The sequence below is a fragment of the Hyperolius riggenbachi genome, chromosome 7, assembly GCF_040937935.1.
Source record: "Hyperolius riggenbachi isolate aHypRig1 chromosome 7, aHypRig1.pri, whole genome shotgun sequence".
NCBI lineage: Eukaryota > Metazoa > Chordata > Amphibia > Anura > Hyperoliidae > Hyperolius > Hyperolius riggenbachi.
Genome location: NC_090652.1, coordinates 14988150 through 15060238, shown reverse-complemented (window position 1 = coordinate 15060238; position 72089 = coordinate 14988150). Strand labels below are relative to the sequence as shown.

At 46.5% G+C, this 72089-nt stretch overlaps 2 protein-coding genes across 2 annotated transcripts in view; both read right to left on the bottom strand.

Moving 5' to 3' along the window:
- LOC137525343 (uncharacterized) overlaps positions 1-18568 on the bottom strand; it is a 440546-nt gene extending 421978 nt beyond the window's left edge. The window contains exon 1 of the mRNA XM_068246397.1: positions 18234-18568. The gene's annotated coding sequence lies outside the window, so the exon portion shown is untranslated. The remainder of the gene's footprint in view (positions 1-18233) is intronic.
- A 12763-nt stretch (positions 18569-31331) lies between these two features.
- Positions 31332-66960, bottom strand: LOC137524109 (oocyte zinc finger protein XlCOF22-like). Its single transcript, XM_068243618.1, has 3 exons — positions 66893-66960; positions 51369-51779; positions 31332-33583 (listed from the first exon to the last, which is right to left on the bottom strand). The coding sequence occupies exons 2-3, from the start codon at positions 51721-51723 to the stop codon at positions 32379-32381; spliced, it is 1560 nt and encodes a 519-aa protein (XP_068099719.1). The 5' UTR covers positions 51724-51779; positions 66893-66960; the 3' UTR covers positions 31332-32378.
- Between the last annotated feature and the right edge of the window lie 5129 nt (positions 66961-72089).

Sequence of the window (72089 nt, the reverse complement as noted above, 5' to 3'; positions counted from 1 at the left end):
ACTCGACCTCCAAAAGGTTCGCCACCACTGTCCTAATCTAAATGTCCCACCATTACTTAGTTCATGTAAACTTGTCTCCACCCACGACCACACCCACATTCTGGTTCATGACCACACCCATGTAGCTCCATTTTTTGGTGCGCTACGCGCGCCACACAACACCAACCCAAATTTACGGCGCGCCGCCCCGCTTTTTACTCCCCACTTTTTGCCCCCCCCCCCCCTGGAAAATTTTCTGCGGACTCCCATGACTGGGTGTGATTAAAACGTCGCACCGGGTGTGCCCGTTTCAGGCGCACCCGCTGCAACATTTTGATCGCACCCGGTGTGAAGTTCTGCACACATTTCTAAACTTTGCACCCGATCAGTAAAAGGTTTGGGCGTGCTGAGTTAGCTGCGTTATCACCCTTTTGTGAATCGAGCCCTATGCATGTTAGATCCACTAAATCTGCTAGATATGTTTATTAGTGGGCGTCCTGTTTATTTATTCCCCACATAGGACATATGGATTGATTATTGATTGGAGTATTGATAAGACATCCTATTTATTTATTCACAATGTATGGTGTATGAATTGTGTATTGATTAGCATTATGTATATATACAGTATATAGAATACTGATGTGCCATTATGAATTGAATTGTTTGGTTGTTGGGCACAAGTCACTTCATCACTGGGGGGTTTTTGTCCCTGTATTTCCCGCCCCCAACATTTATTTACAAATTTCTTGGACCAAATCACTGCAATTTTTTTTTTGTCTTAAAAAAAAAAGTGCTTTTTATGTAGAGTTGGGCCGAACGGTTCACCTGCGAACGGTTCCATGCGAACTTCCGTGGTTCGCGTTCGTGTCCCGCAGGCGAACGTTTGCGGAAGTTCGGTTCGCCCCATAATGCACCATGGAGGGTCAACTTTGACCCTCTACATCACAGTCAGCAGGCCCAGTGTAGCCAATTAGGCTACACTAGCCCCTGGAGCCCCACCCCCCTTATATAAGGCAGGCAGCGGCGGCCATTACGGTCACTCGTGTGCCTGCATTAGTGAGAGTAGGGCAAGCTGCTGCAGACTGTCTCTCATAGGGAAAGATTAGTTAGGCTTAGCTTGTTCCTGGCTGCATACCTGTTCTGTTCAGTGAGCCCACCATACCTGTTCTGTTCAGTGAGCCCACTGCATACCTGTTCAGTGAACCTGCCACTGCATACCTGTACTGTGAACCCACCACTGCATACCTGTTCTGTGAACCCGCCACTGCATACCTGTTCAGTGAACCCGCCACTGCATACCTGTTCAGTGAACCCGCCACTGCATACCTGTTCAGTGAACCCGCCACTGCATACCTGTACTGTGAACCCACCACTGCATACCTGTTCTGTGAACCCGCCACTGCATACCTGTTCAGTGAACCCGCCACTGCATACCTGTTCAGTGAACCCGCCACTGCATACCTGTTCAGTGAACCCGCCACTGCATACCTGTTCAGTGAACCCACCACTGCATACCTGTTCAGTGAACCCACCACTGCATACCTGTTGTGTTCAGTGAACCCGCCACTGCATACCTGTTGTGTTCAGTGAACCCGCCACTGCATACCTGTTCTGTTCAGTAGACCCGCCACTGTATACCTGTTCAGTGAACCCGCCACTGCCTACCTGTTGTGTTCAGTGAACCTGCCACTGCATACCTGTTGTGTGAACCCGCCACTGCATACCTGTTCTGTTCAGTGGACCCGCCACTGTATACCTGTTCTGTTCAGTGAACCCGCCACTGTATATCTGTTCAGTGAACCCGCCACTGCATACCTGTTGTGTTCAGTGAACCCGCCACTGTATACCTGTACTGTTCAGTAAATCCGCCACTGTATACCTGTTCAGTGAACCCGCCACTGCGTACCTGTTGTGTTCAGTGAACCCGCCACTGTATACCTGTTCAGTGAACCCGCCACTGCATACCTGTTGTGTTCAGTGAACCCGCCACTGTATACCTGTTCTGTTCAGTGAACCCGCCACTACATACCTGTTCTGTTCAGTGAACCCGCCACTGTATACCTGTACTGTTCAGTGGACCCGCCACTGTATACCTGTTCTGTTCAGTGAACCCACCACTGCATACCTGTTGTGTTCAGTGAACCCGCCACTGTATACCTGTTCTGTTCAGTGAACCCGCCACTGTATACCTGTTCAGTGAATCCGCCACTGCATACCTGTTGTGTTCAGTGAACCCGCCACTGTATACCTGTTCTGTTCAGTGAACCCGCCACTGCATACCTGTTCTGTTCAGTGAACCCGCCACTGTATACCTGTTCTGTTCAGTGAACCCGCCACTATATACCTGTTCAGTGAACCCGCCACTGCATACCTGTTGTGTTCAGTGAACCCGCCACTGTATACCTGTTCTGTTCAGTGAACCTGCCACTGTATACCTGTTCTGTTCAGTGAACCCGCCACTGCATACCTGTTGTGTTCAGTGAACCCGCCACTGTATACCTGTACTGTTCAGTGAACCCGCCACTGCATACCTGTTCTGTTCAGTGAACCCACCGCATCAGTGTGCATACCTGTGCAGTTAAGTGAACCCACCTACCTACGTGAGTGCACGCAGTGTGATATACCACTCCGTGCATACCCGATATGGACAAAACAGGTAGAGGAAGAGGTAGTGCCAGAGCCAGAGGAAGGGCACCCGGCAGGTCTGCGCGAGGTCATGTAAATGTAATTTCGTGTGGACCTGGCCCACAGTACAGTGCTCGGAAGAAGGCACGTCCCATCACCTCCCAAGATTGTCAGGACGTGGTTGAGTATTTAGCGACACAGAACACCTCATCTTGCTCAGCCACCAGCGCTACTACTAGCACCACTTCCGCTGCATTTGACACTTCGCAAGAATTATTTAGTGTTGAAATCACTGATGCACAGCCATTGTTGTTACAGCCAGATGAATTTTCACCAGCTCATATGTCTGAGTTACGCGGCAACACTATGGATGTAACGTGTAAGGAGGATGAAGGACCTACTGATGGTGCATGTTTGGATTTTTCTGAGGCAAGCGAAGCTGGGCAGGATGATTACGATGATGACGATGATAGGGATCCTCTGTATGTTGCCAATAGAGGAGATGAAGAGGGGGACAGTTCAGAGGGGGAGTCAGAGAGTAGTAGGAGGAGAGAAGTTGCTGAAAGAAGCTGGGGCAGCTCTTCGTCAGAAACAGCTGATGGTAGTATCCGGCACCATGTATCGCCACCTATGTACAGCCAGCCAACTTGCCCTTCAGCATCAGCTGCTGAGGTCCCCATAGTGCCCACATCCCAGGATGGCTCAGCGGTGTGGAAATTTTTTAATGTGTGTGCCTCAGATCGGAGCAAAGCCATCTGTTCGCTCTGCCAACAAAAATTGAGCTGTGGAAAGGCCAACACTCACGTAGGGACAAGTGCCTTACGAAGGCACCTGAAGAAAAGGCACAAACAGCAATGGGATGGCCACCTGAGCAAAAGCAGCAGCAGCAGCAGCACACAAAAGAAAAGTCACCCTCCTTCTCCTCTTCCTCCTTCAGGTGCATCATCTGCTTCTGCAGCTTTCTCCCTTGCACCTTCACAGGCACCCTCCTCCCCTCCGCCTCTGCCCTTGAGCAGTTCCTGCTCCTCTGCCCACAGCAGCAGTCAGGTGTCCGTGAAGGAAATGTTTGAGCGGAAGAAGCCAATTTTGGCCAGTCACCCCCTTGCCCGGCGTCTGACAGCTGGCGTGGCGGAACTGTTAGTTCACCAGCTGTTACCATACCGGCTGGTGGACTCTGAGGCCTTCCGTAAATTTGTGGCCATCGGAACACCGGAGTGGAAGATGGCCATACCCCAACTGCACCGTGAAGTTGAGAGGCAAGTGGTGTCATCTCTTGCGAAGAGCGTTGGGTCAAGGGTCCACCTGACCACGGATGCCTGATCTGCCAAGCACGGGCAGGGCCGCTACATTACGTACACAGCCCATTGGGTCAACCTGGTGGTGAACGATGGCAAGCAGGGCGCAGCGGACCAAATTGTGACACCTCCACGGCTTGCAGGCAGACCTCCTGCCACCTCCTCTCCTCCTGCTACATGCTCTTCGCTGTCCTCCTCCTCCTTGGCTGAGTGGCAGTTCTCCTCTCCAGCTACACAGCCCCAGCTCCGCAGGGCCTATGCTGCATGCCAGGTACGACGGTGTCACGCCATCTTAGACATGTCTTGTCTCAAAGCGGAGAGTCACACTGGAGCAGCTCTCCTGGCTGCTCTTAAGAAACAGGTGGATGAGTGGCTGACCCCGCACCACCTGGAGATAGGCAACGTGGTGTGCGACAACGTCAGCAATCTGCTTGCCGCTTTGCATATGGGGAAGCTGACACACATACCCTGCATGGCACATGTCATGAATCTAGTTGTTCAAAGATTTGTGGCAAAGTACCCTGGCTTAGCGGATGTCCTGAAGCAGGCCAGGAAGTTCTGTGGGCATTTGAGGCGGTCTTACACAGCCATGGCACGCTTTGCGGAAATTCAGCGGAAAAACAACATGCTGGTGAGACACCTGATTTGCGATAGCCCGACTCGCTGGAATTCGACCCTGCTCATGTTCTCCCGCCTGCTAGAACAGAAGAAAGCCGTCACCCAGTACCTCTACAACTACAGTAGAATGAAACAGTCTGGGAAGATGGGGATGTTCTGGCCCGACAACTGGACACTGATGAAAAATGCATGCAGGCTCATGCGGCCGTTTAAGGAGGTGACTAACCTGGTGAGCCGCAGTGAGGGCACCATCAGCGACTTAATTCCCTATGCTTACTTCTTGGAGCGTGCTGTGCGTAGAGTGGCGGATGAAGCTGCGAATGAGCGTGACCAGGAACCGTTACGGCAGGAACAGGCATGGGACCAATTTTCATCAGACCCAGCTGTTTCCTCAACACCTGCGGCAGCACAGAGGGGGGAGGAGGAGGAAGAAGAGAAGTCGTGTGCAGAAGACGAGTCAGACTCAGAGGATGATGAGCAAGGTGTTTCTTTGGGGGAGGAGGAGGAGGGGACGGCGGCAGGAGAACAACCGCAGCAGGCGTTGCAGGGGGCTTGTGCTGCTCAACCTTCCCGTGGTATTGTTCGCGGCTGGGGGGAGGAGGTTGACTTACGTGACGTCACTGAGGAAGAGCAAGAGGAGATGGAGGGTACTGGATCCGACTTTGTGCAGATGTCGTCTTTTATGCTGTCCTGCCTGTTGAGGGACCCCCGTATAAAAAACCTCAAGGGGAATGAGCTGTACTGGGTGGCCACACTACTAGACCCTCGGTACAGGCACAAAGTGGCGGACCTGTTACCAACTCACCTGAAGGTGGAAAGGATGCAGCACATGCAGAACCAGCTGTCAACTATGCTTTACAATGCCTTTAAGGGTGATGTGACAGCACAACGCCAGCAAGGTACCACTGCCACTAATCCTCCTCCCGTGTCCACGCAGTCAAAGACAGGACGCTCCAGTGATCTCATGGTGATGTCGGATATGCGGACGTTCTTTAGTCCAACGCCTCGCCGTAGCCCTTCCGGATCCACCCTCCACCAACGCCTGGAACGGCAGGTAGCCGACTACCTGGCCTTAAGTGTGGATGTAGACACTGCTGTGAACAGCGATGAGGAACCCTTGAACTACTGGGTGCGCAGGCTTGACCTGTGGCCAGAGCTGTCCCAATTTGCCATCCAACTTCTCTCCTGCCCTGCCACAAGCGTCCTGTCAGAAAGGACCTTCAGCGCAGCTGGAGGCATTGTCACTGAGAAGAGAAGTCGCCTAAGTCACAAAAGTGTTAAGTACCTCACCTTTATCAAAATGAATGAGGCATGGATCCCGGAGGGCTGCTGCCCGCCCCAAGACTAAGTCAGCCCCCGCACACACAGCATCTCTGCCTGCACGCCGTGTGACTGGCTGCCTGGCCTGCCCCAAGAAGACTAAGTCGCTCCCAGTCCCTCCACACAGCATGTCTGCCTGCAGGCCGCTTGACTACCTTCTCCGCCACCACCAACAGGGTCCGGGACTCCAGGCGGATTGCTGAATTTTTTAGGCCCGAGGCTAGCAGCGGCCGCTGTAATAATTTTTCTGGTGCGTGTACATGACTGCCTAATTTTTCTGGCTGCACTGCGGGCAGCTGCAACAACAAAAGAAAAGGCATGTACATGCGCCCATTCCCCTTCGTGATCATTACCTTGCCGTGGTGAAGGGGCTTGCGTATCACAATGAAGCAATGACCGGCGCCTCGATGAGTGTCTCGGGGGGCACACAAAAGATAATAAGGTCGTTGCTTCATTGTGGTCAGACCAAATTTGATCAGCTGGACAGTCACTGTTCTGTCATTCAGCTACATCAGCCAGGCGACCATATGGGCTGTAAAGCCACCAAAACCTGCACTCTCGCCATGGTGCGCACCAGTCCAGCACGGCCGTCACTACACAAACAGCTGTTTGCGGTGCGTTACACGGTGAGTTTGGTGTGTCAGTGTGAAGCAGTACCTTAAATTACACTACCTGATTGATGTATACACATGCAAGATGTTTTAAAGCACTTTAGGCCTGTCATTTAGCATTCAATGTGATTTCTGCCCTTTGCGTCTTTGCGTCAAATCCAGATTTTTCCCCGGGACGTTTGGCGTGTATCCCACTCCGCCATGCCCCCCTCCAGGTGTTAGACCCCTTGAAACATCTTTTCCATCACTTTTGTGGCCAGCAGAATTTTTTTTTCCCAAAGTTCGCCTCCCCATTGAAGTCTATTGCGGTTCGCGAACTTTTCCGCGAACCGAACGTTCCTAGGAAGTTCGCGAACCCGGTTCTGGAACCTAAAATCGGAGGTTCGGCCCAACTCTAGTGAAGAGAGACTCCACATCCAAACCAACCAAAAGCCAATTGTCCTCCACATGTATGTAGCCAATCTCCGCCACCGATTATGTGCCTCTTTGTGATCACACATACTGTCTACCAGTATTGAATATTGTTAGTAGTACTGCATACCCTCAATATGGAAAAAATTCTGAGCCATAGGGGGCGCCCAGTGCACCCCACATACTGCATACCGCAGGATGTACAAGATGTGACTCATGATCCTGCCTCATTAGCAGAGAATAAAGCAGCAAGTTTATTAAAGTAAACCTGAAAGGAAAAGTGCCCCAATAAATACTTACCTCAGTATCCCCATACCTCTCACCCCCCCACCAATCCAGTGCTGGGACCCTCAAACCTCCTCACCAGAAACTCTTGATGAGAACCAATCTGAGCAGACAGGAGAAACTGGCACTAAAAATCTCACAGCAAACAAAGCTACAGTTATTAGAGAAGCAGACGAGGGAGGAGGAGTGATGCTGCGAAACTGAACAGCTCACACCAAAGAAGCCAGACAGATTTTATAAAAAAATAGCAAGAGAGAGGGCGCATGTGCAAGCCACCCAAGATGGCAACATAGGAGACAAGTTCCGCTCACCGCCGCTCTTTACAGCCGCCTCCTCCGCTCTAGAAGCACCAGAGACCGGGGGTTTTGCTGGAAACGGCTTCCGCACACTCCCCTGAGTGAAATGGCGACCAAAGGGGGCTCTAAATCTTCTACCTCAGCGGGCGCTATGGACAATTTCCTCCGTCCCTCCCCCAGCCAAGATGGCGCCGATCACACGGAGCAGCCAGACGCTCCGTCCTCCGACCAGGCAAGTGAAAGAGACAACACACAGCCACTCACCGCTGCATTATTAGAACTAACTTTGGACAAACACTACCACAGCTTACAAGACTCTCTGCTAAAAGTTATTATGGCTGCTGTGGGGGAAATACGTGCTGACATGGCAGGGCTGGGGGAGCGCACACAGGCCTTAGAAGAAAAGGTGGATGCACTAGCTATAAAGCAGGCTGATTTAGCAGAAGATCAACAACTTATGCAATCTGATTTGAAATCAGTACGTCTAGCCCAAAAAGATATGGAAAACAAGGGAAAAGAGACAAAATGTGCGCATTAAAGGGGTCTGTATGTCTCTGAAGAATGAACATATTGTCTCCTATCTGAAAGAACTGTTCCACACTATCGTTCCAGATTTGCCAGAAGAGATGTGGAGAATAGATAGAGCTCACAGATCCTTAGGGGAAAGGAAACCAGGCTCAAAGACACCTAAGGACATCATTGCTAAACTACACTATTATGAGGCAAAAGATGCTCTATTTAAAGCTCTGCGAAACTCCTCAAACATCCCATTTAAAGGAGACGAGATTGCTATTTACAATGACTTATCTTTGATACTTTAGCAAAACGCAGTAATTGTAATCAAACAAGGTCTTATCCTAACATTCAGGGATGCTCGGGTAGTACTTTTTAAAACCCGAATGGAATAGATTCGGATATCTGGATCCGACCTTGCGGATATCCGCGTGAACTCAGATATCCAACCAAATTACCAGCGGATACCCGACCTATTCGGGTATCCGGATAGAAAAACCGGAAGTGCCCTTTAAATAGCTTTACAAAGGGGTTTTAGGGTAAATAATGCATGTAGCATCATGTTTTTTTAAAGGGAAACACTAATTTATTCTTTGGTTGACATAAAATGAAAAAAAAAAAAAAAAAGGCCTGTAAATTATTAACATCAGGATAGGTTCCAGACAGCGGTCGACGGTCATGCAGCCCACATTGTGTCCAAAGTCCAAACGCACAACTGGGACATGACAGTTTTCAGCCCAGACAGCTCCAAAAAAAATTACACCTCAATTGTGTTTTGGGTTAAATATAGGTGGTGGTATCAGCAGCAGTTGCCTGTGGCACAGTGGCGGTGGGAGCCAGCTTGCTTCAGCCTCTTGAACTCTTCATGCTCAACAACATGTTTTTTTGGCCAGATGGGTGATGAAGCTGGAGGTGCCATACTTGTAGGGGTCCCAACCTCTGCTCATCTGTAGTTTGCACACATTGCATATGGCAAACATTCTATCCAATGAGGGCAGAGTGAAAAACCGCCAGATTGGGGAGGTGAATATTCCCCTGCGGCCTGAATGGGATGCTGCTGCTTATCTCCCTGTGGCGGTTGAGTGGTGCGGCTGGTGGTAGCGGCAGAAGGCTGTGGTGGGTCCCGCATTCCACGGCCACTGTGTGCAATGCTGATCCTCCGTGCCAAACTCACCGACGCATCCTCCTACTCAGAGTCAGAGTTGACATCCCCATCCTGTGGATGGTAGTCACGGTCCTTCATCTCATCATCAACATCATACCCCCCTCCTCAAGACCCAGAACATCCTCCTCAAACTCCTTGCGGCTAACAGCCCTGAGTTCAATCTTGGCACCTGGAGCAAAAAGCTCGCTGACTGAGGGTAGGCTGCCCGCTGGGGTCGACACTGACACAGCAGACCTGAGGGTGGCCGTAATGTTGCTCCCTGTCCTCTTGCCCTTGCTGCCCCTCCCCCGGCTGCCGGTGCCAGCAGACATAGTACAACTTATACGTGATGATGTCACCAGATGATGTGGGGTACTTTTACTTTAATAAAATTGGGGTTGGACTTTAAATCAAATCAGCACGGAGTGACAGACCGCAGAGTGGAGGACAGACAGTGCACACTATCTGTCTAACTGTCACACTGACAATGCTCAGCACAGCAGCACTGCAGTAATCTGTAGTAAGCTAATACAGTACTACTCTCTCTAACAACTAACTGCAGTACTAACTAACTATACAATACAATAACACAGTAATCCTATTCCCTCCCTAACCTATACTGTCCTGCTGGCCTGCACAGCACACAGATACAGACAGGACCTAACTGAGTGAATATAATCAAACAAGCTAGCTAGCTAAAAAAAACAATAGAACTATAGTGTAGGGAAGGTGTTTAGCACTCAAAGCTTTAGGTTTATCACTGTATACAGCACTTGCTAAGCCAACAGCACTGGAGCAAGTCTGTCAATGACCAGCCAGCCAGCCAGCCACACAAGCAAGCAAGGACGATCTGTCTCATGCCAGCCCTCCTTACTATACAGGGGGGCTAGCCAGGGTTCCCTTCTGTGATTGGGTGCCAGGGCTTAGGCTGGGAGGCCTCTGATTGGCTCAATGAGGTCAGGTGGGGCTGGCCAGGGTTCCCCTCTGTGATTGGTTGCTAGGGCTTCTGCTGGGAGCCCTCTGATTGGCTCAATGACATCTCCTTAGTTACAGTACCCGGATCTACAGTACCCGCGGATATCCGGATTATGCGGCCCAGGTACCCGGAATCCGGATCCGACCGGATAGCGGAAAAATGGTCGGATACCCGGGTTACCTGGGTATCCGGGATTCGGATGAGCATCCCTGCTAACATTAACTGATGTAGATGATGCCTCCACATCCCTCACTCGCCCAGCGATAACCTCCTCACCACCGAAGAAAATCCAGCATGTTTCTGAATGGACTAAACAACCACTGAGGAGCCTCACGTTCTCAGATAGAAAAAGAAGACATGGATGATCACCCTGCTTGAATATACCCTTAGAACGCTATGATTCTCAACCTTATTCTGGGAACTCCCTGCAGTTATAACCTTTTCCTTTTTTTGTTTGTTATTTTTTTTTATATCCAGCCATAAGAATATACCACACCTCTTTTTCCATGACTGAAAGTTGAGTTAACATTTATGTGACTAGCTGGGTTAGTAGAGAAATACCTTCAATCTATTCCTGATATACAGCTCACGTAGCCCCCCCCCCCCCCCCCCAGTCTTTGTTTTTGTCTTAAGGGCGGCGGGATGGAGCCTATCTTGACACCTATTGATGGTTTATGACATGTTTATTATTATGGTTTATTCTAATGCTCTTATTCTTGGGACTAGATCAAATCGGATGGTTGATTGGCCTCAAAGTCGATAGATGTATGGCCACCTTAACCACTTGAGGACCTAGGGCTTTCTACCCCTTAAGGACCGGCCACTTTTTTTCCATTCAGACCACTGCAGCTTTCACGGTTTATTGCTCGCTCATACAACCTACCACCTAAATGAATTTTGGCTCCTTTTCTTGTCACTAATAAAGCTTTCTTTTGGTGTGATTTGATTGCTCCTGCGATTTTTACTTTTTATTATATTCAGCAAAAAAGACATGAATTTTGGCAAAAAAATGATTTTTTTTAACTTTCTGTGCTGACAGTTTTCAAATAAAGTAAAATTTCTGTATACATGCAGCGCGAAAAATGTGGACAAACATGTTTTTGATAAAAAAAAAACCCATTCAGCGTATATTTATTGGTTTGGGTAAAAGTTATAGCGTTTACAAACTATGGTGCAAAAAGTGAATTTTCCCATTTTCAAGCATCTATGACTTTTCTGACCCCCTGTCATGTTTCATGAGGGGCTAGAATTCCAGGATAGTATAAATACCCCCCAAATGACCCCATTTTGGAAAGAAGACATCCCAAAGTATTCACTGAGAGGCATAGTGAGTTCATAGAAGATATTATTTTTTGTCACAAGTAAGCGGAAAATGACACTTTGTGACAAAAAAAAAGAAAAAAAAAAAAAAAGTTTCCATTTCTTCTAACTTGCGACAAAAAAAAATGAAATCTGCCACGGACTCACCATGCCCCACTCTGAATACCTTGAAGGGTCTACTTTCCAAAATGGGGTCATTTGTGGGGTGTGTTTACTGTCCTGACATTTTGGGGGGTGCTAAATTGTAAGCACCCCTGTAAAGCCTAAAGGTGCTCATTGGACTTTGGACCCCTTAGCGCAGTTAGGCTGCAAAAAAGTGCCACACATGTGGTATTGCCGTACTCAGGAGAAGTAGTATAATGTGTTTTGGGGTGTATTTTTACACATACCCATGCTGGGTGGGAGAAATATCTCTGTAAATGACAATTTTTTAATTTTTTTTACACACAATTGTCCATTTACAGAGTTATTTCTCCCACCCAGCATGGGTATGTGTAAAAATACACCCCAAAACACATTATACTACTTCTCCCGAGTACGGCGGTACCACATGTGTGGCACTTTTTTACACCCCAAGTACGCTAAGGGGCCCAAAGTCCAATGAGTACCTTTAGGATTTCACAGGTCATTTTGCGACATTTGATTTCCAGACTCCTCCTCACGGTTTAGGGCCCCTAAAATGCCAGGGCAGTATAGGAACCCCACAAATGACCCCATTTTAGAAAGAAGACACCCCAAGGTATTCCGTTAGGAGTATGGTGAGTTCATAGAAGATTTTATTTTTTGTCACAAGTTAGTGGAAAATGACACTTTGTGAAAAAAAACAATAAAAATCTATTTTCCGCTAACTTTTGACAAAAAATAAAATCTTCTATGAACTCACCATACTCCTGACGGAATACCTTGGGTGTCTTCTTTCTAAAATGGGGTCATTTGTGGGGTTCCTATACTGCCCTGGCATTTTAGGGGCCCTAAGCCGTGAGGAGGAGTCTGGAAATCAAATTCCGCAAAATGACCTGTGAAATCCTAAAGGTGCTCATTGGACTTTAGGCCCTTTAGCGCAGTTAGGGTGCAAAAAAGTGCCACACATGTGGTATCGCCGTACTCGGGAGAAGTAGTACAATGTGTTTTGGGGTGTATTTTTACACATACCCATGCTGGGTGGGAGAAATAACTCTGTAAATGGACAATTGTGTGTAAAAAAAATCAAAAGATTGTCATTTACAGAGGTATTTCTCCCACCCAGCATGGGTATGTGTAAAAATACACCCCAAACACATTGTACTACTTCTCCCGAGTACGGCGATACCACATGTGTGGCACTTTTTTGCACCCTAACTGCTCTAAGGGGCCCAGAGTCCAATGAGTACCTTTAGGCTTTACAGGGGTGCTCACAATTTAGCACCCCGCCCACTTGCCAGGACAGTTAACAAACCCCACAAATGACCCCATTTTGGAAAGAATACACAACAAGGTATTCCATGAGGGTAATGGTGAGGTCATTGAACATTTTATTTTTTGTCACAAGTAAACGGAAAATGACACTTTGTTAAAAAAAAAAAATAAAAAAAAAATTCTGCTAACTTGTGACAAAAACTAAAATCTTTTATGAACTCACCGTGCACCTCACATAATACTTTAGGGTGTCCTCTTTCCAAAATGGGGTCATTTGTGGAGTCTGTCCTGGCATTTTAGGGTCTCTGCAATCATTACATGTATGGCCAGTATTAGGATTTTCTGCTATACTCCTTATATTGGGTATACAAGTAATGCACTCTGGGCTGAAAGGAAAAATGAACGGCAAACATACCTTGCTCCACATCAATGGCAGATCTTCCTCCACATCAATGGCAGTGATAACCTCAGGAGAGAGACACCCCGTGCCACCCTGCACTCAGGGTGAGCCACCAACTTATGTGACTGGGCCTCAGAACTTTAGTATACAGCATTATGCCTGTAGGATACAGCAATATGCCTGCCAATAGAGATGACTCTGTGTGGCATTAAAGCATCATCATAGGCCCAAATCACATATAAACCGGGGGTGTCCACACTCAAGGGAAATTCAAACATGCCGTCTTATATCGCCAACCCAGGACAGATCAGCAATATCAAGCATGGAAACCGATCCTTCTTCCCACTTTTATGCTTACCCGTTTGGTCTTCAAGCTTACCTCTCCTCTCCCTGCGACAATGTGCAAAAGACCACTGAGTGTGTGCCTACTCCTGTGTCTGGAGTTCCCTAGGTTCTAATAGTGTACCTGCTCGTGGTACCTCTCAAAACACGGCCCTACGCATAGGCCAGGCTGGTCAGGACAGCGGGGACAATAAAAACTGGTGTCATTCCTTCTTCCAGTCCTGCTGCAGACACGACAACGTTTTCTTCGGATGCGTTGACCTGGGGCACACGGAATCTGATAGGCGTAATGCCTACCATGCAGTCGGCTAGTTGCATCTGGGGGGGGGGGGGGGGGGGGGCTGGCACCTCCTGGATACAGGATGTCCAGAATGATCTGTTCCTGAAATTGGAGGAAAGATCCAGTTCTCCCAGCCTTACTGTAGAGAACAAAGCTGTTGTAAACTGCCAATTGAATCAGATAAAAAGACACTTTCTTATACCAGCGTCTTGTTTTCCGGGTCATTAAATAGGGCGCTAACCTCTGGTCATTGAAGTCCACCCCTCCCATGTTGACATTATATTCGTGGACGACAAGGGGCTTTTCAATGACCTTAGTTGCCCGTTGAATTTGGACTGTCGTGTCTGTGTGAATGGTGGACAGAAAGTAAACGTCCCTCTTGTCCCTCCATTTCACCGCGAGCAGGTCTTCAGTACGCAAGGCGGCCCTCTGCCCCCGTTCAAGTCTGGTGGTAATGAGCCGTTGGGGGAAGCCCTGGCGACTAGGCCGCGCAGTGCCACAGCATCGGATTCCTTCTAACTTTAAGTGCTGAAAGAGGGCCACACTTGTGTAATAATTGTCCACAAAAAGATGGTACCCCTTCTGGAACAAGGGTGACACCAAGTCCCACACAACCTTTCCACTGCTCCCCAGGTAGTCAGGGCATCCGACCGGCTCCAATTTTGGGCCTTTTCCCTCATAGACCCTAAAACGACATGTATAGCCTGTGGCCCTTTCACAGAGCTTATACAGTTTCACCCCATACCGGGCGCGCTTGCTTGGGATGTACTGTTTGATGCCAAGGCGCCCGGTAAAGCGTAAGAGGGACTCGTCTACGCAGATGTTCTGTTCAGGGATATAAGCATCTGCAAATGTTGATGACAGGTGGTCTATAAGGGGCCGAATTTTGTGGAGCCGGTCATAAGCAGGGTCTCCCTTTTCATGACAGGTTTCGTCGTCGTTAAAGTGCAGGAAGCGCAGGATGGACTCAAATCGTGTCCTGGACATGGCAGCAGGGTACAAGGGAACATGATGTACTGGGTTCGTAGACCAATACGACCGCAATACATTTTGTTTCATTAGTCCCAAGTGAAGGATAAGGGCCAAAAAGATTTTAATGTCGGAAACTTGGACTGGTTTCCACCCGAAAGGCTGGGCATACATGCTCTCCGGGTGCTCGGTGATGAATTGTGTGGCTTTACGGTTGGTCTCAACCACAATTAAGTCCAAGAGAACCTGGGTGATGAACAGCTGCAAAAATTCTAGGGCCGTTCCTAGATGAGCTGTCGCCACCTGGACTCCAGACTGGGCGGTGAAAGGGGGCACTACGGGTGCGGCGGAATCAGGGGATTGCCAATCTGGTTGTGCCAGCACCTCTGGGAGTCTATGGGTACTACGGGCCCGTCTTCTTCTTGGTGGCTGCGACGGGGGTACTACTGCACTTGCCACCGTACCAGTTTCAACTTCCATACTGACGCTCACCACTTCGCCAGGGTCTACGGAAGCACTGGCACTAAGTCCAGGAGATGCTGCGCTGCTGGTGCCTGCCTCACCAAGAAAACTATCAACAGCGCTAGCACCACCCTGCTGCCCTTGAGGCGGATCCTGCGCCACCTGCGGTCTAACGACTTGGGGTCTGGTACGCCTGGCTCTAGCTGGGACCATAGCCTCGTCATCACTATCGGTCAGGGAACCACTGCTTTCTACAGGTTCAAATTCGGACCCGGAAGATTCGACGGATGATTCTTCCCAAAAGAACTCATCCGACTGGTCCATGTACCTGTATACCTCGTCATCGGAAAGCCCCCTTCTTGCCATTTTGGATTGCTAAATTTATGGGGTTTTCCTCCGAGACTACCCAGAAAAAAAGAGCACCTACCTAGCAAAAAGGGAGTATTTGAGAGGTATTGGGGTTGGTGGGAAGTGGGGTCTCAGAGGCAATCAAACAATCACGGGACAATCAAATACAATTACAGCACAATCGACTCCAATCACAGCACAATCAAATCTGATGCACTCGGAAGGTGATGGGGGGAGGGTGGGATTGGGTGTGGCGGGAAGTGGGGTCTCAGGCAATCAAACAATCATGGGGCAATCGAAGCCGACCACGGGACAACGGGACAATCAAATACAATTACAGCACAATCGACTCCAATCACAGCACAAGCAAATCTGATGCACTCGGAAGGTGGTGGTTGGAGGTGGTGGGGGGGAGGGTGGGGTTGGATGTGGTGGGGGGGGGAGGGTGGGGTTGGGTGTGGTGGGAAGTGGGGTCTCAGGCAATCAAACAATCACTGGACAATCGAAGCAGATCACGGGACAATCAAATACAATCGCAGCACAATCAAATACAAGCGCAGCACAATCGAATACAAGCGCAGCACAGTCAAATACAATGCACTTGGACGGTGATTAGGGGGGGGGGGGGGGTCTGAGGGCGATTTGAGGGGGTGGGGGGTTGATCAGGAGCCTGCACGGGGCAGACTGAGTCCTGATCTGATGAGAGGCAGACACAGGGGGTTACTGATCAAAGATCAGTTAGTGATTGCTGGGGAGGACAGATGTAAACAAAGAGCAGGGGATGTAATCAGAAGGGGGGTATGAGGGCAATCGAGGGCCTGGGCAGGTGATTGGTTACCCCCGCGGGGCAGTTAGGGTCTGCTCTGATGGGTGGGGGTGCTGAGGGGTGATGGACAGGTGATAGACAGGTGATCAGAGGGGGATCAGAGGGTAAGGTAGCTGTATACAGATGTATACAGTATACAGGGGGGTAGTCTGGGATGGGGTCTGGGGGTGATCTAAAGGTAGGGGGGGGGGGATCAGGGGTGACTAGGAGGCAGTTAGGGACCTAAACTAAGAAACAGTGTCGCTAGTTAGTGGCAGGTGGGGGGGTGGGGGTTTTATAGGGGTGCAAGGGTGCTGGGCAGGGGTCTGCTGGGGTGATCAGGGGGGGTATGAGGCCTGGGGTGGGTGATCAGGGGGCTGCTGTGGCAAAAAACGCTGTTTGGCAAGTACTTACTAAATGCTTCCTCCTCGCTAGTGGTCTCTGCAACAATGAGACCACGAGGCGAGGAGGAAGCATGTATAAGGCACTTTGTTTACTTAACAAAGTGCCTTATACTTTCTGATTGGTGGATCCCCGAGATCCCTCCGCTCGCCGGCGCTGCTAAGTGGCCGGCGAGCAGAGGCAAAATGCCGGGCTTCCGAATCCCGGCGGAGGATCGCGTCACGGATGACGCGATCGCTCCGCCCATGCCCATACAAGGACCGCCGCATTTTGTCAATACGGCGGTCCTTGCGGCTTCTACTTCCCGGCCGCCATTTGTCTATAAGGCGGTCGGGAAGTAGTTAAAGTGGACCTGAAGATTGAATAAAAGCAAAGAGATTCACTTCTCGGGGACTTCTATTAGCCCCCTGCAGCCGTCCTGTGCCCACACATACCTGGAACGATCCTCTGGTCCCCCGCCAGGTGCAGTTTGGACTCGTTCGAGCTCCTTTCACTAGGAGCGTCCAGCGCAGATGCTGTAGAGATTTTATCGTACTGCACCTGCACAATACGCTGCCACAAGAGCGCAAACAAGGATGCGTGCAGCCAGAGCTGCGCAGGCACAGTGGCCGTTTACTTGTAAGATGGCAGTGAATAAACCGAGCCACAGTGAGGGACCAGAGGATCTTTGAGTACTGGCACGGGACAGGATGTCTGCAGGGGGCTGGGAGAAGTTCCAAGTAAAGTGAATCTTTTTTTCCCCAGTCTTTAGTTCTGCTTTAAAGGAGTTATAAGGCTAAATAAGAAAAATGAGGTTTACTCACCTGGGGCTTTCTCCAGCCCCTTGCTGCCGACTGTCCCACGCCGACCACTCTGCTCCCCGCTGCTGTTCCCGTTTCGCTGCACAGTGCATAGGCCGACGTGGTCCGCAGAACTACTGCGCAGTGCACCAAGTGGCGATGATTGACAGCGGCGGCTCACGCAGGTACAGTAAGGCCGACCCCGCGGTCGGCCTCTGCACCGTGCAATGAGGAGCAGAGCGGTCGGCGTGGGACAGTCGGCTGCAAGGGGCTGGAGAAAGCCCCAGGTGAATAAACCTCATTTTTCTTATTTAGCCTGATAACTCCTTTACGTGTTGAGGGAAGGTGAAACTAATGAGTTAAACTGACCCCAGTTCATGGCTCGTCAGCAGGAGGATATCAGTGCACATCATAACGCACCCTTCCCCCATGATTACATTCTGCCTGTGCCCTCATAAGCATCTCCAGGCAGACCAAAGAGAGGAAGGCTGGCAAGGTGGGGGATGATGAGGAACGAGAGGAGAGACACTCTCTGAGAGGGAAATACAGTTCCCCCCGCTCGCAGCACCTTGGTCAGAGCTGCAGTCAGGGGGTTGGGAGAAGGTACACAGGCAGGAACTACAGACAATGAACGTAAGACTGTGTCAGCCCAAACCTTTCTGTGTCGATTCATTGCTGTGCTTGACTGGCTGCTTCAGCTGCTGCCACTTTTATCTGTGGCACTGCTGGCTACACTTTCCTGCTGGCTGTCTTGTCCCCCAGTCTGTTTCTCGTGTGCTGGAGAGAGGGGGAGAAGGTCTGTCTCCACACTGTTGCGTCTGCTTTGCTCTCTGATGTTCACGGTTTCTCCACTACTCTTATCGCGCCTCTTTTCCTTTCAGCGTCTTCTCTGCCCTCCCTGCTCCTTCCCTCTGCAGTTTGATGGCCTCTCTCACTTCCCTCCATTCCTCTGCTGGCCTCGCTATCCACACTCCCTGTCTCCTGGCCTCTCACCCCCTTCCGCTGTCTTCTCTGCTCTGCTGCTCGCTCTGACTGTCAGTGGAGGTGCTTTATGCTTCCTACGAGGCGCCACCTGATGACGTAAAATGTAAATAACATGCCCGCAGGAACTCCTGAAAAAGGTTTCCCAGTGTCCTCTGCAAGCCTGCTGGCTGTAACCACGTGACTGCCGCGGCAGGCTATGTCACAGCCTCACAGGTGGGATGGGTTAATTAAATGATTTATTTTATCATTTTTATTTACATATTTTTAATCATATATTGTTAACTTTTAGCCAGTGATTTTTTAAAAGGATGCTGTTGGTCTATTTTGCTATTTAGAGTTCAGGTCCTCTATAAAGGGAGCTGAAATACTCCCAATTGCATGGTCAGATCACCAAGCATTTATTACAGAAATCGATTTATTCTCCCACACCCGCAAACCAAATTTTTGGAGATTAAATGAAACCTTATTACAAGATAAAGATTTTTTTATCTAGGCTTGCGGATGAATTGCAATCCTATTTCACAGTTAATACGGATTCGGTACGAGAGGATAGGAGGCGCCCTAGAGGGTACTCATAACATAGCTTTAGAATCAATCAACAATTTTTTACTGTAAACCTGTAACGATTGGTGAAGCACAGAGAGGATCTGATTACCGGTGATCTGCAGTATCACTGGGAATACAGATGTATACCAGATTATAAGTGATCTGCAGTATCACCGATAATCCGATATACCAGCTAACCTCTGTTCACCTGAGTAGAGTGTAGTGTTTGGTGTAACAGTAACACTAGAGGCCTGGGCCTCAGTACAGTGAGGAGTACTGCACGGCTTCCTTCCGAAGACCTGAACTCTCCAAGGCGGGAGGAGTCAGGCTGAGAGTAGAAAGGTTAGTCTGAAAGTGATACTCAGGAGGAAGTGTCACTAACAGGACTGGGAACCGCCTCCAATAGTAAGGTCGGTTCTCGAGGTCGGACAAGCCAGGTCGAAACACACGGACAGATAAAGTACAGATTCAGAAGGCAAAGGCGGAGTCTAGGTACAGGCAGGGTTCGGCAACAGGGTATCAGAAATATCGAGGTACAAGATCAGGAGGCAGAAGCAGAGTCTAAGGACGAGCCGGGGTTCGGCAACAGAGTTTCAGAATGGCAAGGTACAAGATCAGAGTTCAGGAGGATAGTCAGGCAGGCAAGGGGTCATAACAGATAATCACAGTCAAACTAGTACTTTAAGCTATCAACAAAATCTAGCTAAGTGTAGGATTACAGCTCCAGCTGGTCCCGGCACACTTAAGGATCTGACTAAGGGTCTGAGTGCTCCCACGTATGTGTTCGCAACGCCAGACAACCAGCAACTGAGCAGCCAGCAGTATAAGTACACAGGGAACTCTCCAGCACCTCCCTAAGTGCTGGACCAATGAGGAGTAGAGCCAGAGTCAGCTGACCAGCCTGGTCAGCTGACTCACTTCTGGCCGTCATATAATCCCTGCCTGAGTGCACGTGCGCGCGTCACTCTAAATCTAGAGGGACTACGTGTCCCAGCCACACCAGCACCGCCCTGCGGTGTCTCTGCCCTGGGGCGGTTTCTCCTCGCTCCGCCATGTCCTGCACGGGGACAGCCGCCTCAGACTGAGTGGAGGCAGCTGCCTCCCCGTGCTCTGCCCCGCCGTTCGCGGAAAGAGCCGCTGACTTATGGCGGCGGCTCTTCCGCGTTTCTTGACAAAACCATAGACCGGTTGCTAGGTTGTTGTCAATATACACTTTAGTGGTAGAAGTACTGGAATTACTAGGTTATTAGTGTAATAGAAAGGAATGATCCTACCTTAATAAGTAGTCACTCCCACAAGGTTTAGAGGAAAATAATTTATTGGAGTTCACGTGGGAGTGACTACTTATTAAGGTAGGATCATTCCTTTCTATTACATTAATAACCTAGTAATTCCAGTACTTCTACCACTAAAGTGTATATTGACAACAACCTAGCAACCGGTCTATGGTTTACCGTAAAAATTAGTTGATTGATTCTAAAGCTATGTTATGAGTACCCTCTAGGGCGCCTCCTATCCTCTCGTGTTGTATACCTCCCCTGGGACCAGGGGTTACCACCTTGGCAGGTGGCATCTTTTTGAAGGAGCTGCGACCATTAGCCAACAAACTTATGAAGGGGAACTTAGCTCCTTACTCATTCTTGATCTCTTTAATTACTATGATCCCCAAAGAAGGAAAGGATCCACAACTTCCACAGAACTTCCAGCCTATATCTCTACTTAACTCGGATTTAAAAATGATCACAAAAGTAATGGCAAATCGTTTAAACCCAGTCCTTATCTCTATGATTAACAACGATCAAGTGGGATTCATAAACCATCAAGCAGGAGACAACACCAGGAAAGCTATCAACCTGATAGAATTGATGAATAGATCTGGGAAGCCTTCTCAGCTCCTGAGTTTGGATGCAGAGAAGGCTTTCGACAGGCTATCATGGCCATTTTTATTCAGGGTCATGGAACGGCAAGGTTTTTGTGGATCCTTTTTGACCTTAATACGCTACTTATATTCCTCTCCATCTACAATGGTCAAACTTCCCTTTGCTCCTTCCTCTCCCTTCCCCATAACAAATGGCACACGTCAGGGGTGCCCTCTATCCCCATTGTTGTTCGCCATAAGCACTGAACCCCTGGCGTGTGCCATTAGACAAAATCAGGATATTACCGGAATCAAACAGAATACTCAGGAATATAAAATATCACTTTTCGCAGACGATATATTGTTAACATTGACCAATCCTCTCACCTCTCTCCCAGTTCTACATTCAGTATTAAGGGAATTCCAATCCATCTCAGGCTTTAAACTCAACCAAGACAAATCTGAAGCACTTCCTATTAAAATGCCTATGACAATGCTACATAACTTAAAACAATCCTTCCCCTATAAATGGAAGACTCATTCTATTAAATACCTAGGTATTCAATTAACATCCACCTACACTACTCTGTATAAAGCTAATTTTCCCTCATTGATACAATCCATTTTACAAGATCTACATAAGTGGACAGCCTACAAAATCTCATGGATAGGTAGGATCTACGCCTTAAAAATGAATATATTACCACGCTTATTATATTTTTCGAGACTTTACCTGTTCAAGTTCCCTCTCTACAATTTAAGGTCCTACAACGAGCCTTCTTAAAATTTGTATGGAATAACTCCTAACCAAGGATCCATTCCTCCGTTCTATTAGCTTCTAGGGAACATGGTTGCCTCAATTGAAAAACCTACCATCAGGCCGCTCACTTACGCCAGCTCCATGAATGGTCAGATTTGAAAATGTATACTAAATGGGGCCTTATTGAGGGATTCAGCATTTATCCAACCTCATTAGCTTCTCTGATATGGTTTTCATCTACTCTCAAGTTACCCCAAATTAAACTCCTCCCTACGATTAAATTTACCCTCCAAATATGGCATTCAACAGTTTTGAAAGCTAACCCAAGATCTCCAATATCTCCCCTATATTAGGAAACCCTGCTTTTGCTCCGGGTATGACAGAAACCTTTATGGGCAGATGGTTTAATCTTAAATATACTAATCTTCATAATTGGATGAATGTTCTAACTGGAAAACTCCTCACCAAAACTACATTAAAAGAGAAAATAACCTTCACACCACAAGTGTCCATGGAGTATAATCACATTAGCCATTTCCTTATAACTTTTACCAAGGGAGTGGATCCTCTTCCCACATTTACTCCATTAGAAAGATTATGTGATAATAAAGGACATCAAAAAGGGCTTATTTTGGCAATTTATATGCTACTCCTAGACAATTCTAGTACTATCAAACCCAAACATTCATATATGACCAAATGGGAACAGGCTATTGGACAATCCCTAGAATTGGAAGACTGGGTCTCAATATGAGAGAATGCTAAAAAAAAATCAATGTGTACACAAGTAAAAGAAAATATCTATAAACTGATTTTTCGGTGGTATAGAACAACTAAAATGTTATCAAAAATATACCCTGATGTTTCCAACCAATGTTGGAGAGGTTGTAATCAACTAGGCACTCTTGAGCACATTTTCTGGTTTTGTCCAATAATCCAACCACTATGGGCTGAAATTCAATCCTTAATAGCGAAGTTAACAAATTCTAATATTCCTCTAGACCCTCTTTATATGCTTCTAGGCAAACCAATACCAGGATTAAAGAAATATACAATGAGACTGGTTACACATATATTGACTGCTACCAGATTATCTATAGATCCCACTGGCGTAAATCCCTTTCTCCTACTATCTCTGCAGTTATTGCAAAAATTAGCTGGACTAAGGTTATGGAATATCTCACTGCTTTATTAAGGGATACAGAAGATAGATTTAAACAAATATGGGATCCATGGGAAACATACTTCCTTAAATACATCCCTCCCTGATCTGTGTTGGTATTCCTTAACCTCTACTAGAATGACCTATGGGACGCTATATGGGGAAAGATATTTGCTTGGGATTATACAGACTACTGTTGTTGACTTAATTAAAAGTATTTTATACCAACTCATGCTTCTTTTTGCTTTTCCTCCTTTGTGGGGCACAACTCATACCGCAAACGTTATGCTTTCTTCTCCACAATGCTACCATTGAACCACAGACCAAATGAACAAATCTCTCTAGGTTACATTATTATTTTTTTCCTCTCTGTATTTTGCTCTGGCTCTATCCAAATCTCATATATTGGCTTAGATAATTGAAAAAGTTAAATAGTACAAGTTCATTAGACAACTCATTTATCATACCTTCAATTTTATTGTATTCTAAACATGATCTGTATCTTCTTGCTAATATGGATATATATTGACATTTTCAAATGTTGGTATGATACAATATACGTTTAATAAAAAACAGTGTTACAAAAAAAAAAAAAAAAAATAGCAAGAGATCCTATTGATATTTTTCTGACCAAATATAATTCACTTTTATCAGAAGCTCTTAAAAATAATATTTTAAACAAAAATGAACTTAAATGGACACTTAATCCAGGAATAAAAAAAAAAATCAGTTTTACTTTCCTGAGACTTCTACCAGCCCCCTGCAGCCGTCCCGTGCCCTCGCAGTCACTCACGGAGCCTCCGCTCCCCTGCCGATAGGCGATAGCTAGTTTCATTTTCACTGCCAGGCCCGACAGGCCTGGGGACACGTATTTTTCTTCATGTTCCCATCCCCAATAGTGTCCTGAGCCTGTACAGGATGCTATTGCGGACGGGAACATAAAGAAGGATACGCGTGGCCAGGCCTGTGCAGGCGCAGAATGCTCACTGACTCCCTTCAGGGCCTGTCAGCAAAAACAAAACCAGCTGGCGGCGGGGGAGCGGAGGCTCCGTGAGTGACTGCGAGGGCACGGGGCGGCTGCAGGGTGCTGGTAGAAGCCCCAGGAAAGTGAAACTGATTTTTTTTTTCCTGGCTTATGTTAAGACCCCACAAACCCCTTTCTTTTATCATCTGCCAAAAATCCATAAGGGTCCACTAAACATACCAGGACATTCCATTATCTCAGGAGTTCATCCAATAACATGTAATTTATCACATCTCGTAGATCTCCATCTGCAAACACTTGTACAAACATTACCAGCATATTTAACTACTTACTGCATCTTGTGCAGTATATTCACGGCCCCGCAAAACTTCAGTTGAAGTGCTACGGCCCTGAAAATAAGTCTTCAGCGGTGGGCAGCCGCCGCGTGCGCTCCCGTTGTTGCCGGTTAGCAGTGACATGAACGAATGGGAAGGCATTAATTAATCAAAGTCCCCGATTCAATGAACGCCAGCATCTATAAGACACCTGCATTCATTGTATCTTCCTGTTGTTACAGTGCCACGCATTACTTCCGATTCACGTACTTATGTACGTGAATTGGAAATAATAACTAAGGACATCTTGTGGTCAAATAGTAAATTACACCAAAATTTACTTTTTGATAAAAGTCCCAACACTGACTTATAATAACTATTTCCCTCCCACACCCTCCCATAGTACCCAAACAATTTTTTGTGTGTATAGGAAAAAAAATTAAATAAAAAAAAAATGCATAAGTAGTTACCTTAGGGACTGAACTTTTTTTTCTTAATATTTACATCAAGAGGGTATATTACTGTTAATTTTTAGTTTACTGGCTTGTAATTAGTGAGGGCCTGAGTCCACTAACGCAGTTGTGTCCGCTTTTCAGCAACGCATTCATGTTACAGATGCTGAAAAGCGGACACAACTGCGTACAACTGCATTAGTGGGCTTAGGCCCTGATGGACGCAAATCTGAAAAAATGCACCCTTATTTCCAAATAAAATATTGGTGCAATACATTGTACTAGGAACATTTTTAAACGTTGCAATAACTGGGACAAATGGGCAAATAAAATGCGTGGTTTTTACCCACAGTAGAATGTTTTATTTTAACACTATAATGGCCAAAAACTGAGAAATATTTTTTTTTTCATTTTTTCTTATTATTCCAATTAAAATGCATTTATAATAAAATAATTCTTAGCATAATGTACCTAATTGGTGGCGAAAAAAACAAGATATAGATCATTTTGTTGTGATTAGTAGTGATTAAGTTATTGGCGAAAGAATGGGAGGAGCGCTGACAGGTGACAATTGCTCTGGTAAAAACCCCTCAGTGGTCAAGTGGTTAAAATATACTACACATACCATAACTGGAAAAAAATGAATAGTAAGCTAATTATATATGGGCTACTCTAGATGTACGTTCCTTGTATAGTAATATGCCACAAGACAAGGGCCTTTAAGGATAGCCTATTTTTTAAATGATGACCCACTCATTTCAGGAAATCCGAATATGATATTATTGAAGCCATTGATTTTATGCTAAAGACAAACTATTTTACATTTTAGGTGATGTAAGCATTGAGCGTCAGAACACAGAGACTCGGGCTGCAGCTCCAATTTCCGGGTCTTGGTGAGCCGCTGACATCACTGGAGCGCAGGGTGGCGCTCAGATCCTATTAGACAGGCGGAGGATGCGTTTTCAGTACGTGCTCCGCCGATGTAAACAGTAGCCACGTGTCTGCCTGCTTGTCAGCTGACACTCTGAAGGTGATTGGTCAGTCCTTGTATTTAAACTTGGCGAGCCCTCCCATTCTTCACCTGTGATAGCATTAGCTTTGGCTTGCTGGGTGTGCGCTCACTGTCTGATTGATTCCTGTTGCTGATATCTGCATTGTATCCTGACCACGTTTAATCTCTGATTGATTCCTGTTGCCAACCACTGCCTTGTATCCTAACTACGCTCATCTCTAATGGATTATAGTGTTGCCAACCTTGCTCTCGTACCTGGACTACGCCTGTTAGCTGCCTGTATTCACCTCTGCTTTGGACACAGACTTGTATGAACGCAGCCTGGACCAGCTAAGTCTAAAACATCGCTATCTTTGGAAAGTGTTCTGGACTGTTTGCTACTCTAGAACATCTGCCTCTACAGTCATCTGGTTCATTCGTCTGGATTGCCCTCTCCACCAGGCCTCAGGTGACTATCACATATATACACTTTAGAGTTAATAGGTTCTGTTTGGTGGATTACTATCTGTCAGTCTGTATGCTACATCTACCTGCAGGGTGAATTGTAGTATTGTGTTAGGTAGGAGTTTGCGCAGGTGTTACTGGCTGGGCTATAGGTCAGTCATATGGGCATACAGCCTAAGCAAATTGTCATTGACCAGAGGGGATATGTGACACAAACAGCTAAATTTCAAGCCAGCGGTTCCAGTGTCTTTCCCTCAAACTACAAGCTTCCTTCCTGGTGGAAAAAAAGCTGCAACTAACTTGGTGCCTGGTCAGAAAGAGCTATAAGCCCGCTCGCTGATAACTCCAGTATGGGCTCATCAGCTACATCTGCAGGTGAGATCTGTCTACGACTGGCTGGTTTTCTTCCTATTTTCAGTGCTCTCTCCTTTGTTTTCTCCCTACGTCCTGTCCTCTGCAAACATCCTCAACAAGCGCTTGTGTAACAGTGTGTCTATTTGTGTTCCTGTCCTTGAACAGGCAAGGATACACTAAGCAGACGCAGGACGCCTTTTGCCTGCACAGTACCACACAAACACAGCTTTTTATCTGCAGAGCCCAAGCGACTCCGTGCTACAGTTCCGCACAGTGTGCTGGCCTGCATGGATGGGAGCCCTGCTGTGACCTTCCAGGGGGTGCAATCACAAGGCATCCTGCACAGTGTGCCTGCCTGCATGGATGGTAGCCCGGCTGTGACCTTCCAGAGGGAGCAAGCACAAGGCATCCTGCGCAGTGTGCCTGCCTGCATGGATGGTAGCCCGGCTGTGACCTTCCAGAGGATGCAAGCACAGGGCATCCCGCGCAGTGTGCCTGCCTGCATGGATAGGAGCCCTGCTGTGACCTTCCAGAGGGTGCAATCACAAGGCATCCCATAGAGTGTGTCTGCCTGCATGGAGAGGAGCCTGGCTGTGACCTTCCAGAGGGTGCAAGCACAAGACATCCCACGCAGTGTGCCTGCCTGCATGGATGGGAGCCTAGCCGTGACCTTCCAAAGGGTGCAAGCACAAGGCATCCCGCACACTTGTACCCACCTGCATGGATGGGAGATGGCTGTGACCTTCCAGAGGGTGCAAGTACAAGGCATCCTACGCAGTGTGCCTGCCTGCATGGACAGGAGCCCAGCTGTGACCTTCCAGAGGGTGCAAGCACCTTCCAGAGAATGCAAGCACAAGGCATCCCGCACAATGTGCCTGCCTGCATGGATGGGAGCCCAGCTGTGACCTTCCAGAGGGTGCAAGCACAAGGCATCCCGCGCAGTGTGCCTGCCTGCATGGATGGGAGCCCAGCTGTGACCTTCCAGAGGGTGCAAGCATAAGGAATCCCACGCAGTGTGCCTGCCTGCATGGATGGGAGCCCGGCTGTGACCTTCCAGAGGGTCCAAGCACAAGGCATCCCACGCAGTGTGCTTGACTGCATGGATGGAGCCCAGCTGTAACATTCCAGAGGGTGCAAGCACAAGACATCCCGCGCAGTGTGCTATCTGCATGGATGGAAGCCTGGCTGCGACCTTCCAGAGGGTGCAAGCATAAGGAATCTCACGCAGTGTGCCTGCCTGCATGGATGGGAGCCTGGCTGTGACCTTCCGGAGGGTGCAAGCACAAGGCATCCTGCGCAGTGTGCCCGCTCGCATGGATGGGAGCCTCGCTGTGACCTTCCAGAGGGTGCAAGCACAAGGCATCCCGCGCAGTGTGCCCGTTCGCATGGATGGGAGCCCAGCTGTGACCTTCCAGAGGGTGCAAGCACAAGGCATCCCGCGCAGTGTGACCGCCTGCATGGATGGGAGCCCAGCTGTGACCTTCCAGAGGGTGCAAGCACAAGGCATGCAGCGCAGTGTGCCTGCCTGCATGGATGGGAGCCCAGCTGTGACCTTCCAGAGGGTGCAAGCACAAGGCATGCAGCGCAGTGTGCCTGCCTGCATGGATGGGAGCCCAGCTGTGACCTTCCAGAGGATACAAGCACAAGGCATCCCACGCTGTGTGCCTGCCTGCATGGATGGGAGCCCAGCTGTGACCTTCCAGAGGGTGCAAGCACAAGACATCCCGCGCAGTGTGCTATCTGCATGGATGGAAGCCTGGCTGTGACCTTCCAGAGGGTGCAAGCATAAGGAATCTCACGCAGTGTGCCTGCCTGCATGGATGGGAGCCTGGCTGTGACCTTCCGGAGGGTGCAAGCACAAGGCATCCCGCGCAGTGTGCCTGCCTGCATGGATGGGAGCCTGGCTGTGACCTTCCGGAGGGTGCAAGCACAAGGCATCCCGCGCAGTGTGCCCGCTCGCATGGATGGGAGCCTCGCTGTGACCTTCCAGAGGGTGCAAGCACAGGGCATCCCGCGCAGTGTGCCTGCCTGCATGGATGGGAGCCCAGCTGTGACCTTCCAGAGGGTGCAAGCACAAGGCATGCAGCGCAGTGTGCCTGCCTGCATGGATGGGAGCCTGGCTGTGACCTTCCGGAGGGTGCAAGCACAAGGCATCCCGCGCAGTGTGCCCGCTCGCATGGATGGGAGCCTCGCTGTGACCTTCCAGAGGGTGCAAGCACAGGGCATCCCGCGCAGTGTGCCTGCCTGCATGGATGGGAGCCCAGCTGTGACCTTCCAGAGGGTGCAAGCACAAGGCATGCAGCGCAGTGTGCCTGCCTGCATGGATGGGAGCCCAGCTGTGACCTTCCAGAGGATACAAGCACAAGGCATCCCACGCAGTGTGCCCGCCTGCATGGATAGGAGCCCGGCTGTGACCTTCCAGAGGGTACAAGCACAAGGCATTCCGAGCAGTGTGCCTGCCTGCATGGATGGGAGCCCGGCTGTGACCTCCAGAGCAGCCTTTCTCAACCATTTTTGACCCGAGGAAACCGTCAGAAAATTGTCAAGTCTTGGGGAACGTACGTGTGTGTGTGTTATTCCTATATAAAAATTGGATCCATATCTCTGCATAGTATGGCACCTGTGCCCTCTATATTTAGTGTGGCCCACTATGTCCCCCTTAGCAGGTATGGCCCCCTTTGTCCTCCTTATTAGCAATTATGTCTCCCATGTGCCTTCTCCCTGTTTCTGTGGCTACTACTGTATGTCCTGCATTTGTGTGGCTACTAGGTCTTCCCCCACCCCCTGCCCCCGTTTGTGTGGTTTCTTTTTCCTGTTTGTGTTGCTTCTTTGTTCTTTGTCTGTTTGTGTTGCTTCTTTACAATGTTACATATCAGCACAACATTCACAAAGACATAGGAAATTGCATGAAAGGAAAAGCATCCAAAGTCCAACACTTCAGTATAGTGTCTTCAAAAAGTCTATAAAATTGTCAGCGCTATTCAAATAACTCCACCACCACAAGCACCATAAAACTAGATGCACTTACCAGATTGTTACAGACCTTAATTACAGAGTCTGCAACATAGCATGATAGTTCAGCAGCCGGTATCTTCCCAACTGGCCTCCTCTCCCAATACAGGTGTCCACAATGGTTCATAAGCTTTCACATAGGATCAGGCATGCAAAAATAATGATATACTCATCTAAGCGTATCAATCTTAATAGCAAATTCAATTTAAAAATGATCATCACAAAATGACTCACATCAGGGTCCTTGCAACAGGGACCCAAAGCAAATTACAGCGTTGTAAAATACAGGACATCGCCCAGCCAAATGTCCGCCTCACCCGACGGTTTCACAGTTACTGTTTCCTCAGGGGCTCTGATGTGAGTATTGGGAGAGGAGGCCAGTTGGGAAGATACCGGCCGCTGAACTATCATGCAGACCCTGTAATTAAGGTCTGTAACTGTTATGATCATGTCTGCAGCGTTTACTGCTGGCTGCAGTGGTATTGTAACCCAAGCAGTTCTGATGTCATTACATACATTTTCTTGCATAGTTTGGTTTGCACTTAAACTAGTTGCTGATTCCATCTGCAGTCGCTCTGAAGTTAATGACAGTTTAATATGCTTTTGTGTAAACAAACATTGTCTGCTGCAATGGAGGGGCAATCCCTTTCCTGCAGGCTGCATATCATTGTCTGCCTTTTCCTGCTGTCAGCCTGTGATTAATTACCATTCACTTGTGTGGGAATCTGCAGGTCTGCTCCCATTGGATGACCTCAGTATAAAGAACTGCTTCCTGCAATGCTTGATGGGCTACCATAGTCTCAGATTCAGTCTGTTACTCTGCTCGTGCCCCACCTCGTTCCTAGTCCGTGTGGACTGCGCTGACTCCTGCGAAGGGGTCAGCGAGTCCTCCTAGTTCTGCTCTTGTTCTAGAAGTTGTTACTCTGCTTGTCTTGTGTCATATATTGGTTCATCGCCAATATATACGCATACTTGCGCATTTTGTTATTTTCTTTGTATTCGTGTTACGTTGATACATCAGTGTTGCTGATATATACGTACACAAACTGTTTATTTCCTGTGTTCAGTTAGTCAGCCTTCCAGCACGTTTTGGTAGTTTGCGCGTATCGTGAGCACCCGTGCTGAGCTAGTATCCTGTTCCTGTTTGTGGATTGCGTTCATCTCTGCGAAGAGATAGCGAATCCTTCTGAGTCCTGTTCCCTGTATTACTCCAGTCTTATTCAGAGTTCCTGCTTATGTCATATATCGGTTCATTGCCGATATATACATATGTTAGTCAGACGTTACAAATAGTTTCATTGATAGCTGTAATTGTAATACGCTAGGAAATCATACTTATTGTATATTTATCTGTGTTACGTTCATCTATCTTGATCCTGCTATTTCCTGACTATCTTGTCCTGTCTTTGTGAGGCACGCCATCGCTGCAAACGCATTGACTACCTCATTCCAGTCTGTTTTATTGTGGACGCTTGCTGTCACTAAGTAGTGGCTAGTTAAGCAAGCGTTAATTCTGTCTACCTGTCCTGATCTCCTCAGTCCTGGTTTATGCGCTCAGCGCTACTTTGCGCTGAGACGTTATTACGAAAGTGTTGTTTGTGGCTGTTCGGATCTGCACCGGCTCTGTGCACCACAATCTCCTATTGGAGTCAGTCCTCTCCTCCACTAAACTGGGGATATCCTGATCCCTTGTGCTGGTGTGTGTACCTCCTTCACGTCAGCTTATGTGTTGTATGCTGACTGTGGAGATTACACCTCCAAGCTTAACAGTAACAATCTGGTAAGTGCATCTAGTTTTATGGTGCTTGTGGTGGTGGAGTTGTTTGAATAGCGCTGAAGATTTTATAGACTTGTGTTGCTGCTTTGTCTGTTTCTGTGGCTGCTTTGTCCCCCCCTTTCTGTGGCTGCTTTGTCCCCCCTTTTCTGTGGCTGCTTTGGTCATTGGTGTAACTTACCATCTGATGTATTTTCCTCCTCCTTGCAGCAGGGATTCTGTTTGAACTATAGAACAGGCTTCGAGTGATGTGGGTGCTTTACAGATCCATCCGCCGCATCCCTTGCAGCAGTATGAAGGAATCTTTTCGCTGCTGCAGCCATATACAGAAGCGGGACTATATTGTTCCACAGAAATGGGGAAAGTTGGACTTTTGTATCCCACAGAAGTGTCAAATTGACGCGGAACCCGGGTTGAGAATAGCTGTTCCAGAGGGTGCAGCGCTGCATCGCTAGTCGGGAAAAGGATGTGGGGAGCCTGGGGAGGACCCAGAGGGGTACGGATCTGACTTATGCTTTATTTTCAATCACATCTTTAACACTTGCAATGGAATAAATAGAAGATGAACACAACCAATTACTAATTAGGCTTAGTACTATATGTAGCCATGTTTATCCCATCATCCCACCTCAGTTCAGGGACTTGCTTTACAAACCAATAGCATAGTAGTAGCATGAAAGAGCCCCGGAACTCTGTATAATATGCTGCCAGGTGCGTCTAGCAAGAAATAAACCACAACCAAAACATTTCCCACACTCAGTGCAGTAATAGAGCTTCTCACTAGTGATGGTCAGGTAGATGCACATAACTTCGAGTTGATGCACATTTATGCAAATTGTTATGCAAATTTATTCAGCTTGAAAATGAACCAATCGAATTTTACCTCAGCATGATTTGAGTTCATTTTCAAGCTGCATAAAAATGTGCATACATTTGCATCAACGCAAAGTTATTTGCATCTACTTGACCATCACTACTTCTCACCAGTGATGTGAGAGGGATAAGCAGAACTGAACAAGCCTGTTATTGGCCGCTGCACTCCACTCTCCATACTCCCTACTTCCAGCTGTGTTGGGGAGATGGAGAGCAGTATGCTGCGGCCAGTTCAGGTTCACTAAAGGTGAAGTTATGTTTCACTGACTCTTACTTACCACCTGTGTGAGATTTCTGATGCCTGAGAAGATGTGATTTATGTACAAAACATTTCCCACACTCAGCACATAAATACGGCTTCTCTCCAGTGTGAGATCTCTCATGAATGACAAGGTTTGATTTCTGTACAAAACTTTTCCCACACTCAGCACATGAATACGGCTTCTCACCAGTGTGAGTTCTCTCATGACTGACAAGGTTTGATTTCTGTACAAAACTTTTCCCACACTCAGCACATGAATACGGCTTCTCACCAGTGTGAGATCTCTCATGAATGACAAGCTCTGCTTTCTGTACAAAACATATCCCACACTCGGCACATGAATAGGGCTTCTCTCCAGTGTGATCTTTCTCATGCCTTAGTAGACTAGCTTTCTGTACAAAACGTTTCCCACACTCAGCACATGAATACGGCTTCTCACCAGTGTGAGTTCTCTCATGGATGACAAGAAGTGATTTCTGTACAAAACATTTCCTACACTCAGCACATGAATAAGGGTTCTCTCCAGTGTGAGATCTCTCATGCCTTAGTAGATGACATTTCAGTACAAAACATTTCCCACACTCAGAACATGAATATGGCTTCTCACCCGTGTGAGTTCTCCCATGATTGACAAGGTCTGATTTCTGTACAAAACATTTCCCACACTCAGCACATGAATAGGGCTTCTCACCAGTGTGAGTTCTCTCGTGAATGACAAGGCTTGATTTCTGTACAAAACTTTTCCCACACTCAGCACATGAATACGGCTTCTCACCAGTGTGAAATCGCTCATGAATGACAAGATGTGATTTCTGTGCAAAACATTTCCCACACTTATCACATGAATATGGCTTCTCACCAGTGTGAGATCTCTCATGTCTGACAAGATGTGATTTCTGTACAAAACATTTCCCACACTCAGCACATGAATACGGCTTCTCTCCAGCGTGGGTTCTCTTGTGTCTGCCTAGATTTGATTTCCTCACAAAACATTTCCCACACGTGGAACAGGAATGAGACCCTCCAGCAGGGGAAGAGCTGTGCTGGGTATGAGGCCCCTCAGGGTTAGACAGTTGAGGGGGGTCTGGGGGAATATTTGGGGTAACCAGGATATCTGCAGGAGACTCTTGTCCAGTGACATCATCATCCATTGTACAGTCTGTGGATACAGAGAGACGAGTCTCTGAGAGGTTCCTGATCCCGGGACTCCGAGCTGCAAATAGAGAAACATCAACACTACTTGTTAGATAATTCGGAGGGGAGGAACAAATATCATTAGGGATGGTCAGTGAGCTGCTGATAATTCCAAGTTGAGGCAAAGTTTGTGCAGACTGGAAATGGACCAGATGCAGCAGCTGCATAACTTTGCATAAAATTAGCATACACTTTGCACCATCTCAGAGTTATTGGCATGCCACTGACCATCACACGTTATCAGCCTGACTGAGAACTGCAGAAGGTGGAGCTCATTACAGGCGGCCAATCACATGACTACAACTTTGGCTTGCATGAAAATTTTATGTAGCTGGGAGTTCAGCCAATCAAATGCATTTCCTGACAAATCTGATTATCTGCATACAATCTGCATGACATTTGCATACACGTCAGAGGTATTTGCATGTCACTGACCCCTCCCACACCTAAAGCATTGGCCAGACAGTGGAAGCAATGTGTTACTCCTGTGACAACAGACCTATATGTACTTATAGCAAGAGATCTGTGTTATGTTTGTAGAGCAATGTGGTGTCACATGTGGTGTCACTTCCACATTCTTATTACCGCTGTGTCCTCGTGTCACTCATATGCCCCGTGTACTGTACATGTTTCTCTCTCTTATTCCCAATTAAGGAAATAAGGAAACTGTGACTGGGAATGGTCCGAAATTTCCATCGGAATGCTGATTGCCAAAACAGAAACACCGCAATGTCAGAATGCCGCATTACAGCTACTCGGAAATGTCAGCCAATCACTGAGCTCAGAAGCATCGGACCAATCAGAAAATGCAGAATATTTCTGTGGAAATGGGAATCCCGCGGGATGCCTCCGCACTCTCTGATTGGTCCAATACTAGTGAGTATTTCCCAGTCCTGTGATTGGACTAAAATTTCAGAAAACTACTGTAGAAAACGGAACACCACGGTCATCTCAGGCCAATCAGTGTACTGCTGTTTACATGCAGAAATGTGCAGATTATGCATACATCCAATTATAGCTTACATTAAATATAGCAGAATTAACCGGCCAATCGGATTCTCTACCAATCCGGAGCAATTATAGGCCCTAGCAACCAGAGCCTAGCTACCTATCACAGGCTATCCCTCCCCTCTTGTATATAAGAGAGGTGAGACTGTCAGCCATTTTGTGGGTTCAGTGAGGAGGAGAATATTGAGGGAGACAGTGCGCTGCATTGTGCTGCAGAGAATCAGTTGTGTGTGGATTGAGTTGTGTGACAGAATCTATTAGTAGATCTCAAAGGTCAGCAGACCGTTTGATCAGCAGGGCATATGCTTAAAGGGCATATCTTTAAGGGTGTATAAGACACCCCGAATTAGCCCAGAATTATTTAATATATACTGTACTCCCTGTACTTGAAGATCTACTTATCCATCTGTACTGACATCGCGATATTCTTTCTTGCAGGTATGCATTTGACTCTATGCAATATTTCCTGACTGATTGATCTGCTCCTTGAATCCTGCATTGCTAATTTCTCTATTTTAACTGGTATGCATTTGACTCTATGCAATATTTCCTGACTGATTGATCTGCTCCTTGAATCCTGCATTGCTAATTTCTCTATTTTAACTGGTATGCATTATTAACTTAGGCCACTTCCTGCTACTTCTTACCTATTCAATAGAGCCTTTGCATATGTTTGACTAGCCCTGCCCTTGTGAGACAAATTGGCCAGCCAATCTTCACCTGTTAGCAGTCTGCCTATTAACTCCAAACTCAGTTAGGGCCTATATTAGTAGATCTCAAAGGTCAGCAGACCGTTTGGTCAGCAGGGCATATGCTTAAAGGGCATATCTTTAAGGGTGTATAAGACACCCTGAATTAGCCCAGAATTATTTAATATATACTGTACTCCCTGTACTTGAAGATCTACTTATCCATCTGTACTGACATTGCGATATTCTTTCTTGCAGGTATGCATTTGACTCTATGCAATATTTCCTGACTGATTGATCTGCTCCTTGAATCCTGCATTGCTAATTTCTCTATTTTAACTGGTATGCATTATTAACTTAGGCCACTTCCTGCTACTTCTTACCTATTCAATAGAGCCTTTGCATATGTTTGACTAGCCCTGCCCCTGTGAGACAAATTGGCCAGCCAATCCTCACCTGTTAGCAGTCTGCCTATTAACTCCAAACTCAGTTAGGGCCTATATTAGTAGATCTCAAAGGTCAGCAGGGCATATGCTTAAAGGGCATATCTTTAAGGGTGTATAAGACACCCCGAATTAGCCCAGAATTGAACCAGAAGAGACCAGATGAGAACAAACACAAATCTCTTCATGGCTGCTCATCTGCTGATCTAACACTGGTATGATCTTTTCTCTTTGGTTTCCCTGACTTCCACCATCAGCTCATATTTATCAATCCCTGAACTACCCTGATTTCAACCATCAACATACACCTGATAATATCACACAAACTACCCTGCACTCTTTAACTCTGACACTTATTTTCCCTAATTATACACACACCAACTTGCAAAATGTTTAATATCATTTTTACAGCCATTATTCTGTCAGCCCCACTACTTAAAATACCTACATCACTCACCCCTCCCACTGCCAGCAATAACATCTACATTGCTCCCTCTCTCCTACCATCCTCTCTCCTCTCTACTCATGAACTATTCTTATTTCTCAAATCACACATACCTTCCTCAACATCTCTCAAACAGCCCTCTGTCACATACAAATCACATCCTCACCTCTCTCATCTCTGCCTACTACTCTTACTTGCTGCTGGGGACATATCACCCAATCCAGGACCCTCTCCCAGACCACACTGCACTCTGGTAAATACCACATCCCACACTGACCGTCCTCACTCCTCCGCACACATTAACCGATGTAACCTGATCACCATTCCTTGCCTTCCCAGCTCTCCCCCTCCCATATCTGGGGCTCTCTGGAATGCACGCTCTGTAGTCAACAAACTAGCCCACGTCCATGATCTGTTCATCACTAATGCTTTCACCTTCCTGGGGCTCACTGAGACATGGCTAACCCCATCTGATACTGTGTCTCCAGCTGCCCTTTCATACGGTGGCCTCAAGTTTAGCCACACACCTAGATCGGGTGACAAACATGGGGGTGGGGTGGGAATTCTTCTTTCCGAACACTGCTCCTTTACACCGCTTGCACCTGCACCTTCTCTGGATTTCTCTTCCTTTGAGTCTCATGCTGTCCGCATCTACTCCCCTCACCAGTTCCAGGTTGCTGTCATCTACCGTCCTCCTGGAACAGCCTCCACCTTCATTGACCACTTTACAACATGGCTTCTCCACTTTCTATCCACTGACATTCCTTCCATCATCATTGGGGACTTTAACATCCCCATAGACACTAACTGTTCCACTACCACAAAATTCCTCTCACTCACCTCATCCTATGACCTCTCCCAATGGTCCTCAACCTCCACCCACAAAGATGGCCACACTTTGGACCTAGTTTTTACCCGGCTCTGTCCAGTTTCCACATTTAATAACTCTTCATTCCCCCTTTCAGATCACAATCTCATAACGTTTACAATCAGCCCCTCCCTGCCTCCTCCAGCTACTGTAGTGCAGCCATCACGCTTATGCAGGAATTATCGCAACCTCGACCTCTGCTCCCTAGCTGATTCTCTAAAACCCCTGGGCTCCCTGTCATCCTACACCGACCCCGAGTCAGCATCCATCTACTACTCCACCACAGTCTCTGCTGCCATGAACACAGCCGCCCCTCTCACCAACTTCAGCCCCCGCCGCATCAACAGACAGCCCTGGCTGACTGAACCCATCAAACAACTGAAAAGACAGTCCAGGGCAGCAGAACGGCAGTGGAGGAAAAGCTCCAACGCAGATGACTTTGCCCACTATAAAAACACGCTGCTCCAGCTCAGGGACGCTCTCTCACTTGCAAAGCAGTCATACTTCTCTATACTTATTTCCTCACAATCCCATAACCCTAAACAACTTTTTAACACCTTCAACTCTCTTCTCCACCCCCCGCCTCCCCCTACAACCACAAGCTTGTCTGCAGAGCAGCATATTTTGTGAGCAAAATTGAAACGCTACAGAACAGCTTTCAAAAGCAACCCTCTTCACCGGTCCAATCACCTCTTCCTTTTTCCTCTCTGCCCGGCAGCTCCCCTACTATTAACTATCCCTCTCCACATAACCACTCACCCACTCAAACCCCCTCCCTGCTAACAACCTTCTCTGCCTTAACTGAACAGCGTCTTTCTTCACTAATCTCTAAAGCTCATCTTACTACATGCGCCTCAGACCCTATTCCCTCTCATCTTATCCCCCAGCTCTCCTCCCCCCTCATTCCTGCTTTAACAACACTGTTTAACCTTTCCATCTCAACTGGCATTTTCCCTTCTTCATTTAAACAAGCTATCATAACGCCACTAATCAAAAAACCCTCTTTAGACTCTACTGCCCTTTCTAATTACCGCCCAGTCTCTCTCCTTCCCTTTGCCTCCAAACTGCTGGAACGCCACATTTACTCAGAGTTGTCTAACTTTCTCTCTGCTAATTCCCTGTTGGACCCCTTCCAGTCTGGCTTCCGCCCTCAACACTCTACGGAAACCGTTCTCACTAAGGTTGCCAATGACCTCCTAGTTGCTAAAGCCAAAGGCAGATTTTCGGTACTAATACTCCTAGATCTGTCCTCTGCCTTCGACACTGTTGATCATACCCTGCTTCTCCAAACCCTCTCAACTCTGGGAATCAAGGGCTTAGCACACTCCTGGCTCAACTTTTACCTGTCTGGACGTTCTTTCATGGTCTCCTATGCCAATACCAACTCCTCTCCACGCCCACTGTCTGTGGGAGTACCACAAGGGTCCGTCCTCGGACCCCTCCTCTTTTCCATTTACACCCATGGCCTGGGACAGATAATAAGCTCTTTTGGGTTTCAATACCACCTCTATGCTGATGACACCCAAATTTATTGTTCTGCCCCAGACCTCTCCACACTACTATCAAAAGTCCCCAAATGTCTATCCGCTGTATCTACATTTATGTCATCCCGCTTCCTTAAACTCAATATGAGCAAAACAGAGATTGTAATATTTCCACCTTCGCTCTCTGTTCCACCTCCCACTGTCACAATCAATGTAGAGAACACCCCAATAGCATCAACCCCCAAAGCTCGTTGCCTAGGGGTAACTCTGGACTCTGAGCTCTCCTTTAAACCACATATAAACACTTTAACTACCTCCTGCTACTTCCATCTCAAAAACATTTCCAGAATCCGTCCCTTCCTTTCACAAGAAGCAACTAAAATGCTTGTGCATGCCCTAATCATCTCCCGTCTTGACTACTGCAACACCCTACTCTGTGGTCTACCAAAAAGCAGATTGGCACCTCTCCAATCCCTACTAAACTCTGTGGCCCGTCTCATCCACCTCTCTTCTAGATCCTCTGAGGCAGCCCCTCTCTGCCAATCCCTCCATTGGTTACCAGTTGCCCAAAGGATCCAGTTTAAACTTCTCACACTTGCATACAAAGCTCTACACAAGCTATCGCCTCCATACATTTCCTCTTTAATCTCCAGATACCTCCCCGCTCGGACCCTCCGTTCCTCACAGGAGACCCTTTTGTCCTCCAGCCTAGTCACCTCCTCTCATCCAAGACTTCTCACGGGCGGTCCCTCTCCTTTGGAACTCTCTCCCTCAACCGGTTCGTCATGCCACGAGTCTGGAAAACCTTCAAACGTACTCTGAAAACACACCTGTTCAGACAAGCCTATAATTTGCTATAGGCAGCACTGAAGGCACACTGGCTCACCCACTAATCCTTGTGTTTCCTTCCCCTTTGTTTCCTCCTCACTACCCTCTAGATTGTAAGCTCGCAAGGGCAGGGACCTCCTCCTAGTGTTTCTCATACTGCTGTAATTTTAACATATGTATATGTACCAACTACATATCAACTATGTATGTATCTGTATTTACTCTATTCAATGTCATGACTGTACAGTGTCTTGTATTTCTTATGTATATTTGTTCCCCATTATTTGTTTGTACTATGTACAGCGCTACGGAAGATGTTGGCGCTATATAAATAAAAAATAATAATAATAATAATAATAATAATAATAATAATAATCTGGTGAGTTGTGAGATAGTGAGTGAGTGAGGAGTGAGTAGACAGACAGATTGTAGTGCACTATATCAGCAGAAAAGGAGAAAAGGAGAAAAGCGCCGGCACTGCTGTCATTCACTATTTATTTATTCCAATTTAAATGTCATGCGTACAAACATTGCAACAAGGTGAGGACACATACCCAAGGTGGACGCAGTGGTGGAGCGGTGGGTGCAGAGGGAAAGGAGCCTGACGGCCGTTTCGCTATGCTATTGGCAGCCTCCGTAGAAGCGCATAGCGCGAAACGGCCATCAGGCTCCTTTCCCTCTGCACCCACCGCTCCACCACTGCGTCCACCTTGGGTATGTGTCCTCACCTTGTTGCAATGTTTGTACGCATGTTTTAGCATGACATTTCCTTCTCTGCGGATATTTGCCTTTATGAATCATGACTGTGGCTGTCAGACTCCTGTAATGCATTGTGGGACTTTTAGTTCCTTAAAGAGACACTGAAGAGAAAAAAAAAATATGATATAATGAATTGGTTGTGTACTATGAATAATTACCAGAAGATTAGCAGCAAAGAAAATATTCTCATATCTTTATTTTCAGGTATATAGTGTTTTTTCTAACATTGCATCATTCTCTAATATAATAAAGATTACACAACACTCTGCATTCAAAATGATTCTTTCAGAGCAGTCTGTGAACTAATGACCTCTCCTCTGGCAGAGAAAAAGAAAACTGTTCACTTACAGTTGAGATAATAAAAGTCAGATAATAGCCCTCTCCACGACTTTGAAAGTCGTAGAGATTAATGGCTTTTTTTGCATAGAGTTAACAACTGGAGTTTCTTAACTCTTCCTGTACTGGAAACAATTACACTGATGTATCTGATCTTAATGTTTTATTTCTTAGCTGTGCTACACATACAAAGCATAATATCATAAATTTGTTTTCGCTTCAGTGTCTCTTTAACACTGAAGAGTCAAGTTTGCAGATCACTGCCCTAGGCCATGACCTGGGCTTAAATCCAGCTCTGGTGTAGTGAGTGACTAGTGAGTGAGTGAGTGAGAAGGTTAGCTGTAGTGTGTCAGAGAGATAGTTTTAGAGTGCAGTGAGTGATAGTTAGTGTAGTGTGTTTACCCTTTATTATTTTTTTTTATATCTTTTATTTCAAATTTGATATACTTTAATTATGTTTAATATATTTTGATTTAAATTTGATTTGATTAGAACGTTGCTGTGTTCTTTTTATCTAATTTTTATTCTCCATTTAATTTATTTTAATTGTTTATTTTCTTTTTATTTCACTTTTATTTTTTAAATCTTAGTTTGTAATTTGATTTTTTTCTGTCTTTAGTCTAAATTTTTTTATTTTCATAAGAAAAAAAAAAATACAAAAAAATTGTGGTTTAGTTTTAGTTAGAGAGCGTTCACACAACTTGTTCTTTCACAATTTGTTTTTTTTTCCTGTTCGCCAAGCCCCCAAATTCCTGAGCTGCCCCAATAAATTTGTAGTGTTTCACCCTATATACAGTGGGTTGCAAAAGTATTCGGCCCCCTTGAAGTTTTCCACATTTTGTCATATTACTGCCACAAACATGAATCAATTTTATTGGAATTCCACATGAAAGACCAATACAAAGTGGTGTACATGTGAGAAGTGGAACGTAAATCATACATGATTCCAAACATTTTTTTACAAATAAATAACTGCAAAGTGGGGTGTGCGTAATTATTCAGCCCCCTTTGATCTGAGTGCAGTCAGTTGCCTATAGACATTGCCTGATGAGTGCTAATGACTAAATAGAATGCACCTGTGTGTAATCTAATGTCAGTACAAATACAGCTGCTCTGTGAGGGCCTCAGAGGTTGTCTAAGAGAATATCGGGAGCAACAATACCGTGAAGTTTAAAGAACACACAAGACAGGTCCAAGACAGGTCAGGGATCAAGTTATTGAGAAATTTTAAGCAGGCTTAGGCTACAAAAAGATTTCTAAAGCCTTGAACATCCCAAGGAGCACTGTTCAAGCAATCATTCAGAAATGGAAGGAGTATGGCACAACTGTAAACCTACCAAGACAAGGCCATCCACCTAAACTCACAGGCCGAACAAGGAGAGCGCTGATCAGAAATGCAGTCAAGAGGCCCATGGTGACTCTGGACGAGCTGTAGAGATCTACAGCTCAGGTGGGAGACTGTCCATAGGACAACTATTAGTCATGCACTGCACAAAGTTGGCCTTTATGGAAGAGTGGCAAGAAGAAAGGCATTGTTAACAGAAAGCATAAGAAGTCCCGTTTGCAGTTTGCCACAAGCCATGTGGGGGACACAGCAACCATGTGGAAGAAGGTGCTCTGGTCAGATGAGACCAAAATGGAACTTTTTGGCCAAAAGGCAAAACGCTATGTGTGGCAGAAAACTAACACTGCACATTACTCTGAACACACCATCCCCACTGTCAAATATGGTGGTGGCAGCATCATGCTCGGGGGGTGCATCTCCTCAGCATGGACAGGGAAGCTGGTCAGAGTTGATGGGAAACCTCAAACAATAGCTGCGCACAAAGAACTTCAGCAGGCTGCGTTCCACACTCCAAGTGGTATATGTTACTCTTCCACTCAGGGTCAGATAAGTCACTCCACTTCAGTGAGACACCACCACCACACCCCAAGCAGTGGCCACTCACCGTTAAATGAGACCCTCAGTTAGATGGGTCCACAGCGCTTGTGGGGTCATCTGGCTGCCCCCTGCCGTTTTAGCTGGAAGATTCCCTCCTCACCACTTTCTGTGTCATCTGCTGGTCCTTTTCACCTCAAAAGACATATACCAAAGCTTCCATAGCGTAAAATTGTATAAAAGTTTTATTAATAAAAAGATTGCTCACTTACAAACATATCCAGTGTCATTCGCATAGAGTTTTTGTGGGCTCCACCCCAAACGCTGGCCACCGGGTTGGCTGTAGAGCGCTGTTTCTATCGCCTTCCCCTCTGCGTCCACGTTCCTCCCCTCTGGATATTAGTGAGACTGCGTGCACTTGACCGGTTTCGTCGCTCTAGGCGACTCCTCAGAAGTGACTTCTGAGGAGTCGCCTAGAGCGACGAAACCGGACTCCTCATCACAACAATAATCCTCTCTTATTTAAAATCACTTTCATCGAATCAGTTTCCCCATCCCACACAAATGCTTTCGAGATACTGCGCCAAAAGGAAATTTATTGGATACAAATTCTAAAGTGCCTGATACCCAATGGTCTGAATGAGGTTTTAGAAAAAGCATTTTAATGATTAATTATTTATTATTACTCCAAACAGTCGCTTGCTAATAGCAAACAATGTTTTATTATGATAGTCCTCTCTTTTATTTTTTATACATTTTTTAAAATTATTATATTAGATAAGCATATTTTTATGATTTTTTTTTTTAATTATTTTTTTTTTACTTCTTCTTAACCATATTAACACTGTTGTTTTATCTCTGTTATTGGATTTAATTCAGTTTTATGCATTTGTATAGGAGTAGAACTACTTTTACCTGCTATTCCATATTCTGACCACTAGATGGCAGCATTCATATATATACTACATAGACTATATGAATACAGAAACAACAAATAGAGATCACAATCTAATGATAGCCAGTAACGCTATCAGTGCCACTATATGGTCGCATAGGCATGGAAATATTGTTGAGATGCATAGTGTGGCAAAAACACCACATTTTATACATATTTACAGCTACTGGCAAAATTGCCCACAATCAACATGGCCGACGCCACCTCGCCCATGCTTCCCAGCATCACTTCCCGTATAAGCCCAGTGTGGGGGATGTGATGTCACGCTGTACTCACCTGACATCCTACCTTTAATTTAGGCACATAGACACCTTTATAAACAGCAGACAGCAGCAGCGCGAGTTACAGAGGCGCATTGCCACTATTGGACCTTTTTGAGGTAAGATGGAATTCCCTATTTATTCAAAGAGCTATACTTCACTTTTATAGATGATACTTTTGCGGCTATGTAGATAGTTATTACACCACTATGGACACACGGGTATTGTCACTATATAATAACTTACGCTGATATATATAATAACTTATGCTGACAATTGAATGAGAAGTTATTTATGTGCTGTTTCATGATAGATTCTTGTACTACTTTGGTCGCATTCCTCATTACACATGGGGCCTGATTTGCTAACGCTTGGCGCGATTTTTTCGCGCTAAGCGTTTTTGCACGCGCATACATTTGCGCGCGCTGCGTTTGCGCGGGGTGCATCTTCTTGGATGCGCGGGGCCCAATATGGGTCTATGGGCTTTGCGTGTCCGGGGTGGCGCATTGCGTCCGGGCGCCCGCGATAGCTCTCGCGGTTGTTTGGAGGAGCAAACAAACAATTAGACATGCAAAGGGGCTTATCGTCCTTTGGTAAATCAGGCCCTTGGTATTTACACGTCTCCTGTCACAGCAGATCGCCCCTTCTGTGACAGACATATGTCATTTTTGCTTTTTGTATTATGATGGCAAGCTCTTAGGGTCGTGTTTTGTTTATTGTATATTGTTTATGGTTTGTATGCTTGATTTTTAGCTTGCACTCCTTGCCTGATGAAGCGGGTTATACCTGCGAAACGCGTTGCGGAGTGCCAAAATAAATTGTTATTTGCGATTTGAACAATCTTGATTGTCCATCATTTCAGGAGGTAAGTCCACCTGTACTCCTCCTTTTTAGTTGTTTTTAGATCATTTTAACCTGCCTGGCGCCTCTGTCCAAATTTGCACATGTTTGACAAAGGCATCTCTGACTGCCTGTATTGCCTCATCATGAGGTATAATCGTATACAAGGCAGTCACATCAGCCGTGGTTAAAAATGCATTTGATGTAACTTGCAATCCTTCCATTTCTTGCAAGACATGTTTAGTTTCCTGTAGCAAATATGGCAACTTTTTTACAATAGGCTGCAAAAAACAGTCGATATACTCACCTACCCTCTGAATGAGTGACCACATACCGCTAATAATGGGCCTCCCTGGCGGCTTTTCAAGGCACATGTGGATTTGGGGGTTCTGATACATAACAGGGATGCGTGGTGCATCGATCAACAAGTATCTAAATTCAGCATCTTTAAGAATACCCCTCTCTAACCCCCACTTCAGAATATCCCTCAATTCATCTTTAAATCTCCTTGTGGGGTCTCCATTCAATTTCTTATAAGTATATGTATCTTGTAGTAAATTCATCATTTCCGCTTTATATTGGTCCACGTGCATCACTACCACCCCTCCCCCCTTGTCTGCAGGTCTCACTAATACCTCCTTCTTCCTACTTAGATCTCTAATCACCTTTAATTCAGATCTGTTATTAAATTGTAACTCCTCTAAATCCTTAAGTACCAAGCTCTTAAAAACTTCCACAGAACTACCTTTGTGATTATCAGGGGGTTAAAAGGTGGACCTATTACGTAACCCTGTGTGTACATATCCTCCTGTGGCCCCTCCTTGGTTGACCCGAGTATTGGGCCCTTGTTTGGCCAAAAAATACTTTTTGATATTAAGTTTACGGCCATATTTGTTCACATCTATAAAGAGTTCCAACTTGTTGGGTCCTTGTTGGGGTGCATATTTTAATATCTAGAACAGAAAGTTCTTCACCACTAATATTAAAAATCCACTGCCCCTTTATTCTCTTTTTTTTTTTTTTTTTTTTTTTTTAATATCTTTATTTCAACTGCTTTCAAAATATAAATAGCATTCAAATACAGTAAAAAAATAAAAAAAATAAAAAATAGTCTCCAAATTTTTCCTATACACAGTGATCTATCACTAGCTTACAATATAACAGGTGTCTTTCCCCTTCCCTATAGATCTGTTTCATATTCTAATGTCATACCTTCCACCATGTATAGAAATTTATAGCACTTTGTCTTTTACATGACCTTTCTCACATCTTAAGTTCCTATACCCCCCACACGCAAGTGCCAGTTCCCACCATTCAAGCCTCCATTCACTCCCCTGCTGTCCATCAAAACCCCAGGGGTCTCCTCTCATTCCGATTTCTTCCTCATTCTGTCGTATTCATCTGAGGCTTTGAATTCAAACCATTGCCTCCATCTTTCCTCAGGTCTCCCTGTATCTCCATGTACAAAACTAGTTAATTCCTCCATCTTCCAGACCCTTTCCAGTTCCACAAAACCATTCCCAGACACTTGGGCCTTGTGTCGATTTCCAGTGCCTTGCTATGAGGGTCCTTGCTGCATTAATCAAGAACCCCACCAAAGACCCCTCATATTTTTTTGATGGCCACTCATTGCTATGTAGTAGAAAAAAGGCGGGGTCATCCGGGAGTTCCTCTCCCGTTATTTGGGAAGTATCGTTTTTCACAGCCTCCCAGAACTCTCGTATTTCTTTGCACCCCCAAAAAATATGTAATATATCTCCCTTTTCCTTTCCACACCTCCAACACTGCGCTGAGGTTCCTGGGAACATCCTACTCAGCCTCTCCGGGGTGAGGTACCATCTAGTAAATATCTTATATCCTGCTTCCTGGCCCCTTGTAGATATAGATGACTTGCTTGCTATTTTAGTTATTTTCTTCCACTGTTCCTCAGTAAATGGTCTTTCCAGGTCCTTTTCCCAACCAGCCCGCACTGAGGCCGCAGGGTCTTCTGTCCCATTCAATAAGGCATATATCTTTGAAAGGGTCCTTCTTTGTTGGCCCCTTCCCCTACACATCTCTTCAAATGGGGTATTTTTCCTGCTTAGGGCCTCTTTAGTACCGCATCTTTTCAAAGAAGATTTAAATTGGATGTGGCTCCATTCATCTAGTGTTCTCCTCTCCCCCTTCCTTTCCAATTCCTGCAAGGGGACCCATTCTCCGTTTTTTCTCCCCTCCAATTGGGATAACTACTTGGATGTATTCCTGGAGGAAAATTTTTATTTCCCAGTATTGGCATAACGGGCGTTGGCCAGGGGGAAATCTCTTCCTTTACCCTATATTTTTCAAAGGTCCCTACCGTATATTTTATAATTTCTATTCCTTTGCCTTGTATATTCTTTTTATTTTTCTCTGAAGTCCACAGTAACTTTGTCAGGAAGCGTCCCGCTATATCTTCCTCTAAATATACCCATCTCTTTTCTTCTGCATGCTTATGCCCGTCTACTATTTTTGTCAATATCGCGGCTTCATAATAGTACTTGAAATTTGGTACCGCCAATCCGCCCCTTTATTCTTTTCTCCTTTTCATGTCTCCCTCCTCGCCTTCCTCTCCTATTCCTCTTTTCCATGGGTAAAATTTCTCCCCTTGGGTAATTCCATTCTGGCTACTGTTCCCTCGGGGTCCCACCCCCTAAAAAACGGTGGTGCACTACCTCCTCTGTCAGTCTCTCCAAAGGCTCCAATCTATTGAATGTTGGAAAGCCTCCCACTTCTTGTGACTGATTGTAGTGCCTCCTTGGGCTTTGATATCCCCTATATTGGGGAGTTTGGGGTTTGCGTCCTAGAGGGTATCTAGGTTGTCCCCCGCGACCTGTGGGGGGATTCTGAAAGTAACCCTCTCTCCTCTCATCATAGTCTTGATGCCCCCTCCTGTTGCATTCTGAGGGGTATAGGTCGGCCTCGCATAAGTGGGATATCGTGGTCCACCACCCATAGGTTGGGGTATGCCCCCAGGTCTGTTGGGGGGATTATTATGCGGATTAACTGGTGGTTCATAAGGGGGCATAGCGTGCATAGGCTCACCCTTATTCTGCTGTGGTGGATTTTTTCTTTTCTGTTGCTCTATCTGCCATTTATATGCATTTTGAGTTTGATACTCCTGCCAATCAGCTCGAAATCTGCCAATCCTAACTTCACCACTCTCTTTTTCACTTTTTTTGAACAGTTTTGGGCAAACTATTAGATGATTCTTTGAACTGTTCCAATTTTTTATATTGCTCCATTTTAACTTTAATACTCTCAATCTCTGACCCAAGCTTCTGTAATCTACTCTGCATACTTTTACTCAAGATTTTCAACAGATTGACTCTACATTCCCCCAGTACCCAGTCATTATCGTTTTCCTCACCATCTGTGGGAAGGACATCCCACCTGAACCGCCTCGGCACTATACCCTCTTTAATATATTTCCCATAACTAGTGAGATCCCACCAAGCATTAGCTTCCTTCAGCATGGCACGTTGTAATTTTTTGAACAAACCTTCCATGCCCAGATTGTTCGGATCTGGTTCCTTCAAGAAGTCTTTTTCAATATCAATCCCCCCTCTATTGCGTATATCAAACATTTCCATATTTATAATATATGGGAGTCTGCTGCAAACCACCAAACTAAATAAATGACAATGAATGTAAAAGGTGATATTGCGCTCTTTCCCTAGTAAAGAGTCCAACACAGTCTGAAATACCGGTTAGCAACACCAATAAAACCAAGAAGTCAAACACTTTTTTTTACTTTCAGACATCCAATGTATGCACTGTCACTTTAAGACAGATTTGGGAATTTTTCCATTTTTCACATAGTAGTTCTATCTATCTATCTATCTATCTATCTATCTATCTATCTATCTATCTATCTATCTATCTATCTATCTATCTATCTATCTATCTATCCTGATAATTAGTTGCACAAAAGAACAATAATTTATTTATTTATGTGTTATTCATGTATATAATATGTATCGGGAATGGGTAGGGAAAAAAAATGTGTATCGCTGTGGGAGACCTTACAGGCTTACACGGGGTTAAGGTCACGGGTTGCGTTCCATTAGGTATTTATTTCCGCAATATAGTTTAAATAGATTAGCATCCCGGTTTGCAGGAGGTGGATACGATCAAGCGGGGTGTATGGGTAATGTAGTTTTAGGCACTGGGGGTTGCTTAGATAAATATGAAGGTCCGTAGCATATTTCCGGTCCAGGAGGCGGAAGTTGATGTAGGAGAGACCGATGGGTAATGTACTGTACTGAATGAAGGAGGCGTATAAACTTGTGTTGGCGTTGCGAACCGGTATTTCAGACTGTGTTGGACTCTTCACTAGGGAAGGAGCGCAATATCACCTTTTACATTCACTATCACTAAATGCACCTGGTCTGTTCAGTCCCCAGGTCACTCTGTTTGGGGATGATGATTTGCCTTTGGATGATGAGGTGGGCAACCTATCGTGGACGCCAACTGGTTCACCAACAGGCAGCAGTGATGGTTTATCAGTCAGGCGTCAATCAGTCAGGATGGTGCATCAGGTGTAGGCTAGGGGCATGGACTCCACTGGTAGGGCAGGCAGCAGCAGGGCCAAACCCAGAAGCAGCCACCCCATCTGTGAGCACCTAGCCCCATGCTGGACAACAGCCAGCTACATCAGGAGTGTGTCGCGGTCATCCTCGGTATGGGGCTACTTCACCATTCATAGTGAGGATGAGTCCTGCACGGTCTGCAACCTCTGTGGTGTGTCGGTGAGCAGAGGGTAAGCGGCACCAAGTTGAAGACACCGGGCATTATGTCCCACCTGAAGATCCCTCACATGGTACAGTGGGATTTATTAACCTCCTTGGCGGTAACCCCGTGTGTGACACGGGGTAAGCCGCCGGAGGGTGCTGCTCAGACCCTGCTGGGCCGATTTACATAATTTTTTTTTCAAACACGCAGCTAGCACTCTGCTAGCTGCGTGTTTGGTCTGTTCGCCGCTGCCCGCCGCCGATGCGCCGCTACCCGCTGCGATACAGGGCCCCCCCCCCCCCGCATACCCCTTGCGCAGCCTGGCCAATCGCCGCTAGGCTGCGCTATGGGGTGGTTCGGGACTCCCTATGATGTCACGACGTCGATGACGTCACTCCGTTCGTCGCCATGGCGACGAGGGGAAGCCCTCAAGGAAATCCCGTTTAGAACGGGATTTCCTTATGGGCAAGCGGCGCCGGCGGCGATCGGATGATACGGGGGGATGCCACAGGGAGGGGGGGGAAGCATGTAGCTAGCGCTAGGCTAGCTACATGCTAAAAAAAAAAAAAAGTGAAAAAAACCCTCCCGCGGCCGCGCAGCCGTGGGAATTATACCGCTAGGGAGGTTAAAGAGAGGCAGGAATGCACAGGGCAGCAGTGGACAGAGTGTGTCAGGAGGAGAAGCAGCAGCAAGAGGCCCCTCTCGTCTTCCTCTAGCCATCACTCTGTGATTCATGTGCAGCCTGCCCAGTCCCACTGCACGCCAACCCCCTCTGCACACCAGGCTGGAAGCAGCATCCCGACCTCATCAGCTGTCTCCTCCCCCCAGTTTGTCGCCCAGCACCAGTCCTCTCTTCCCGAAATGACTGCACGGAAGAGGCCTCTTGCCCCAACTGACCCAACAGTGATCCGCAACAATGGGCTCCTGGCAAGATTGTTGGCCCAACAGCTTCTGCCCTATCTGCTAGTGGAAAGTGCCCCCTTCTGCCAGCTGATGTGCTGTTTGGTGCCACAATGGTGGATCCCCAGTCTCCATTATGTTACCAGGACTGCCATCCCAGCCCCATACCAGCATGTAGTGGAATGTGTATCCTGGTTGTTGGCCCATGCAGTCGGCGGCAGGGTGCACCTCACTACAGTTGCCTGAGGGCCCTTTCCCACTGGCACAGCGCAGTGCGGCATTTCCACCGCAGCCTACCGCTAGGGCAATGTTAGTCTATGGTCTTCCATACCGGCGTGGTGCAGCACAATGCGACGGAAGTGACGTTTTGCCGCATACCTGATGCAAGTGCATACCTACGTTACCGTGCAGCTCTTGTGGCGGTATAAGTCTATGGAATCTATGGAGTCATAAGTCTATGGAGACGCACGTGTTTTTAAACTGACCGCCACATTTAGACGCGCTGCGCATGTATGGAAGCGTATTTAAGCAATACACTTCTGCACACGTGATTGCTTCACCAACAGGAAGTGAGTGTCACTTCCTGCTTGGCCGTGTGCCAGACAGGGATTACCATGTATTAATGTGGTAATCCCCGAAGGACTGTTGTTGGCGGTGCGCCCCCAGGGGGTCAAGAGGAGGCCAGTCTAACTCCCTTCTGCCACCTCCTCTGTCCCAGGTAGTGTTGGGCGTAATGACCTGTAATTTATGGATATCTGTAATGACAAGTGGTAATTGCGGCCTACAGCACCATAGTCATAATCCGTAATCCACCGCGGTTACAAATTCTGACTACGAGTGTAATCAGCTGTAATTACAACTTGGAGTCCCTTATGGAAGCGCATTTTTTTTTTAATCAGAATGTTCCTACCAACCAATAGCAGTGAGCGGAGCTCTGGCCACACCCTTCCCTATATAAGGCAGATGCCATCTTGGATTATCTCCTTGCTGTTACTCAGTACAAAAATGCAAATACACAGTACTGCTCTCTCCAGCACAACGCTGGAGAGAGCAGTGCTGTGTATTTGCATTTTTGTGATAGATTTGTGCTCATTAGAGACTCACTGAACCTGTGATTGATAGTTTAGTGACTCAGTTAGAGAGTTAGCTTACTAATTGTTAGCTTTGTCATTCAGTTAGAGAGTTAGCTTATTGCACTAGTAAGAAGTTTTGAATCAGAATGATGCCATTTATTGTTAGAAGAAAAGGAGTAAGCTTTCAGCTATGAAGCCTTCCTCAGACTGACTCCTGTATACTGACAACATGTAGAGCACACAGCTTATATGCACTGGACATTAAAAGGAGATACATTTATCACTCACCAATACTCATCCCAGTAATAATGTCCTCTTCACTAGTCCTTATCACGTCACTCTCCTCCATAGACCGCTCATCACTCCTCACACGTGTTTTGTCTTCTTCCTTTTCACTTGTTCTTATCATGTTACTCTCCTCCGTAGACTGCTGATCACTCCTCATATATGTCTCCTCTTCTTTAATTGTTCCCATAATGCCACCCTCCTCCATAGACTGCTGATCACTCCTCACATAGGTGTCTACTTTTTCCTCTTTAATTGTCTCCATCATGCCACCCTCCTCCATAGATTGTTGATCAATCATCACATAGGTCTCTTCGTCATCTTCTTTAATTGTATTCATGATGTCACTCTCCTCCATAGACTGCTGATCACTCCTCGCATATGTAATTTGCTCTTTAAGGTCAGATCTCAGTTCTGAAATGGATAACAAATTATAGCTGTAAGATATTAGCACTAATAATCAGAGCACAGAAAAGAACATAATTTGCTGAGGATTGATAATATCCCATAAGCTGTGGTATCTGCACATTCAGCACCAAAGTCCTCTCTCCCAGTGTGCCTTGCTCATCATTTGGTGCTTCTCTCCTCCTCTCCATGCACACATTCAAGAGCTGAGGCCTGCAGCTAATTAGCTATGAATTATCATTACTTATGGCTCTGGCAGCTGAGGAACTGAGCAGATGGGACTGTAGCTCCATATCCTGACCCTACCTGTCCATCACCTACTAACCCCAAACCTTCCAAGAGCCATAGCAACAAATCTCCCAGCTGGGACAGTGCCAATACCAGGACAGAAGCAGCAGAGGCCCCCAACCACTCTCTCCAGCTGCAGCCTCCATCTTCTCTACCTGTCCGACCATTATCTTTGTGCAGACTCCAACCTCACCCACTGTGGGCCACCCAACACCAGTGGCTCCTGATTGCACATAAGCTTCTTCCCTGAGACCGACACTGATCCACAACAACTCTATTGTACAACATTTTATTTATGACTGTAGCTATGAACAGCTGCTGGGAAATGCTATCAGGGAAAGTGTCCTCCTACACAGGGAAGAGATACCGGCCTGCCTTCCATAACGGCTGGGATAAACATGAAAACACCTCTGACAGCACAAGAAGTGAGGGAAATCCAGAGATAAGGTAACACAGAGAGTGTGCATACGTGTGAGGCACCAGCTGGAGGTGGGAGCTGCTCCACGAGGATCTTATGGGCTCAGTATTCCATGACATACAAGATCAGCCAATCAGAGCTCTGCACTATTCACAGATTATATTATTCTCTATGTCTCCCTCCCTAAGGGGAAATTAGGTAAACTAACCCCCCACATAGATACTTTGTATCATTCTCAGGAATAAAGGCAGACTACCCTAACAATAAAACTACTACTCCCTGCAAGCTCTCTCCATAGAGATGCATGCGCCTGGATTCCTGCTCACACCTTTCATATCACTAAACATTCACCCTTCTCCGAGGTATTCGAATTCAGACATCTCTCAACTGCAGAAAGTCTGTTTCACTCCAACCATTGATAACAGAGTGATGGAGCTCAAGGGGTGGTCTGACTTGTCAATTTCTGGAAAACTTGGGAAGCCATCATGGCTGTGGACATGATGGGGAACTGCAGTAATGGAGATAACTCCGCCTACCTACCCCAATCCAGCCCGCACTCAATGCTCAGACATTAAAGAGACTCTGTAACAATTTTTTCAGCCTTAGTTCTTCTATCCTATGAGTTCCTATGCCTGTTCTAATGTGCTGGGGCTTACTGCAGCTCTTCCTAATTACACTGTCTCTGTAATAAATCAATGTATCTTTCCTCTGTCCTGTTTGTCGGGCTAAGGCTTTGATTGTGTGGAATGTGCAGGGCTGCTTGTGATTGGTAGAAGCGATACACACCCTCTGCAGGCCCCCTGCATACTCACACACTATGCTTAGCTGAGCCTATTAGAAGCTGGTTAGTTTGTTTGTAAACATTGCCTAAAACTGTTAATTACAAGCCAGGATTGCAGCAGAGAGTGGCAGAAACAGCACAGAGGGGCACAGGAGAAAATAAGGAATAGAATGGTATGCTTTTTATTGTAAGAATATTCGAGTACAGATTCTCTTTAAGAATATCTTCAATAATATCTGGAATAGAAAACAAAAAGCTTCTCACATACGAGTAGTCCACAAAGCATTGTCGCCTCCATATGTGTGCAAAGCCACAGTGTGGTGATATCAGGAAGCTGAAGCACAAGGCATGACCAATCACGAGCCTGGGGCACTGAGCCAATATTTCCTCTCCTTCCAAAACAGGAAGGAGGTGCGGCTACGCCCGCTCACTCAGGTTCGGTCTCTTCCTCTCGAGCTATCCATTCCAATAGCGGCTAAGGGGTGGAGCGTCCATGTAAACAAAACTCACCAATGACAGCTCGTTATGCTGCACACCTGCCCTATCATAGGCTCTGACCACCATGCTATGCACATCAGCTGAGGCCCCTCTTGCAAGTGGAATCTCCCGGTGTCAAAGGTGACAAGAGCAAAAAAAAATTTTAAAAATAAATTAAATATAGAAAAAAGGAGAAAATGGTGTGTTTGGTCTAAAAGTCACTAGAACCCCCTATATAAAACCTTACTGTATGGAGGATACCATGTATTAACACTGAATAACACTGCAGATTACTAGATTCTACATACAGAATGTCAAATCATAGTCTAGATTGAAGACCATCTCCAGCCAAAAAAAAGGTCTGAATGGCAACACATATATGTAGTCTAGGCACTGTGTACAGTTAGAGGAACATATAAAGTTTACATCTGGTACATCATTTTGGATAGAACAGACTCACATTTATATCTGTAAGTAGCACTTTCATTTTACTCCTGAAGATGAAAGCATTGTGCCCACCTCTACAGCTTGACTAACTACCCTGCCCCTCCCTCCCCTGCTGTCTGCCCCTCCCTCCCCTGCTGTCTGCCTGCCTGGATCAAATTTCTTCTCTTTTTACAAACTGTAGCACAGAGAAAAGACAGGGAAACTGCAGAAGCCTGTCTTATCATGCCTGTTTGCTATAATTCTTATTTCAGTCTGTCTCTCTGCCTAGATTAGATGACATGGACATGAGGGGTGGAGTTATGACGTCTATCCCCCAGCATCCCTTGCAACTATAGTTTGGAAAGAAAAAAAAATTGCCCGGGCCCAATTTCACACTAGGGGCAGGGATTTCAAGATAATATGTGAAATGCAGACCCTGGGGTGAGGAAATCACACTTTATCATGGGTGATTTTATATATCTTGGCAACTTAAAGCAAACTGTAATTTATAATGTAGGTACTCTTGAAGACAATTCCCTCTCCCCAAAACCCCCAACCTATGTATCCATAAATCCTCTCGTTTAGAGAGCTCTTTAGTCTGATCACGACCGGTTCTCCGACCGACCAACCACGTGGAGCGCGTGTATGTGCATGGAGGATAGAGTGCGGAGCCAGCGAATGACACAGACAGGTAACGTATACTGCACGAAGCACATTTACACTAAGGGGGAGAAGGGGAAAGGGCAGTGGGTTGTGTCGCGTTCGTTGCTCCTCCCGATATTGCACACCGTTACCGCTGCGCACCTGATCAAGCATCTTGGCCCTGCATCTAGCAGCATTTCTGATCAATAATTGCAACCAATTTCAACCCAAAATTCATTGCATCGTCTATCAGGCATGTTCTTGGCAGCACCAATATTCATCTGATTACAATAATTGAATCGGGTGGTCGATCAGCTACCAAGTCATCTGATGTATGGCCACCTTTATGACAAGACAATCTGGAGCTAATTTGATCACCGATTTGCTCATTAAGTCGACCGACAGGGACTCCATCCTTCATTTTGTGAGTTAAAAACAAGGAACACCAAGAGCCCCAATAGTGTAATATGTGCTGGTAAATGGTTACTAGATAGAGTAAATATTATTACTCACAAACCAGGGTTACCATTAGGCAACCACTGTAAAGGCAGGTGGGGAGATTTTCTTGACCACACTCAGGAATAAGAAGTCGCTCTCTGTAGATGAGAAAAAGGGGGTTCAACCCTCCACCCAGGGTGGACTCAATATTATGCAGGAGAACAGAGGTGCCAAAAGGATAAAAGGAAGCTAAATGAGCTTAAAAACCAAACTCTTGGTAAATAGAGGAGGCAGTGGTGGACTTACCTCCTCCAAGTAGACACACAACGACTGTAGTAAAGACAGTCAATATATTTTATTTATGAACTCCAAACATGCAACGCGTTTCGCAGGTTTGATCCCGCCTCATCAGGCAATAACAACGGAGCAATAGCACATGTGGTCAGTAGAAGAGCCTGGCACCTTTGTCAAAACAGAGGTGCCTGGCTCTTCTACTGACCACCACTGCCTCCTCTATTTACCAAGAATTTGGTTTTTAAGCTCATTTAGCTTCCTTTTATCCTTTTGGCACCTCTGTTCTCTGTGAGAAAACGCGGAAAAGCCGCCGCATGTACTCAGAGCAAGGCGGGTGATTCCGCGTCCAACGCGGCAGTTGGCACGCGTGGGCCTACATCTGGTAGCATGGCCGAACGCGGAGAAACCGCCGCATGCCTTGATAGCGGTGAGGCGGATTCCACGTCCAGTGTGGCGGGTGCTTTACAATACATGACTGGTGTGGCTGGGACTGATAGTCCACACAGGTTCAGAAGGACGCGCGCGCTGAGAGGCTGAATTTATATGACAATCAGAAGGAAGTCAGCTGACCAGGCCGGTCAGCTGACGGTTCAACCACTTCCCATTGGTCCAGCACTTAGGGGAGGCGCTGGAGGGCGCTTTGCTATATATACTGGGTGCTGGTCATTCTCTGGTTGTCTGCCGTTGCGATCACTACGTGAAAGCACTCAGACCATATTGTCAGAATCTGTGTTATCTCTGTTATACTTCAGACTAGTTCCAGGGTGTTGATGATCAAGGACCTCACACCCAAAGAATAGGAATACTGTGTATTTTCTGTGTTATACTTCAGACTAGTTCCAGGGTGTTGATGACTACGGAGCTCACACCTAAGTTTAGGAATTAGCTTCACCATCCTGTTATACTTCAGACTAGTTCCAGGGTGTTGATGACTACGGAGCTCACACCCAAGACTAGGAATTAGCATTACCATCCAGTTATTCTTCAGACTAGTTCCAGGGTGTTGATGATCAAGGAGCTCACACCTATAGACTAGATATTGTTGATTATTTGTTATGACCTTCTGCTTTCCTGACCTCTCTTCTGATCTCTAAATTTGGTACTCCGCTATATCTGATACTCCGTTGCCGAACCCTGCTTGCCTTAGGACACTGTATTAGTCTCTTCCCTCTGTATCTCATCTGTCTGTCTGTTACCGACCTGGCTTGTCCGACCTCGAGAACTATCTCCTCTGTTTAGAGATAGTTCACAGATCTGTCAGTGACATCCCTCCATTGGTGTCACTCACACTCTGGTCCTTCCCACTCTCAGCCTGACTCCTCCCCTTGGGGAGCCACAGGCCATTGGAAGGAGCTTGCTCTTGGGCAGTATCTCTTACTGCCTTGCGCCCTCGATACGGGTGCTCTCCTCAAAGTATTACTGTTGCACCAAACACTCATATTACTCAGGTGTCCAGAGGTTAGAGATATATCTGATTGTCGGTGATACTGCAGATCATCAATAATCGGGTATATATCTGTATTCTCGGTGATACTGCAGATCACTGATAATCAGATCCTCTCTGTGTTACACCGATCGTTACATTCTCCTTCATTTTGTGAGTGGTCATCCACTTTAAATTAAGCCATACCCAATGGTCAATTTAGAGAGCTTTTTCCAAGAGTACCAGATTTCCGCTACCCTCCCATAACGTCATGTAAACGAGCACCCACCATAAGAGATAGGACTTCCATCTGTAGTCCTCCACCACATAAGATCAGAGAGGGTAGGATTGGTACCTATCTCTGCTTAAAGTCATTGGGTACCACTGTTTAAAAAAAAAAAGCCAGATACTTACCTAAAGGAGAGGGAAGGCTCTGGGTCCTATAGAGCCTTCTCTCTCCTCTCCCGATGCAGCAAAGATTCCCAGTTTGAATCCCCCTCCACGGGGGACTTCGGAAGTCTTCGGGAGCCAAGTCCTCCCAAAGACAGGTGGCTCCATACAGTGCGAGAAAGGGTGCTTGTGTGTGCGCAGTATGGGGCGGCCCGTCCTAGGGAGCACTTGGGCTCCCAAAGAATTCCGAAGACTCCCTTCGGAAGCAGAGAGAGCAGTATTTGACCAAGGGGGAGCCAGTGCTGGAACGGGCACCGGAGAAGGAAGGCTTATTAGTGCACAGAGCCTTCCCTCTCCTTAGGTGAGTATCTTTTTTTTGTGGTTCCCAATGACTTTAAGTTGTCACCTTAGTGGACATATAACAAAGGGAGACACATTTACCCATCCTTCTAGGGCCACTAGGTTCGTGATTAAGGACCTTTTTGTCTGTAATTATAATTTTGTCATCTAACTGCTGAAGTGTTCCTGTGGACTCGGATATGTGGGTGAGACCACACAAAGACTGGAGAACAGATCGTCCTCACATAAGTCTGCTGGGGTTCCGGTCGTGATCGCGCTAAAGAGCTCTCTAAATAAGAGGCTTTATTGCTACATAGGTTGGGGGTCTAGGGGAGGGAAGGACTTAATCAAGACTCTGATTTGACATTCCATATGTAGAATCTAGCAAGCTGAAATGAGATATAAAGTGTTAATCCATCCCCCTCCCCCCTTAATTCATTTTTTTTTTTTTTACATAGTCATTTGCCACCCTTGACAACGGGAAAATCCACTTACTAGATATGCCTCAGCTGCCGTGCATAGCATGGTGGTGAGTGCATATGATTGGGCAGCTGTGCAGCATAATAGGCTGTCATTGGTGTGTTGTTCTGTTTACATGAACGCTCCACCCCCTGGTCGCTATTGGAATGGATGGCACTAGAGGAGGAGACTGGGCCAAAGTGAGCAGGCGTAGCTACACCGTCCTACTGTTTTGGAAGGGTGAGCATTTCTGCCATGGCAGAGCAGCTAATTTGTAAACACAGGATGTTAACAATAAGTCTGTTTTCATTCAAGCAGAAAGTAGACACACTGCAGGTTTATTGCAGGATTTGGATCAGCTGTAACAAAGACATGTTTTTCTTTAAAGGCTATTGTGCTGTTGCATATCTTTTAGAGCAGAGAGGAAGTTCTGAGTTCAGGTCCCCTTTAGGGAGTCTTGCCCAAGCTCTCCTTACTGAATAGGTGCTAGCTTACTGAGCACAGCGAGAGCCGAGATTAGAACCCTTGTCTCCTGTGTCAGTCAACCAGGACACTGTCCAGCCACTAACCAGCGGCAACCAGGCATTGCTTTATGAACTACTCGTTTGCGATACAGGGGTATGTGAGCTTTTTGTCTTCGATTCCACCGTTTTGTGAGATATTTTAATATACATAAAAAAACTCTGCAGCACTGAAAATTAGTGTGTGCTGTGGCAAAAGACAGCAATATGTGTAAAGAGAAGCACCTATTAAAGAGCCAAAATAGCACCAAACAGAATCTAACCAATGAATCCCAATTTATTCATACATCACATTAACACTATAGGCAAAGGTATTATATTAACTAGGCCTAAGGCCCATTTAAAAACGGGTGCTAGGCTGTGGCCGCAACCCCCCGCAGTGCTCTCTCTCTTTTTCATTACCCGCGCACGCCCGCCCCCTCCCTTCTGGTCCCGTCCTCCCCTGCTGCGTGTCATTCCCCCAGCTCTCTGCAGTGTCTCTGCATCCCTGCACATGCACACAACTGAAAAACCATGGACACAGGAACAGGAGACGCAGAGACACTTGAAGATTTTTATATAGGATGTTTGAGCATTGAGTTGTGGGCTGGATTGGGGTAGGTAGGCGGAGTTATCTACATTACTGCAGTTCCCCATCAAGCCCACCTATTTATAACGTGGTGTGTGATGATTGGTCGGCAGGCCTCTCCATAGCTGTGATTGGTCACTGATGAATGTATAAGAAAGCCATGATGGTTGGATTATTCAGAGCAGTTTTCTTACAATTTGTTGACTCCCATTATCATTAAAGGACAACTGTAGTGAGAAGTAGGGCTGCACGATTTTAGGAAAAAATTTAAATTGCGATTTTTCTCTCAAAAATTGTGATTTCGATTTTTTCCACAATTTTCTTCAAATCAAGCTTTAGCGCTAAATTCACAATGCCCCCAGTATAGTTAAGTCAGGTAGGCGCCTCCAGTATAGTTGCCCCGGTATAGGTTACTTAGGTAGGTGCCTCCAGTATAGGTAGCAGCCAGCATAGTTGCCCTTAGTATAGGTTAGCTAGGTAGGTTCCTAAAGTATAGATAGCCAGCATAGTTGCTCCTGGTTAAGGTTAGCTAGGTAGGTGCCGCCAATATTGCCCCATAGGTTAGCTAGGTAGGTGGCTGCCTCCAGTATAGGTAGCGAGGCAGCATAGGAGTAGCAACGGGAGAGAGCAGGCATAGTACCAACTCACCTTTCAGGATGAAACCGACAGCTTCTATCTCCCTCTCCCAGCCGTCCATCACGTTAATATCAGCGCCCCCTGTGATGACTTCTGGTTTCATCATCACAGGGGGCGCTGTAATCAACGCAACTGACGACATCTGGGAGAGGAAGTAGGAAGGCGAGTTGCGCTAGAATTATACGTGTCGGGTTGCGGATAAACATACGCTTCAAAAAATTGCTGCTTTCACGATTACATAATCGCCGTGCCCCACATTGTGATTTCGATTTTAAAACGATTAATCGTGCAGCCCTAGTAAGATAGGTATGGAAGCTGCCATATTTATTTCCTTTTCAGCAATACCAGTTGCCTGGCTGTGCTGCTGATCCTCTGCCTTTAATACTTTTAGTCATACACGTAAACGAGCAAGCAGCAGATCAGATTAGCCGCATGCTTGTTTCTGGTGTGATTTAGACACTAATGCAGCTAAATAGATCAGCAGGGCTGCCAGGCAACTGGTATTGTTTAAAAGGAAACCAATATGGCAGCCTCCATATCCCTCTCACTACAGTTGTCATTTAAGCATAAAGACATCACATCTCAAACCACTAGCCAGATGAGAGATGACAACAACCAGGGCCGGGACAAGGTTCTCCAGCACTTGAAGTGGAGATTCCAAAGGACGCCTACCCCCACAAATTGTGCCCACTCCAGTGTAAGTAGTAGATGTGGCACCAGTGTTAAAGTGTACCTAAGACAAAGGGGTAAAAGAATTGATACTAACCTGGGGCTTCCTCTGGCTGCATGAACACTATTGCCATCCTCCCTGGTGGCTCTGTTCGCCTCCTATCGCTCCCATTAATCCTGCTCCAGTCTTGGCAATTAGGATCTTCTCCATATGTGTGGTCTGGCCGTGCCCCCATCGCAAATCACTGGAGCAGGATTACCGGGGTGATGGGAGGCGAACGGAGCAACAGTGTTCATGGGGCTGTAGGAAGCCCCATGTAAATATCAATTTTATTAGATTGCCCAAGCAATATAGGTACCCAGATGTGCCTTAAGTATTAGGCATCCTCCCCACCCCTCCCCAGGATAGATAGCCAGATGTGCCTCCAATGTTAGGTAGCACCCCTTTCGAGGTTCGATAGCAAGATGTACCCCCCCATTAGGCAGCCCCTCCACAATATAGATAGCCAGATTTGCCTCAGAGTATTAGGTAGCTCCCTCCCTTGTTTAGACAGCCAAATGTTCTCCCAGTATTAGGTAGTCCCTCTTCCAAGGTTAGTTAGCCAAATGTGTCCCCAGTATTAGGCAACCCCCTACCCAGGGTGGTAGGCAGATGTGCCCCAAAGTATTAGGCAGGTCCCCTCCCAAGTATAAGTAGCCAGATGTGCCCCCAATATTAAGTACCCCCCTTCCCAGTATAGATAGTCAGATGTGCAGACAGTATTAGACAACCCACCGTCCCCGTTAGAAATAGCCGGCTGTATCCCCAGAATTAGGCAGCCCACCCTCCCCAGATTAGATAGCATGATGTACCCTCAATATTTGGTAGCCCAGCCTCCCCAGTGCAGTGTTCTCCCCAGAGCCTTTTACCAGGGCGGGCCGCCCGGGTGATCTCCTTGAGCGCCCGGCTGATAATATCAGCATTCTGCGTGCTCATTAGTGAGCAGCAGCGGTTCTCTCATTGCAGCCAGCTGCTGTCACTCAGGGACGCTGCCTCCGCCCTCCTCAGCTCCCGGCAGTTGTGTGGAGGGGCGGGGAGTGCAGGTGACATCACGCAGCGCAGTTGAGCAGAATATCGGAGAGGAAGGGAGAGGACGCGTGGCTCAGTCCTCTCTGTGGAATGCTTAGCCAGATGCTCCTGTCCTCCTCCTCTCTGTGTATTCATCCCGCTGCCAACCATTGCGTGTTTGTGTGTGTTTTGCTGGCTGCTGCTGAAGGAGGGGGGATGCTTGACCCTTTGACCTCCTGATTACCCTGCGACTGAGTCCCATGGGCTCTGACTAATGCCAGAAGTGTTACAGGTGAGAGGGAGATGCAGCTTGAGGGGGAGATAGGAGATGGTCACAGACTCGCAGGGCAAAGGCAGACAGCAGCAGAGTGATTAGTGAGACACCCTGGCCCCTTGACAACCATACACCCAGCTATATTCCGTGTGACTGACTGAATTTGAAAATGAAACTACCAAGATTTTTTTCCATGTTTCCTATATACATAGGTGGTGTAAGAGGGGATATCTAGGGCCATAGCATGATATTGAGAAGCTGCCTGCTTGCCAATATCATGCCATGGCCCAGAAATCCTCTTTTCCTCACTAGGACCACCCATGTATATAGGAAAAGCTGCTAGTTCCATTATCAAATCAGCTGAAGAGTAGTTAAAACTTTAAAAGACACTATTAAAAGAAAATGGCCAGCTACTTACCTGGGGCTACTTCCAGCCCATAAAGTCGTTCTTATTCCTTGCAATCATTCCGGGCAGCTTTGTTCCTCTGCTGCCCCCTCTGAACTCTGCATGCGTGGCCACTTGCCTCCTCCATAATGTTCCTGTGACCAGTAGCGTGCTGCACTTGCACAATAACTAAAAATTGCTACTATGCATGGGCAAAACGCTCCCACCCACAAGAGCATGATCGAGGAGGCGCGGTGATAAGGAACAGAGCAGCTTGGAATGGCGGTGAGGGAGCAGGAGGACTTCAGGGGACTAGAAGCCCCAGGTAAATAACTGGATTTATTTTTCTTCAGTTAAGTATCCCTTTAACCACTTCAGCCGCCCAGATGTGAAGTTCACGTCCGGGCGGCTGCTCACCTGCACTCCCGCGCGCGCCCCCGTGGTGTCCCCCGGTAGCCCTGGGATCAGTGAAAGGGAACATGGTTCCCGATCACCGATTTCTGTCCCCCGCAGAAAAACTGAAGCGCTCACCGGTGAGGGTTCAGTTCTTCTGCCCAGAAAGATTTCCGCACCCCCCTTGTACTTCCGCTTGGCGAGAAGTACATGGAGGAAAAACAAAAACGAAGGTAATAGTAAAACTACATTTACATATTTTTTACATTACACTCTACACATTTAACAACATAAAAAATTAACTATTTATGTCACACACCAAAATATTACCCAAATAAAATTTTTAATAGTAAAAAAAAAAATACAATAAAAAAAAAAAAAAAAAAACAAAGACATAAATAGTTACCTAAGGGTCTGAACTTTTTAAATATGCATGTGAAGGGGGTATACTACAAACATTTTTAAAATTATAAGCTTGTAAATAATGATGGACGCAAAACGGAAACAATGCACCTTTATTTCCAAATAAAATATTGGTGCCATCCATTGTGATAGGGACAAAATTTAAATGGTATAATAACCGAGACATACAGGCAAATAAAATACATAGGTTTTAATTATGGTAGCGTGGATTATTTTAAAGCTATAATGGCCGAAAACTGAGAATTAATGAATTGTTTCCATTTTTTTCTTATTAATCCTGTTAAAATGCATTTATAAATAAATAATTCTATCCCCATCCGGCTACTTTTTCATACCACCGGCTGGAAAACATTTCTGGGGAGAACACTGCAGTGGAGAAAGCCAGATGACCCCCAGTGTAAGCAAGCTCTCCTACATAGCCAGATGTACTTTATTTGCCCACAGTATTAGGCAGATCCCCCCTCCCCAGTATAGCTAGCCAGATTTACCCCCAATATTAGGCAGCCCCCCTCCCCAAGATAGATAGCTAAATGTGCTCCCAGTATTAAGCAACCCCACTCTACAGGATAGATAGGCAGATGGGACCCTAGTGTTTAGCAGCCCCCTCCCCATCTTAGATACCAAGATGAGCCCTCAGTATTAGACAGCCCCATTCCCCAGTATAGATAGCCATATTTTCCCACATAATTAGAGATAGCTGGATGTATCCCCAGAGATAGCCAGATGTATCCCCAGTATAAGGCAGAACCCTCCCCTGTATAGATATAGCCAGATGTGCCCCCAGAATTAGGCAACTCTCCTACCCAGAACAGATAGCCAGATGTACTCCTAGTATGAGGTACAGTGTTCTCCCCAGAATTTTTTTCCAGCCGGGTGGCCTGAAAAAGTAGCCGGGTGGCATGAAAAAGTAGCCCGGTGGGGCGAGATATGATAATGCAGGGCCAGTGCTTCTCTGCACAACCCTGCTCACAGCATAGGAGGAGGTGAGCCAATGACAGCCGGATGCTCACCAAAACTAGCCGGGTGGAGCACCCGGCTAAAAGAGCCTGGGGAGAACACTGAGGTAGTCACCCTTCTCAAGTTAGATAGCAAGATTTGCCTCGAAATTTAGCAGCCTCCCTACCCAGTATAGATAACCAGATGTACCCCATGTATTAGGTAGTTCAGCTCCCCTGTACAGATATTCCTGTGCATTAGGCAGTTCCCCTCCACAGGTTAGATAGCTATATGCACTCCCTAGTATGGATAGGGGTCTCCCTTCATGGGATAGGTAAGTGTGCCCCCAGTATTAAGCAGACCCTCTCCCCAAGTTAAGTAGGAAGATGCACCCCCAGTATGAAGCAACCTCCTCCCCAGTATAGATAGCCAGATGTGCCCCCAGTATTAAGCATACCCTCTCCATAAGTTAGAAAACCAGATGTACCCCGAGTATAGATCGCTAGAAATGCCCCAAGTCTTAAGCAGGCTCCTTTCCCAGGATAGCCAGATGTAGCCCCAGTATCAGGTAGTCTCCCAAACATTGCACAGTGGGAGACATGGCAGCGCTTTCAAACAAAACTTATAACTGAATGATTTATCTGCATTGATGTGCAGAGCTCCAATAACTGGACTATATTAAACAACTAGCACTCACTACAGGCAAAGGGGGGGGGGGTGGGGGGGTGTTAGCTTCAGTGATAACATGTGCACAAATTATGACCGAATAGACTTCCCCATGGCAGTGACGTACACCCTCGGGGAAGACCTAACACTAATCTAATGATAAAAACATAATAATCGTCGTGCGGCTTACCAAATAAATGGTATACACATTTCATAAATCAAACAGACAAAAAAGTGACAGCGCTCAAGGATGCACCTGAATTGTAAGCCTACAGAGGCAATGCAGAGATTAGAATTAGCACATATTTTGCATCTGTTTTGTATTCAAGGCATGTATTTAGTCCCAGAGGGGCTCTGCATTGCCTCTGTAGGCTTACAATTCAGGTGCATCCTTGAGCGCTGTCACTTTTTTGTCAGTCTCCCAAACATGCAGAGTCTTAACTCTGAAGTAGTCAGGCGATGGGTGGAGGGCAAGCGATGTACTCCCAGAGGCTGGTGCCTCCTGACCCATTGCCCTGACAACTACCCAACTACCCAAATTACTATTACCCTATTAAATAGACTTAATAGCCCAGGAGAGTTAGATAATTCTACCCCAACGTACTGTACAAAATGGGAAACAACTATCAATCCTACTCTCAGTTGCAAATGGCCTAAGATCTGGCATAGTAACTGGTCTATACAGGATGCAGGACTACAACTTATCCAGTACAAGACCACTACTAAATGGTATATCACCCCAGCACACATCCAGAGATTCACTGGCCATAGAGAAGTCTTTTGGAGATGTGGGCAGGAGGACGGGACAGAGCTGCACATGTGGTGGACATGCCCCATAGTTAAAATCTTTTGGGATGAAATAAGCCATTTTTGTAGAGAATTACTAGGAGATACCTTCGATCTATCTGCAGAAGAAGCTATTTTTGGATTTGCTGACACGGGTGGGTGTAAAGGTAGTATTTTAATTAAAGAAGCAGGCACCAAGGTTGCCAAAAAAATGATAGTAGATAAGTGGAAAGAATCAACCCCCCCAAGCTTAAATAAATGGGTCTGCAGAATGGACCAGCTATGTGGTGGCAGTACCTCTGTAGTTCAAGATTCGAAGGAAGACAAAATGGTTTGTGGTGGATGTGAATGGGCAAGTCCGTACAGTAAGACCTGGCAAGAAATTACAGAAAGGTATATAAATAAAATATAAATATACACACATTTTGGGGATAAAGGTAGACAGAGCCTGAGGCGGGTGGATAATCTGCGGTGGAGACTGGTAACAGGATATATTGTGCTTCGGTATGTTTTTGTGTGTTTGTGAGTCTGAGTGGGAAGATTGTGGACTAAGAGTTGAATGGATGAGGGTTGAATGTGCATACGTACATGCGGAAGCTAGAACCTCTGCCCATCGTCTGAAGGTTAGCAAGCTGAGACAATTGAAATAGTGCAGTCATGCTGCAGAGGGGAGGATTGGGCACTGAAAGGGTAGTTAAACGATCTATTTAGTTTATATAGAAATTTATAAGCGCTACAAAAAAAATGGAACCGAACAATGATGATAGCATTACCCAGCGATGGCACACAGCCACTTAAGGTTGATGAGCCTCTAGCTCAGGGGCGTAGCAATAGGGGGTGCAGAGGTTGCGACCGCATTGGGGCCCTTGGGCCAGAGGGGCCCCGTAGGGCCCTTCCTGAACTGCAGTATTAGCTTTCTATTGGTCCTGTGCTCATAATAATTACTTTTATAGATACTTTGAATAGTGATAATCATTAACAAACTGTTCCCCATCCCCTTCTTGCACCTCTGACACTGTAGTTGCCATTGGCAAGTTTTGGCGCGCTGTATCAATTGTTATGTATAGAGTGCTTGGGGGGCCCCACTGTAAAACTTGCATCGGGGCCCAAAGCTCCTAAGCTACGCCACTGCTCTAGCTGACAAGCTTTCTGCATGTGGTGTGCATCTGAGTTGGAAAAAAAAAAAAAAAAAATTACTATTACCCCAAGAGGGAGCTGAGATCGGGAGAGGGTGAGAGGGGATATGGCTACACTGCGGGGTAATGTGGTACATGCAGGGAGAGCAATAGATAACTGTCAAACAAGTCACAGCAGTTATATATAAATCCCATCAAGGGGGATGATCAGGATAGTGACAGGTGTACTATGTCCTCCTCTGTAACAAAGCATGCCCACCCCAAACCTCTGCTCTGCTCCATATATAACAAGATTCACACAATTACCTCTTCCAGACGCGTGTTCTCTCACCGTCCTACAACTGCTCTTCCTGCTGTTACATCAATTCCTGTCTGTTACATACTTCCTGTCTGTACATCACTTCCTGTCTGTGTTACATCACTACCTGTCTTTGGATCAATTTCTTCCCCTCTGTGCGTTCCACGTGGCAAAGGCGAGATCGACATCTTGTGGCAAACAGGCTAACTGCAGCCTCCTTTTATAGAATCACCTGCAGTCAGCCATCTAATACTATTAATTATAATAATTATTATTTTTTTCTGTCTCTGCACAAATCCCTCATCTGCAGCCTCATCACATTCCATTGTAATTATCACTTCACAATTTTATCAGAATAATATTATCATCAAAATACCTCCCAACTTTTTGAGATGAGAAAGAGGGACACTTAAGCCACACCCCTGATCAACCCCCTGTCACGCATATCATAAAGATTTCATAAGAAAAATGTTATTTTATAATTCAAACCACACTGGTCCTTTCTATCCTGGTTCATTTTCCTTCATATTAACATTTTAAAATTGGTAATATATCAATTTAAAGGATGAGAATAAAGTTTAGTCAATCAAACACATTTTTAAGTAGATAAATATATATATTTACATAGAAGGAGGGACAAAGTCCTGAAAGAGGGACAAATGAGGAGGAAAGAGGGGCAGAGGGACAGGGCTCCCAAAGAGGGACTGACCCTCCATATAAGGGACAGTTGGGAGCTATGTCATCAATCACAGCACAACTCCCTCATCTACATCACCTTCTATTATCATTCTATTATAGCACATGTATGCCTTATGGACATTTCACAGGTTGAACATTCTTGATTTCAATGGGCTTGATTCACAAAGCGGTGCTGTTAGCACGCCTGTGAAAACCCCCTTAGCACGTCTAAACGCGCTTTTCGCGCGCAAAACTTTACGCGCGTAAAACTTTATGCGCGTAAAACTTCACGTGCGCACTGCACAGAGCGCTGGGCGCTCCGCGCGAAGTGCCCATTAAAGCCTATGGGACTTAGTGCGCGCATAGGACTTTGCGCGCGCAAAACTTTGCGCACGGTACTTAGCGCGCGATCTGATTGAGAAAACCGGTGCTAACCTACTTAGCACCCTGGTTAGCGTGCCTAAAGACTTTAGACGTGCTAAGTAGATTAGCACCGCATAGTGAATCAAGCCCAATGTATTTTGCTGCATTAAAAAATTTGCAGCTGAGTAGAATGCGATTGTAGAGGACAGCTATCTCCCACAAAATCGTGACAAGTGAGCTCCCTGCCTGAGTCTCTAGGAGGGTGTGAACTAGGGTGGTGTTTTGTAAAACGCCCGGCCACTTCTGTGCAGAATAAGGCAACCATATGCCTAGGCAGGGCTGGTACACTCATGAAGCAGGGTAAAACATTTGCATCAGATGCAGAGATTTCAGGGGCAGCATTTTTGTACTGTGTGTACCTTCCTGAGGAGGAATGGAGTGGTAGAGGGTGAGCACTTTGTCACAGACTCACAGACAGTGTGCTATTGTGTTGAGCTGCAGCATGTAACGTGAGAACATTAAATGAAGCAGAGTAAATTGTCGAGTGCTGTGCGTTCAATCCAAATCTGAGGGAAAGGGGGGGAGGGGGGGGGGATTGCACAGCCCCACAAGTTTGCCTCAGGCAGCAAAAATTCTTGAACCGGTCCTATCTATACCTAGGCCCTATTATTGTGTAATAAATGATTACATTTTATGTGTCCTGTATGAAATATTGAGGCTGGGAGCACAATCATTTGAGTCACATACATCTTGCCACATAGCAGAAAACACACACAAAATCTAACTTAAAGGACAACTGAAGTGAGAGGAATATGGAGGCTGCCATATTTATTTCCTTTTAAGCAATACCAGTTGCCTGGCTGTCCTGCTGATCCTCTGCCTCTGATACTTTTAGCCATAGCCCCTGAACAAGCATGCAGCAGTTCAGGTGTTTCTGACATTATTGTCAGATCTAACAAGATTAGATGTGTTATATGCCTGGGTATCTACATGTGTTGTCAGTCACCCCAATCCACTGAAAAAAAAAAATCCAAATAAAACAACAATTTTCCTTGGCTTTGCTGTTTATAGTGTGCTGGTCTTTACAACATAATGCTTGAAGTTTGCTTGTGCTCCGGCGGATGCACCGCTGCACCTGCTACTTAAGTCAGTTGTGCGACCAGTCCTTGGTATGTTTCTGAAATGGGCCGACTTAAATAGCAAAGCCCTTACATGAAGGTTTGATCGACTAAATCTCCTGGGGTATTGGGTCTGAAATGTAACTGGTGATCACCTGGATACCTCACACTATTCAATAACAACAATGGTCTACAGAAAAGGATCACTAAATATTGAATCTACTGACATATTATTATATCTTGCAGATTCAGGACCTTTCCTCTCTATGGCCTTCCATATAGTAGACCGCTTAAGGCCCCGTTCACACTTGCGGTTTTGCGAAAACCGCACCGGATGTCCGGACCGCACCGGAGCCGGATCGGACCTGAACCGTACGGTTCCTGTCCGGATCCGGTCCGGTTGCATACGGTTTCCGTGCGGTATGAACACGGTTGCGGTCCGGATCCGGATTCTTAAAGAGATAACAACCTGTATAAATACCTGGGGTTCTGGGAGGTCAGCAGAAGCTCTGGGGTCATTGTTGGAGACAGCTGGACGTGTGGAGACCATCCTTGGATACAGAGACAGCAGTTGGGACCATGGATCCAGTCATTTTTTATGCTTATTACCTGGGAATTCTCTCCTTCCTGTTGTTTACCTACTACTATGTGGGGAGAAGGCGTGCTCCTCGCAGGAGATGGTGGGTGCACCCTCTACTAGCCAGGAGGCAGAGGAAGGGAGAGTTCCAGGCCCTCTACCGGGACCTCAGACGACACCCACAGAAGTTTTACAGCTACACTCGGATGTCTATTCCCCTGTAAGTATATAGGCCTAAATACACCAACCCCCACCATTCCTAAACACCCCACCCTCACCCCCACAACACCTCATCCCTGTATACCTAGCTAAACACACCACCCTGACCCCCACACCCCTGTATACCTAGCTATACACTACACCCCCACCCTCCACAACACTCCCAAACCTCTGTAAACACACCTCCCCCATCCTCCACCCAACACCTTGTCCCACAACATACTTTACAGCTTCTTCCTTTACATCTCCTGACAGGTTTGATACCCTTTTGGAGATGGTGAAGGATGACCTTAGGAAGAAGGATACCACGTTCAGGAGAGCAGTCACACCACAAGAACAACTACTCATCACACTGAGGTATGTAAAAACAAATTTTTTTATTGCAAAAACAACCACTTTCCAACATGGAAACATTCTTCCAACATGGAAGACAAAAAAATAACATATCTATGGTATAGCCCGGTCAGTTTTAAGGAACACCAACCACCAACTTTGTGCTGGAAGAGTTGCAGGGCATAGCTGCCCAAGTGTCTTTCGGGGACACCAGGCCCTAATAAATTGAAGTGCTTCAAAAACCTAACCACTGGCACATGACCCTCTGAGCCATGGATGAAGGACACAGGTCAGTGAAAAGGCTAGGCCTCTCACCGACCAGTGTAGGTGTCCTTCATCCATGGTTTCAAGGGTCTTGTGCAAGTGGTTAGGAACAAGAACAAAGTGAGGAGCAAGAGGAACCGATGGCAGAGGAGCATGACTACAGGTAGTGTCTTTTGGGGACAAAAGGCCCTAAATTATTAGTGCTTCAAAAACCTAACCACTGGCACAGGACCCTCTGAGCCATGGATGAAGGACACAGGTCAGTGAAAAGGCTAGGCCTCTCACCGACCAGTCAAGGTGTCCTTCATCCATGGTTCAAAGGGTCTTGTGCAAGTGGTTAGGAACAAGAACAAAGTGAGGAGCAAGAGGAACCGATGGCAGAGGTGCATGACTACAGGTGCAGTGCAACAGGCACAAGGTTGTGACCCAGGTAGTGTCTTTCGGGGACACCAGGCCCTAAAATTGAAGTGCTTTAAAAACCTAACCACTGGCACATGACCCTCTGAGCCATGGATGAAGGACACAGGTCAGTGAAAAGGCTAGGCCTCTCACCGACCAGTCAAGGTGTCCTTCATCCATGGCTCCAAGGGTCTTGTGCAAGTGGTTAGGAACAAGAACAAAGTGAGGAGCAAGAGGAACCGATGGCAGAGGTGCATGAATACAGGTGCAGTGCAACAGGCACAAGGTTGTGACCCAGGTAGTGTCTTTCGGGGACACCAGGCCCTAATAAATTGAAGTGCTTTAAAAACCTAACCACTGGCACATGACCCTCTGAGCCATGGATGAAGGACACAGGTCAGTGAAAAGGCTAGGCCTCTCACCGACCAGTCAAGGTGTCCTTCACCCATGGCTCCAAGGGTCTTGTGCAAGTGATTAGGAACAACAAAGTAAGGAACAAGAGGAATCAAAGGGACAGGTGCATGACTACAGGTGCAGTGCAAAAGGCACAAGGTTGTGACCCAGGTAGTGTCTTTCGGGGACACCAGGCCCTAAAGTTCAAATCCAGCAAAACCAAAAGTTCCCTGACATGGTCATCTGAACACCTCTGAACCTTGGTTGAAGGAGATGGGGCAGGGAAAAGGTTGGGCTAAAAAGCCCTGTGATGGTATCCTTCCTCCGAGGATCGGAGGTATTCAGAGGAGCATGTCCAGGAACAATTTGACTTTTTTTTTCAAATTGTATCGGCACCACTACTAGAAAAGGTGGGAGTTGCTGCCTGGAAATCTGGACTCTCTTGGGTGCTGGTCGTGGATGAGCTGGACCCTGACAGCGGTGGCCCATATTGACTGCCTCTGTAGCCGGTGTACATCTGTGATGATTGCCAGGTGGGCACCGCTGTTGGTTGTGGGGGTCTAAAAATTGGTGGTTGCAATAATGGCGTGTCCATGTGCTGTTTGATCACCTCCAGCAAAGTGGAATGGCACGCCATCAAGTTTTGGGAAGGCACCTTTTCCAAATATGGTATTAGAGACATCACAGTGTGAAAACACGGGTGTGCCTGCAATTTCAGTAGTTCCTTGCTTTGTTGATGCATTTGCTGCATCATGTTCTGCAGCTGGCCCACCGACTGATGATGCTGCGCACGCAGTTGGTCGATTTCTCCTCTGTGCATCTCATGCATCATTTTAAGCTCGTCCCTGTAGTGCCCATGTA

Coding starts and splice junctions, on each gene's coding strand:
- LOC137524109 (XM_068243618.1), bottom strand. CDS start 51,723: ATGGAGGAGAGTGACATCATGAATACAATTAAAGAAGATGACGAAGAG. Junction 33,584..51,368: donor TATTACTGGGATGAGTATTG/GTGAGTGATAAA, acceptor CTCTATTTGCAG/CTCGGAGTCCCGGGATCAGG.